Source organism: Narcine bancroftii, unplaced genomic scaffold, assembly GCF_036971445.1.
Source record: "Narcine bancroftii isolate sNarBan1 unplaced genomic scaffold, sNarBan1.hap1 Scaffold_287, whole genome shotgun sequence".
NCBI classification, from domain to species: domain Eukaryota; kingdom Metazoa; phylum Chordata; class Chondrichthyes; order Torpediniformes; family Narcinidae; genus Narcine; species Narcine bancroftii.
This window is the reverse complement of record NW_027212022.1, coordinates 137,239-209,327: the sequence shown is the minus strand read 5'-3', so window position 1 is coordinate 209,327 and position 72,089 is coordinate 137,239. Positions and strand designations below refer to the sequence as shown.

At 45.8% G+C, this 72,089-nt stretch overlaps 1 protein-coding gene across 4 annotated transcripts; it reads left to right on the top strand.

The window, feature by feature from the left end:
* Positions 1–17,498: 17,498 nt before the first annotated feature.
* Positions 17,499–47,404, top strand: LOC138750872 (serine/arginine-rich splicing factor 2-like). Of its 4 annotated transcripts, none has more exons than XM_069912983.1 (6): positions 17,499–17,602; positions 19,314–19,454; positions 29,561–29,677; positions 40,819–41,054; positions 42,860–43,410; positions 47,225–47,404. In XM_069912983.1, the coding sequence occupies exons 2-5, from the start codon at positions 19,335–19,337 to the stop codon at positions 43,383–43,385; spliced, it is 999 nt and encodes a 332-aa protein (XP_069769084.1). In that variant the 5' UTR covers positions 17,499–17,602; positions 19,314–19,334; the 3' UTR covers positions 43,386–43,410; positions 47,225–47,404. The 4 variants fall into 4 exon arrangements, with proteins under 4 accessions (XP_069769084.1, XP_069769083.1, XP_069769085.1 ...); XM_069912982.1 differs by having other exon boundaries at positions 47,222–47,404; XM_069912984.1 differs by lacking the exon at positions 29,561–29,677 and having other exon boundaries at positions 17,500–17,602; positions 47,222–47,404.
* Positions 47,405–72,089: the final 24,685 nt, after the last annotated feature.

Genomic DNA, 72,089 nt, shown 5'->3' with positions numbered 1-72,089 from the left:
GACAAGTGTGTTTTCCGGACCACACGACTCGCTATTCTAGGTTGTGTGGTGGAAAACGGGATAGTCATGCCAGATCCTGACCGCATGCGTCCCTTAATGGACACCCCCCCCACATACCCAGAAAGCTCTCAAACGCTGCCTGGGCCTTTTCTCGTATTACGCCCAATGGGTTCCAAACTACGCCGACAAGGCACGTCCTCTTATCAAGACCACCTCTTTTCCCCTCTCGACCGAAGCCACAGCGGCTTTCGATCGAATCAAATCTGACATCGCTGCTGCGACGCTGCACGCGATCGATGAGTCTGTCCCGTTTCAAGTCGAGAGCGATGCATCCGACTTCGCCCTGGCAGCCACCTTGAACCAGGCCGGTCGGCCTGTAGCCTTCTTCTCCAGAACCCTCCAGGGTCCGGAGAGTAGACACTCCTCGATCGAGAAGGAGGCCCAGGCCATAGTTGAAGCGGTACGTCGTTGGAGACATTACCTCGCTGGGAGGCGCTTTACACTGTTGACTGATCAACGCGCGGTCTCCTTCATGTTCAGCAACACCCAGCGTGGTAAGATAAAAAACGACAAAATCGCCAGATGGAGAATCGAACTCTCCACCTTTAACTATGACATCCTGTACCGGCCTGGTAAGCTCAACGACCCGCCTGACGCGCTCTCCAGGGGTCGTGCGCCAGCATACAGATGGACAGACTACGGAAACTCCATGAGGCGCTCTGTCATCCAGGGGTCACTAGGTTTGCTCACTTTGTCAAGGCGCGCAACTTACCCTACACAGTTGAGGAGATCCGCTCCATGACCCGAGCCTGTTCGGTGTGCGCCGAATGCAAGCCCCACTTCTTCCATCCGGATAACTCCCACGTCATCAAAGCCACCCGCCCCTTCGAGCGTCTTAGCGTAGACTTTAAGGGACCCCTACCGTCGACCAACCGTAATACCTACATCCTTACGGCCATCGACGAATACTCCCGCTTCCCATTCGCTGTGGCCTGCCCAGACACCACTGCCACCTCAGTGATACAGGCCCTTCACAGTATTTTCACCATCTTCGGGTACCCCAATTCCATCCACAGTGATAGGGGGTCCTCATTCATGAGTGCAGAGCTGCAACAGTACCTTCTGGAGTGTGGTATTGCTTCAAGCAGGACCACGAGCTATAACCCACGCGGTAATGGCCAGGTCGAGAGGGAGAATGCCACCATATGGAGAGCGGTTACACTGGCTCTCCGGTCTAAAGGTCTCCCCACCTCTCACTGGCAGGAGGTTCTCACTAGTGCCTTACACTCCATCCGCTCCCTCCTATGTACTGCAACAAATGCCACCCCCCACGAAAGGATGTTCCTTTTCCCGAGGAAATCCGAATCGGGAACCACTGTACCGGCATGGCTCACCGTCCCTGGCCCCGTCCTTTTGCGACGCCACGTCCGGCACTCAAAGAACGACCCCTTGGTCGACCGAGTGACTCTACTCCACGCGAACCCACATTACGCATACGTGGAGTTCCCAGACGGGCGGGAGGACACTGTTTCGGTGCGGGACCTAGCTCAGGACGCGGTAGACCCAGCAAACCCCCCAACTCCTTATGCTCCAGGCCCCGTGCCGCAACAGAAGGACCAACAGCACCCCAATGACTCGGGCCACCCTGCCGACAAAACGACTGGGGAATTGAGCGACGGAGCAGTCGCACCCGATGAGCCCGCTGGCGACACCACTCCAGCGACCCCAATCCCGGCACCACGGCGGTCACGCCGGATGGTCAGACCCCCTGACCGCTACAGTCCTTGACCTACCCCTTCCTTTTCATTCTCTCCCTCGTTTTTGTTTTTTTTTTTCCCAGGGTCAATTCTCCAAGAAGGGGTGAATGTGATAGTACAGATCTATCACCAATGTACATAGTGTATATAGTTACTGTATCTAGACTGTGCTTACAGCGATTGGCTGAGAGCTAAGCCACACCTATTGTTTGGGCCTTAAAGGGTTGTGTCCCTAGCCAGGTCGGATCATTCCGGACTGGTCGGCCACCTGTGAAGAGCTCCGGTCTTTTGCTAATAAAAGCCTTGGTTTGGATCAACAAGTCTTTGGTTCTTTCGACGAGCTCTACAATACCATTGTTGTATTCTCAAATTATCTTCTAATTTCCAGGTTGACATAATACATTTTGTTGCTACAGCTAGGGCTATCATAACAAATCTTTTTTGTGCTCCATCCAAATCAATTCCAAATTCTTTGTTTTTTATGTTACTTAGGAGGAAGATCTCTGGCTTTTTGGTATATTGCTTTTTGTGATTTTATTTAGTATCTGGTTTAGATCTTCCCAAAATTTTTTCACTTTCTCACATGTCCATATTGCATGAATTGTTCCCGTTTCCTTTTTACAGCGAAAGCATCTGTCTGATACTGTTGGGTCCCATTTATTTAACTTTTGAGGTGTAATGTATAGCCTGTGTATCCAGTTATATTGTATCATACGTAACCTTGTGTTTATTGTATTTCTCATGGTTCCGGAGCATAGTTTCTCCCATATTTCATTCTTTATCTTTATGCTTAGATCTTGTTCCCATTTTTGTTTGGTTTTACCATTTGTTTCCTCATTCTCCTTTTCTTGCAGTTTAATATACATGTTTGTTATAAATTTTTTGATTATCATTGTATCTGTAATCACATATTCAAAATTACTTCCTTCTGGTAACCTCAGACTGTTTCCTAATTTGTCCTTTTTTTTTCTTGTAGTGGTTTAAAACATTTTAATAAATATATTGACAATAAATATGAATGACTCCGCATGCTTCCTCTCGACATCCAGTATTTGAAGCCTTTAAAAATATGCTTCATAAGACTACAAGACATAGGAGCAGAAATAGGCTATTCAGCCCATTGAGTTTGCCCTACCATTCAATCATGAGCTGATCCATTTTCTCACTACCCAGCCTTCTCCCCATAACCTTAGTAGTTAAACAAGAATCCATCAATTTCTACCTTAAATATACCCAATGACCTAGCCTCCACAACTGCCTGTGGCAACAAATTCCACAAATCTGGTTAATGTGGGATTACTTTTAAAAAAATTTTTATTTTTTATTTTTCACACCATAAATCGCATTAACCATGATACACACTTTTTCCTTTTCACACATATACAGTGCCATTTTCTCCCCCCCCCTCCCTCCTCCCATCCCACCCTCCCTACTTCCCCCCTCCCATCCATTTAAGGTATAAAATCGAGGATACATTAAACCAGTCAGACAATGTTGTCATTCAATAAAAATACACCAGAAAATTCCACTGAGTCCATTCTTTTCATTTCCTTTTCCTTCCGTTAACTTAGGTAGTGATTGTCCCCGGTAGGTTTTCGCTATTGTGTTTAATGTAAGGCTCCCATATTTGTTCGAATATTTCAATATTATTTCTTAAACTATATGTTTTTTTTTCTAATGGAATACATTTATTCATTTCTATATACCATTGTTGAATTTTCAAATTATCTTCCAATTTCCAGGTTGACATAATACATTTTTTTGCTACGGCTAGAGCTATCTTAACAAATCTTTTTTGTGCATCCTTCAAATCAATTCCAAATTCTTTGTTTTTTATGTTACTTAGGAGGAAGATCTCTGGATTCTTTGGTATATTGTTTTCTGTTATTTTATTTAATATCTGATTTAGATCTTCCCAAAATTTTTCTACTTTCTCACATGTCCAGATTGCATGAATTGTTGTTCCCATTTCTTTTTTACATCGAAAACATCTATCAGATACTGTTGGGTCCCATTTATTTAACTTTTGAGGTGTAATGTATAGCCTGTGTATGCAGTTATATTGTATCATACGTAACCTCGTATTTATTGTATTTCTCATTGTTCCAGAGCATAACTTCTCCCATGTTTCCTTTTTTATCTTTATATTTAAATCTTGTTCCCATTTTTGTTCAGTTTTACCATTTATTTCCTCATTCTCCTTTTCTTGAAGTTTAATATACATATTTGTTATAAATCTTTTGATTATCATTGTATCTGTAATCACATATTCAAAGTTACTTCCCTCTGGCAAACTCAAACTGCTTCCTAATTTATCCTTCAAGTAGGATCTCAACTGGTAATATGCCAGCGCTGTATCTTGAGTTATATTGTATTTATCTTTCATTTATTCAAAGGATAAGAATCTATTTCCTGAAAAACAATTTTCTATTCTTTTAATCCCTTTTTTCTCCCATTCTCTAAAGGAAAGGTTATCTATTGTAAAAGGGAGTAACTTGTTTTGCGTCAATATTAGTTTTGGCAATTGATAATTTGTTTTATTTCTTTCTACATGAATCTTCTTCCAAATATTGAGTAGATGATGTAATACTGGAGAACTTCTATGTTGTACCAATTTTTCATCCCATTTATATAATATGTGTTCAGGTATCTTTAACCCCTATTTTATCTAATTCTAACCTAGTCCAATCTGGCTTTTCCCTTGTTTGATAAAAATCTGATAGGTATCTTAATTGTGCGGCTCTGTAATAATTTTTAAAGTTTGGCAGTTGTAAGCCTCCTTGTTTATACCATTCTGTTAATTTATCTAGTGCTATCCTCGGTTTCCCCCCTTTCCATAAAAATTTCCTTATTATTTTCTTTAACTCCTTGAAGAATTTCTCTGTCAGTTGTATTGGCAATGCCTGAAATAGGTATAATATCCTTGGAAAAATGTTCATTTTAATACAGTTTATCCTTCCTATTAGTGTTAGTGGTAAATCTTTCCAATGCTCTAAAACGTCCTGTAATTTTTTCATTAGTGGATAATAATTGAGTTTATATAGTTGGTCGAGATTTTTGTTTATTTGTACACCTAGGTATCTTATTGCTTGCATTTGCCATCTAAATGGTGATTCCTTCTTAAATTTTGAGAAATCCGCATTATTCATAGGCATTGCTTCACTTTTATTTACGTTGATCTTGTAACCCGACACTTCTCCATATTCCTTCAATTTCTTATATAATTCTCTTATTGATAGTTCTGGTTCTGTTAAGTATACTATAACATCATCCGCAAATAAACTGATTTTATATTCCTTGTCTTTTATTTTTATTCCTTTTATATTATTTTCTGTCCTTATCAATTCTGCTAGTGGTTCTATAGCTAACACAAACAATAAAGGTGATAGTGGGCATCCCTGCCGTGTTGACCTGCTTAAGTTAAATTGCTTTGATACATGTCCATTTACTGTCACTTTCGCTAACGGTCCCTTATATAATGCTTTAATCCAATTAATATACTTCTCCGGTAAACTGAATTTTTGCAATACTTTGAACAAATAATTCCATTCTACTCTGTCAAAGGCCTTCTCTGCGTCTAAAGCAACTGCTACTGTTGGTGCTTTATTCCCTTCTACTGCATGAATTAAGTTAATACATTTACAAATATTGTCTGTTGTGCGTCTTTTTTTGATAAATCCAGTTTGGTCTAGATTTACCATTTTCGGTACATACTCTGCTAATCTATTTGCTAATAGTTTAGCTATTATCTTATAATCTGTGTTAAGTAAAGATATTGGTCTATATGACGCTGGTATGAGTGGATCTTTCCCTTGTTTTAGTATTACTGTAATTATTGCTGTTTTACATGAATCTGGTAAGCTTTGTGTTTTATCAATCTGGTTGATTACTTCCAGGAGGGGCGGAATTAATTAGTCTTTAAATGTTTTATAAAATTCTATTGGGAATCCATCCTCTCCTGGTGTCTTATTATTTGGTAATTTTTTTATTATCTCTTGTATTTCTACTATTTCAAATGGCTCTGTTAATTTATTTTGTTTCTCTATTTGTAGTTTTGGTAGTTCAATTTTAGTTAGAAATTCATCTATTTTCCCTTCTTTCCCTTCGTTTTCAGTTCGGTATAATTGTTCATAGAATTCTCTAAAGTTTTCCTTAATTTCTTTTGGATTATATGTAATTTGTTTGTCTTTTTTCCTTGATGCCAATACCATTTTCTTAGCTTGTTCTGTCTTAAGCTGCCATGCTAGGATTTTGTGCGTTTTTTCACCTAGTTCATAATATTTCTGTTTTGTCTTCATTATATTCTTCTCCACCTTATATGTTTGTAGTGTTTCATATTTTATTTTTTTATCTGCCAATTCTCTTCTTTTAGTTGTATCTTCCTTCATTGCTAATTCTTTTTCTATATTTACTATTTCCCTTTCCAACTGCTGTGTTTCCTGATTATAGTCCTTCTTCATCTTGGTTACATAACTTATTATTTGCCCTCTAATGAATTTGTTTTTCAATAAATTCTCTAAAATCCTGCCTTTTAAGTAACATGGGGTTTAATCTCCATCCATACATTCTTGGAGGGATGTCCTCTAACTTTACTGTCAATATTAAGGGTGAATGGTCCGATAGTATTCTAGCTTTATATTCTGTTTTTTTTTACTCTATCTTGCATATGAGCTGATAACAAAAATAGGTCTATTCTTGAGTATGTTTTATGTCTAGCCGAGTAATATGAATACTCCTTTTCCTTTGGATGTTGTTTCCTCCATATATCCAAAAGTTGCATTTCTTCCATCGATTTAATTATAAATTTGGTTACTTTGTTCTTTCTGTTAATTTTTTTCCCAGTTTTGTCCATATTTGAATCCAAATTCAGGTTGAAATCCCCTCCTATTAATATGTTCCCTTGCGTATCTGCTATCTTCAAAAAGATATCTTGCATAAACTTTTGATCTTCTTCGTTAGGTGAATATATATTGAGTAGATTCCAAAACTCCGAATATATCTGACATTTTATCATTACATATCTCCCTGCTGGATCTATTATTTCCTCTTCTATTTTAAATGGCACATTTTTACTAATTAATATAGCTACTCCTCTTGCTTTTCAATTATACAATGCTGCTGTTACGTGTCCTACCCAATCTCTCTTTAATTTCTTGTGCTCCAATTCAGTTAAATGTGTTTCTTGCACAAATGTTATATCAATTTTTTTCTTTTTTCAGTAAATTTAGCAGTTTCTTCCTTTTAATTTGGTTATGTATTCCATTAATATTTAAAGTCATATAGTTCAACATAGCCATTTTATACTTTGTTTATCTTCCCTTTCCGTTTCTCGATCATTACCTTTCCTTCTTATCCATTTCTGTTTTCTTGTTTTGAACCCTTTATAAGACAACATTCCTAAAACATCAAACATTTTCCTTATTCTCCTATTTAAAACTTCTTTAGCCCCAATCCCCCCTTCCCCTCCTGAGTTGTCCTTTATCCCTTGTCGGACAACCACATCTCCCCTCTCCTTTGGATTTGCGAATTCACTCGCAAGCGTCAGCTGATTTTGCAGTGACTGTAACTCTTCCCCACCCAGCCACCCCAGAAAAGATTTCACTTTTCATATGTAACAAAGGTCACTCTTTTAATTCCCTCCTTATTCCCTCTATTCCATTTCCTTCCCTTATTAATTCTTGTCTATACTATCTATATTTTCCTCTAAATATGGATACATTCATGTATGCACATTATACATATACACACATATACCTCTTTACCCACATACATATAAATCGTGGTCATTTTTACTCTTATTACATGTCTTCATCTCTCTGTTTGTTTTGTAGTTGTTCTGCAAATTTCCTTGCTTCCTCTGGATCCGAGAATAGTTTTTTTCCATAAGATCGTTTTCGATGTATTGAACTCCTTCCTCTTCTTCAGGAGTTCAAAACTTATGTGTCTTTTTAGTTCGCAGTCTTTTGTACTCTCGTTACACGTCTTCATCTCTCAGTCTATTTTGTAATTGTTCTGCAAATTTTTGTGCTTCCTCTGGATCCGAGAATAGTCTGTTTTGTTTTCCTGGAATAAATATTTTCAATACCGCTGGATGCTTTAGTATAAATTTATACCCTTTCTTCCATAAAATCGCCTTTGCTGTATTGAACTCCTTTCTCTTCTTCAGGAGTTCAAAACTTATATCTGGATAAATGAAGATTTTTTGCCCTTTGTACTCCAGTGGCTTGTTGCCCTCTCTTACTTTTTCCATTGTTTTCTCCAGTACCTTTTCTCTTGTAGTATATCTTAGGAATTTTACTAAAATAGATCTTGGCTTTTGTTGTGGTTGTGGTTTAAAGGCCAATGCTCTATGTGCCCTTTCTGTTTCCATTTCTTGCTGTAGTTCTGGACATCCTCGGATCCTAGGGATCCAATCTTTTATAAACTCTCTCATATTCTTGCCTTCTTCATCTTCATTAAGGCCCACTATCTTTATGTTATTTCTTCTGTTATAATTTTCCATTATATCTATTTTCTGAGCTAACAGTTCTTGTGTCTCTTTAACTTTTTTATTAGATTCCTCTAATTTCTTTTTTAAGTCCTCTACCTCCATTTCTACTGCTGCTTCTCGTTCTTCCACCTTGTCCATTTTTTTTCCCATTTCTGATAAGGTCATATCTATTTTATTCATTTTCTCTTCTGTATTGTTTATTCTTCTTCTTAAATCATTAAATTCTTGCGCTTGCCATTCTTTAAATGACTCCATGTATTCTTTAATAAGAGAAAGTATATCCTTTGTCTTGCCTTTCCCTTCTTCTTCTATTTCAATGTACTCTTCCTCTTCTTCTTCCTCTGGGTTGGCCATCTGTTGTTTCTTTGTTGTCCTTTTCTTCTCTTCTTTCTTGTTTTCGTTGTCTTCTATATTCTCCTCTTGCTGCAGCTGTTCTGCAGCTGTCATTGCCGGCTGTGGAAATCGACTCCCCAGCTGGTCACCCCTCCCGTCGTTGTGTTTTTTTGCATGCGCGGTTGCGCACTTTTACTCGGCTCAGCGAGCCATTTTTGTAGTCCACTTTCTACCGACCTGAGGGAGCGGGTTTCTCTCTCCACCGCGGGCCTCTTCGAACAGGTAAGGCCTTCTCCTTCTTCTTCCGTTGTCTTCTCTTCCTCTCTTCTTACCGTTGGTTTTGATTTTTCTTTTTTCGTCGCCATCTTCTTTCCACCTTTATACTCACTTTACTTTAATTTTTATTTTTGTGCCTTTGTGTTTTCCTTTGTTTTTTCCGACTTTTCTGGAGAGGGCTGGAGTTCACCGTCCGGCCACTACTCCATCACGTGACTCCTCTCCCAATTTGTCCTTCAAGTAGGATTTCAGTTGGTAGTATGCCAACACTGTATTGTCAGTTATATTATATTTATCCTTCAATTGTTCAAAGGATAATAGTTTATTTCCCGAAAATCAATTCTCTATTCTTTTGATCCCTTTTTTCTCCCATTCTCTAAAGGAAAGGTTATCTATTGTAAAAGGGATAAGCTGATTTTGCGTCAGTATTAGTTTTGGTAGTTGGTAATTTGTTTTATTCCTTTCTACATGAATCTTCTTCCAAATGTTGAGCAGATGATGCAATACCGGAGAATTTCTACGTAGTACCAATTTTTCATCCCATTTATATAATATATGTTCGGGTATCTTCTCCCCTATTTTATCTAGTTCTAATCTAGTCCAATCTGGCTTTTCCCTTGTTTGATAAAAATCTGATAGGTATCTTAATTGTGTGGCTCTATAATAATTTTTAAAGTTTGGTAGTTGTAAGCCTCCTTGTTTATACCATTCTGTTAATTTATCTAGTGCTATCCTCGGTTTCCCCCCTTTCCATAAAAATTTCCTGATTATTTTCTTTAAATCCTTGAAAAATTTCTCTGTTAATCGTATTGGTAATGTCTGAAATAAATATTGTATCCTTGGGAAAATGTTCATTTTAATACAGTTTATCCTTCCTATCAGTGTTAGTGGTAAATCTTTCCAATGCTCTAAGTCGTCTTGTATTTTTTTATTAGTGGATAATAATTGAGATGGCTGAGGTTTTCATTTATTTGTATACCTAGATATCGCATTGCTTGCGTTTGCCATCTGAATGGTGATTCTTTCTCAAATTTTGAGAAATCTGCATTATTCATTGGTATTGCTTCGCTTTTATTTGCGTTAATCTTGTACCCCGACCCAATAGAATTCTACAAAACATTTAAAGACTTATTAATACCGCCCCTCCTGGATGTAATCAACCAGATTGATGAGACACAAAACTTACCAGATTCATGTAAAACAGCAATAATTACAGTAATACTAAAACAAGGGAAAGATCCACTCTCACCAGCGTCATATAGACCAATATCTTTGCTAAACACAGATTATAAGATAATAGCTAAACTATTAGCAAACAGATTAGCAGAACAGGTACCGAAAATGGTAAATTTAGATCAAACTGGATTTATCAAAAAAAGACGCACAACAGACAATATTTGTAAATTTATTAACTTAATTCATGCAGTAGAAGGAAATAAAGCACCTACAGTAGCAGTTGCTTTAGACGCAGAGAAGGCCTTCGACAGAGTAGAATGGAATTATTTGTTCAAAGTATTGCAAAAATTCAGTTTACCGGAGAAGTATATTAATTGGATTAAAGCGTTATTTAAGGGACCGTTAGCGAAAGTGACAGTAAATGGACATATATCAAAGCAATTTAACTTAAGCAGGTCAACGCAGCAGGGATGCCCACTATCACCTTTATTGTTTGCGCTAGCTATAGAACCACTAGCAGAATTGATAAGAATAGATAATAATATAAAAGGAATAAAAATAAAAGACAGGGAATATAAAATCAGTCTATTTGCGGATGATGTTATAGTGTACTTAACAGAACCAGAACTATCAATAAAAGAATTATATAAGAAATTGAAGGAATATGGAGAAGTGTCGGGTTACAAGATAAACGTAAATAAAAGTGAAGCAATGCCTATGAATAATGCGGATTTCTCAACATTTAAGAAGGAATCTCCATTCAGATGGCAAATGCAGGCAATAAGATACCTAGGTATACAAATAAACAAAAATCTCGACCAACTATATAAACTCAATTATTATCCACTAATGAAAAAATTACAGGACGATTTAGAGCATTGGAAAGATCTACCACTAACACTGATAGGAAGGATAAACTATTAAAATGAACATTTTTCCAAGGATACTATACTTATTTCCGGCATTGCCAATACAACTGACAGAAAAATTCTTCAAAGAGTTAAAGAAAATAATAAGGAAATTTTTATGGAGAGGGGGGAAACCGAGGATAGCACTAGATAAATTAACAGAATGGCCTTTGGAAGACTACACAAAAGAGTCTGGAAAAACAACCAACTGAAAAACCTCACAAAGATAAGCGTATACAGAGCCGTTGTCATACCCACACTCCTGTTCGGCTCCGAATCATGGGTTCTCTACCGGCACCACCTACGGCTCCTAGAACGCTTCCACCAGCGTTGTCTCCACTCCATCCTCAACATCCATTGGAGCGCTCACACCCCTAACGTCGAGGTACTCGAGATGGCAGAGGTCGACAGCATCGAGTCCACGCTGCTGAAGATCCAGCTGCGCTGGATGGGTCACGTCTCCAGAATGGAGGACCATCGCCTTCCCAAGATCGTATTATATGGCGAGCTCTCCACTGGCCACCGTGACAGAGGTGCACCAAAGAAAAGGTACAAGGACTGCCTAAAGAAATCTCTTGGTGCCTGCCACATTGACCACCGCCAGTGGGCTGATAACGCCTCAAACCGTGCATCTTGGCGCCTCACAGTTTGGCGGGCAGCAGCCTCCTTTGAAGAAGACCGCAGAGCCCACCTCACTGACAAAAGGCAAAGGAGGAAAAACCCAACACCCAACCCCAACCAACCAATTTTCCCTTGCAACCGCTGCAATCGTGTCTGCCTGTCCCGCATCGGACTGGTCAGCCACAAACGAGCCTGCAGCTGACGTGGACTTTTTACCCCCTCCATAAATCTTCGTCCGCGAAGCCAAGCCAAAGAAAGAAAGAAAAGAAGAATAAACAAGGAGGCTTACAATTGCCAAACTTCAAAAATTATTATAGAGCCGCACAATTAAGATACCTATCAGATTTTTATCAAACAAGGGAAAAACCAGACTGGACGAGATTAGAATTAGATAAAATAGGGGAAAAGACACCTGAACACATATTATATAAATGGGACGAAAAATTGGTACAACATAGAACTTCTCCAGTATTACATCATCTCCTCAATATTTGGAAGAAGATTCATGTAGAAAGAAATAAAACAAATTATCAATTACCAAAACTAATATTGACGCAAAATAAGCTACTCCCTTTTACAATAGACAACCTTGCCTTTAGAAAATGGGAAAAAAAAGGGATTAAAAGAATAGAAAATTGTTTTTCAGGAAGTAGATTCTTATCCTTTGAACAAATGAGAGATAAGTACAATATAACTGGAGATACAGCGCTGGCATATTACCAACTGAGATCCTACTTGAAAGATAAATTAGGAAGCAATTTGAGTTTACTAGAGGGAAGTAACCTTGAATATGTGATTACAGATACAATGTTAATCAAAAGATTTATAACAAATATGTATATTAAACTGCAAGAAAAGGAGAATGAGGAAACAAATGGTAAAACTAAACAAAAATGGGAACAAGATTTAAATATAAAGATAAAAAAGGAAACATGGGAAAAATTATGTTCTGGAACGATGAGAAATACAATAAATACGAGGCTACGTATGATACAATATAATTGGTTACACAGACTATACATTACACCTCAAAAGTTAAATAAATGGGACCCAACAGTATCTGATAGGTGTTTTCGATGTAAAAAAGAAATGGGAACAACAATTCATGCAATCTGGACATGTGAGAGAGTACAAAAATTTTGGGATGATCTCAATCAGATATTAAATAAAATAACAGAAAACAATATACCAAAGAATCCAGAGATCTTTCTCCTAAGCAACATAAAAAACAAAGAATTTGGAATTGATTTGGAGGATGCACAAAAAAGATTTGTTAAGATAGCCCTAGCCGTAGCAAAAAAATGTATTATGTCAACCTGGAAATTGGAAGATAATTTGAAAATACAACAATGGTATATAGAAATGAATAAATGTATTCCATTAGAAAAAATAACATATAGTTTAAGAAATAATATTGAAATATTCGAACAAGTATGGGAGCCTTACATTAAATACAATAGCGAAAACCTACCGGGGACAAACATTACCTAAGTTGATGGAAGGAGAAGGAAAGAAAAGAATGGACTCAGTAGAATTTCTGGTGTATTTTTGTTGAATGACAACATTGTCTGACTGGCTTAATGCAACCTAGATTGTATACCTAAAATGGATGAGAGGGGGGGGGGGGGGGAGAAAAAGTCACTGTATATGTGTGAAAAAGAAAAAGTGTATATCATGGCTAATGTGATTTATGGTGTGAAAAATCTTGTACCCCGACACTTCTCCATATTCCTTCAATTCCCTATGTAATTCTTTTGTTGATATTTCTGGTTCTACTAAGTATATTATAACGTCATCTGCAAATAGACTGATTTTATATTCCTTGTCTTTTATTTTTATCCCTTTTATTTTATTTTCTGTTCTTATCAGTTCTGCCAGTGGTTCTATGGCTAATGCGAACAATAAAGGAGATAGTGGGCATCCCTGCCTTATTGATCTGCTTAAGTTAAATTGTTTTGATATATATCCGTTTACTGTCACTTTCGCCAATGGCCCCTTATATAATGCTTTAATCCAATTAATATATTTCTCTGGTAAGCTGAATTTTTGTAGTACTTTGAATAAATAATTCCATTCTACTCTGTCAAAGGCCTTCTCTGCGTCTAAAGCAACCGCAACTGTTGGAGTTTTATTTCCTTCTACTGCATGAATTAAGTTAATAAATTTACAGATATTGTCTGTTGTTCGTCTTTTTTTAATAAATCCAGTTTGGTCTAGATTTACTATTTTTGGTACATCGTCGGCTAATCTGTTTGCTAATAGTTTAGCTATTATCTTATAATCTGTGTTAAGTAAAGATATTGGTCTATATGACGCTGGTAGAAGTGTATCTTTCCCTGTCTTTGGTATTACTGTAATTATTGCTGTTTTACATGACTCTGGTAAGCTTTGTGTTTTAACAATATTGTTGATTACTTCCAGAAGGGGAGGAATTAATAAATCTTTAAATGTTTTATAGAATTCTATTGGGAATCCATCCTCTCCTAGTGTTTTATTGTTCGGTAGTTTTTTTATTATCTCCTGTATTTCTTCTATTTCAAATAGTTTTGTTAATTTATTTTGTTCCTCTGTTTGTAATTTCGGTAGTTCAATTTTAGTTAAAAATTCATCTATTTTATCTTCTTTCCCTTCATTTTCAGTTTGATATAGTTGTTCGTAGAATTCTCTAAAGTTTTCATTAATCTCCGTTGGATTATATGTGATTTGCTTGTCTTTTTTCCTTAATGCCAATACCATTCTCTTAGTTTGTTCTGTCTTAAGCTGCCACGCTAGAATTTTGTGCGTTTTTTCTCCTAGTTCATAATATTTCTGTTTTGTCTTCATTATGTTCTTTTCCACCTTATATGTTTGTAGTGTTTCATATTTTATTTTTTTATCTGCCAATTCTCTTCTTTTAGTTGTGTCATCCTTCATTGCTAATTCTTTTTCTATATTTGCTATTTCCCTTTCCAACTGTTCTGTTTCCTGGTTGTAATCCTTCTTCATCTCGGTTACATAACTTATTATTTGCCCTCTGATTAACGCTTTCATTGCGTCCCATAGTATAAACTTATCTTTCACTGATTCCGTATTTATTTCAAAGTACATTTTAATTTGTCCCGTTCAATGAATTCTCTAAAATCCTGCCTTTTAAGTAGCATGGAGTTTAATCTCCATCTATACATTCTTGGTGGGATGTCCTCTAACTCTATTATCAATAATAGGGGTGAGTGGTCTGATAATAGTCTAGCTTTATATTGTGTTTTCTTAACTCTCTCTTGCATGTGAGCTGATAACAGGAATAGGTCTATTCTTGAGTATGTTTTATGTTTGCCCGAATAATATGAATATTCCTTTTCCTTTGGGTGTTGTTTCCTCCATATATCCAAAGTTGCATTTCTTGCATCGATTTAATTATAAATTTGGTTACTTTGTTCTTTCTATTAATTTTTTTTCCAGTTTTATCCATGTTTGAATCCAAATTAAGATTGAAATCCCCTCCTATTAGTATGTTCCCTTGCGTATCTGCTATCTTCAAAAAGATATCTTGCATAAATTTTTGATCTTCTTCATTAGGTGAATATACATTAAGTAAATTCCAAAACTCCGAATATTTACCCCAGGAATTTGACGTTTGTGACCCTCTCCATTACTGAGCCCTCACTGAGGACTGGGTCATGTTCCCCGACTCCCTCCTGACGTCCACCATCATTTCCTTGGTTTTGCTGATGTGTGGGAAGGTTGTTGTTGTGATCCCATTCAACGAGCTGATCCACCTCCCTCCTGTACCCTTTCTCGTTGTCGTCTGTGATTCTGCCGACAACCATGGTGTCATCGGCAAACTTGTAGTGCAGTGGGTAAGCACAGAGCCTTGGTGGGGGGGGGGGGGGAGCGGAGCCTGTGTTGATCGTCAGTAAGGAGGAGACGTTGTTTCCAATTCATACTGACTGTGGTCTCCGATGAGGAAGTCAAGGATCCAGTTGCAGAGGTAGGTACAGAGGCCCAGGGTTTGGAGCTTGTTGACCAGCACTGAGGGAATAATGTTGAAGGCCGAGCTGTAGTTGATGAAGAGCAGCCGTGTGTATGAGTTGCTGTTTTTGAGGTGATCCAGAGCTGAGTGGAGAGCCAGCGATACTGCGTCTGCCGTGGAGTGATTGTGTCGATAGGCGAATTGCAGCGGGTCCAGACCTTGGCTCAGGAATGTGTTCATTCTAGCCTCGACCAGCCTCTCGAAGTATTTAATCATGGTAGAAGTTAGTGTTGCTGGGTGGTCAATGTTGAGACAGCTCACGCTGCTCTTCTCAGGCACCGGGATGACTGATGCCCTTTTGAAGCAGGTGGGAACCTTTGACTGCAGCAGTGAGTGGTTGGGTATTTTTCTGATGAAAGTAAAACTGTTATGCAGCTGGCAAAAAAAATTGTGCAAAATGAATAGGTAAAAAATACAGGTTTAAAATTGCTGCACCTCACTGTTAGTTTGCCAATCACACCACACACAATCACCATCAATGAGAAAGTTCACATATCCGGCATCTACGAATCTGCAGAGATGCTGGATACTTGGGATTTTACTGTATTTATTGATTTTTAATTGTCTGATTTCTCATGATTGATTATAGGCCATTTTTTCTGTTTGCCAATTATGAGCAACTTATTTGCTGATTACTGTTTTATTTATGATCACTAATTATTGATCATTCGGCATTTCTCTGATTTTTTTTGTCAATTATTGATAATTTCTGACTGTTAATCTCCAATTATTTCTTGGATTATTGATGATTTCTGAACGATAATCATCATTTATTGGGTATTTCCCATATTATTGATGATTTCTGACCATTAATCACCGATTGTTGGGTATTTCCCCGATTATTGATGATTTGTGACTGTTAATCACCAATTATTCCCAGACAAAAGGCAAAGGAGGAAAAACCCAACACCCAACCCCAACCAACCAATTTTCCCCTGCAGCCGCCGCAACCGTGTCTGCCTGTCCCGCATCGGACTTGTCAGCCACAAATGAGCCTGCAGCTGACGTAGACTTTTACCCCCCCCCCATAAATCTTCGTCCGCGAAGCCAAGCCAAAGAAGATTGGGTATTTCCCAGATTATTGATGATTTCTGACCATTAATCTCCGATTATTGGGTATTTCCCGGATTATTGACGATCTCTGACCATTAATCATGATTATTGGATATTTCCTCAATTGTTGATGATTTCTAACTGTTAATCACCAATTATTTCCTGGATTAAAAATGATTTCTGAGTTAACCATCATTTATTGGGTATTTCCCAGATTATTGATGATTTGTGACTGATAATCACTGATTATTTCCCGGATTATAGATGATTTCTGACTGTTAATCACTGATTATTGGGTATATCCCAGATTATTGATGATTTCTGACCATTAATCATGATTATTGGGTATTTCCCAGATTATTGATGATTTCTGAGTTAACCATTTATTGGGTATTTCCAAGATTATTGATGATTTCTGACCATTAATCACCAATTATTGGGTATATCCCAGATTATTGATGATTTCTGACCATTAATCACCAATTATTGGGAATATCCCAGGTAATTGATGATTTCTAACAGTTAATCACCAATTATTTCCCGATTGTAGATGATTTCTGAGTTAACCATCATTTATTGGGTATTTCCCGGATTATTGATGATTTCTACCCTTTATCAACACTGCTCACTTTCCCAATTTAATCCAGCCAAAGCCCCTTATGGCGATGAAACCGGAAACTGAAGAGGTGGGCACAGGAGAAACTGACGTAACATCCGCCATTGAGTGAGTGCGGCCAGCCTGCCCCTGATAGGGACGTCATAGCTCCTATCCCCACACCTCCGTACGTCGTTCCCGCCGCCGGACTGCAGCCGGACGACGCGTTTCCGCCCCGTAGCCGGCCGCCTCATCGCGCAGCGAGCTGGAGGGCACTTCCACACAGCCGTGCCCCGCTTCCGGCGGCCGGCTGCGGCGTCACGTCCGGGCGCCATTTTCGCTTCCTTCTGCAGGTCTTGGTCGACGGAGTGAGGGGAAGCGAGGGTGAGGATGAGGGAGGGAAGTAGGGGATGGAAGGTGGGGAGGGGAGGAGAAGATGGTGGGGAAGGGGGGATGGTGGGGCAGGGGGGAAGATGGTGGGGCAGGGGGGATGGTGGTCAGGGGGGAGATAGTGGGGGAAATAGGAGGGGTTGGTGTGGAGGGGAGATGTGGGCAGAGGAGGGGGTAGGGAGCATGGTTGGGAGGTGGTGCTGGAAGAGAGGATGGTTGGGGTGGGGAGGAGGCGGAGGAAGAGGGGATGAGACAGGAGGGGGATGGTGGGGAGGGGGTAGGGGGCATGGTGGGGAGGGGGTAGGGGGGATGGTGGGGAGGGGGTAGGGGGCATGGTGGGGAGGGGGTAGGGGGGATGGTGGGGAGGGGATAGGGGGATGGTGGGGAGGGGGTAGGGGGATGGTGGGGAGCGGGTAGGGGGTGGTGGGGAGGGTAGGGGGATGGTGGGGAGGGGGTAGGGGGGATGGTGGGGAGGGGGTAGGGGGGATGGTGGGGAGGGGGTAGGGGGGATGGTGGGGAGGGGTAGGGGGGTGGTGGGGAGGGGGTAGTGGGGTGGTGGTGGAGGAGGGTAATGCTGGAGGAGGGGTGATAGGAGGGGATGGTGGGTAGGAAGGGATGGTCGGTAGGAAGGGGTGGTGGAGGAGGTGGGGAGGGGGGGTGATGGGCAGGGTGAAGAGGTAGGGATGGTGGGCATTGTGGGGGAGAGGCAGGGTGGGGAGGGGGAAAGTGGACAGGGAAGGGATGGAGGGCAGGGAGGGGGGGAAGGAAGTAATGGTGGGCTGGGAGGGGTGTGGAAATTAGGGAGAGGGGATGAGAGGAGAGAAGAGGCAGAGTGTGGGTGAGGATGGAGGAAATGGAGATAGGTTGAGGGGGTAGGAAGAAATGGGTGGGGGAAGGGAGGGATGGGGATGAGGGGAGGAATGGGGATGAGGGAGAGGGGATATGAGGTAGGGAATGAGAAGGAAAGTAGAGAATGGAGGGAAGGGGTGATGGAGAGGTGACGGAGGGGTAAGAGAGGAAGAATTGGAGGCATGAGGGAAAGGTGGAGGCATGAGGGAAAGGTGGAGGCATGAGGGAAAGGTGGAGGCATGAGGGAAAGGTGGAGGCATGAGGGAAAGGTGGAGGCATGAGGGAAAGGTGGAGGCATGAGGGAAAGGTGGAGGCATGAGGGAAAGGTGGAGGCATGAGGGAAAGGTGGAGGCATGAGGGAAAGGTGGAGGCATGAGGGAAAGGTGGAGGCATGAGGGAAAGGTGGAGGCATGAGGGAAAGGTGGAGGCATGAGGGAAAGGTGGAGGCATGAGGGAAAGGTGGAGGCATGAGGGAAAGGTGGAGGCATGAGGGAAAGGTGGAGGCATGAGGGAAAGGTGGAGGCATGAGGGAAAGGTGGAGGCATGAGGGAAAGGTGGAGGCATGAGGGAAAGGTGGAGGCATGAGGGAAAGGTGGAGGCATGAGGGAAAGGTGGAGGCATGAGGGAAAGGTGGAGGAAGTGTTGGAGGGGACGAGTATGAGGGATTGGGCTGGAGGAAGTGTTGGAGGGGACGAGTATGAGGGATTGGGCTGGAGGATGAGGGGTAGGAGGTAAAGGGGAGGGGGAGGAAGTGAGGGGTGCCGGACGGAGGGGCGGCGGGAAGGATGAGGAGGTTGGGAGCCATGGCACAGCAAGAATTCGTGCACCCACTCTCACCTTGCCCTATCCTCGGCAGGTTGGAGACTGGGACATCACCATGAGTTACGACCGGAGTGGACCTCCTGATATCGAGGGCATGACCAGTCTGAAGGTGGACAACCTCACTTACCGCACGTCTCCCGAGACACTCAAACGGGTGTTTGAGAAGTACGGGGAGGTGAGTCCATTAACCAAGCCCGCAGGCACCTTCACCCCCTTCCCTACCTTCTCCCCAGGCATCACCTCCCCTCTGCCATGCAGGAGGGTGAGGGGTGATCTCACTGAGATTGATCTTGAGGGTGCAGAGAGTCTTTTGCTTAGAGTTGGGCAATTGGTAACCAGAGGAGGTCTGTTGTGGGAAGGACCTACATGTTGAATTTTTGATCTGTGAGGGAATATAGTGGGGCAGAGTGATCTGGGAGAGTGCAGTGGGGCAGAGGGACCTGGGGGAGTGCGGTGGGGCAGAGGGACCTGGGGGAGTGCGGTGGGGCGGAGGGACCTGGGGGAGTGCGGTGGGGCGGAGGGACCTGGGGGAGTGCGGTGGGGCGGAGGGACCTGGGGGAGTGCGGTGGGGCGGAGGGACCTGGGGGAGTGCGGTGGGGCGGAGGGACCTGGGGGAGTGCGGTGGGGCGGAGGGACCTGGGGGAGTGCGGTGGGGCGGAGGGACCTGGGGGAGTGCGGTGGGGCGGAGGGACCTGGGGGAGTGCGGTGGGGCGGAGGGACCTGGGGGAGTGCGGTGGGGCGGAGGGACCTGGGGGAGTGCGGTGGGGCGGAGGGACCTGGGGGAGTGAGGTGGGGCGGAGGGACCTGGGGGAGTGCGGTGGGGCGGAGGGACCTAGGGGAGTGCGGTGGGGCGGAGGGACCTGGGGGAGTGCGGTGGGGCGGAGGGACCTGGGGGAGTGTGGAGGGGCCTGGAGGAGTGCGGTGGGGCGGAGGGGCCTGGGGGAGTGCGGTGGGGCGGAGGGACCTAGGGGAGTGCGGTGGGGCAGAGGGACCTGGGGGAGTGCGGTGGGGCGGAGGGACCTGGGGGGAGTGCGGTGGGGCGGAGGGACCTGGGGGAGTGCGGTGGGGCGGATGGACCTGGGGGGGAGTGCGGTGGGGCGGAGGGACCTGGGGGAGTGTGGAGGGGCCTGGAGGAGTGCGGTGGGGCAGAGGGGCCTGGGGGAGTGCGGTGGGGCGGAGGGACCTGGGGGAGTGCGGTGGAGCGGAGGGACCTGGGGGGAGTGCGGTGGGGCGGAGGGACCTGGGGGAGTGCGGAGGGGCGGAGGGACCTTGGGGGAGTGCGGTGGGGCGGAGGGACCTGGGGGGGAGTGCGGTGGGGCGGAGGGACCTGGGGGAGTGCGGAGGGTGCTGGGGGAGTGCGGTGGGGCGGAGGGACCTGGGGGAGTGCGGTGGAGCAGAGGGACCTGGGGGAGTGTGGAGGGATCTGGGGGAGTGTGGAGGGATCTGGGGGAGTGTGGAGGGATCTGGGGGAGTGTGGAGGGATCTGGGGGAGTGTGGAGGGATCTGGGGGAGTGTGGTGGGGCAGAGGGGCCTGGGGGACTGCGGTGGAGCAGAGGGACCTGGGGGAGTGCGGTGGGGCAGAGGGACCTGGGGGAGTGCGGTGGGGCGGAGGGACCTGGGGGAGTGCTGTGGGGCGGAGGGATCGGGGGAGTGCGGTGGGGCGGAGGGACCTGGGGGAGTGCGGTGGGGCGGAGGGACCTGGGGGAGTGCGGTGGGGCGGAGGGACCTGGGGGAGTGCGGTGGGGCGGAGGGTCCTGGGGGAGTGCGGTGGGGCGGAGGGACCTGGGGGAGTGCGGTGGGGCGGAGGGACCTGGGGGAGTGCGGTGGGGCGGAGGGACCTGGGGGAGTGCGGTGGGGCGGAGGGACCTGGGGGAGTGCGGTGGGGCGGAGGGACCTGGGGGGAGTGCGGTGGGGCGGAGGGACCTGGGGGAGTGCGGAGGGGCCTGGAGGAGTGCGGTGGGGCAGAGGGGCCTGGGGGAGTGCGGTGGGGCGGAGGGGCCTGGGGGAGTGCGGTGGGGCGGAGGGACCTGGGGGAGTGCGGTGGGGCGGAGGGACCTGGGGGAGTGCGGTGGGGCGGAGGGACCTGGGGGAGTGCAGTGGGGCGGAGGGACCTGGGGGAGTGCGGTGGGGCGGAGAGACCTGGGGGGAGTGCGGTGGGGCGGAGAGACCTGGGGGAGTGCGGTGGGACGGAGGGACCTGGGGGAGTGCGGTGGGGCGGAGGGAACTGGGGGAGTGCGGTGGGGCGGAGAGACCTGGGGGGAGTGCGGTGGGGCGGAGGGACCTGGGGGAGTGCGGTGGGGCGGAGGGGCCTGGGGGAGTGCGGTGGGGCGGAGGGACCTGGGGGAGTGCGGTGGGGCGGAGGGACCTGGGGGAGTGCGGTGGGGCGGAGGGACCTGGGGGAGTGCGGGGGGGCGGAGAGACCTGGGGGTAGTGCGGTGGGGCGTAGGGACCTGGGGGTGTGCGGTGGGGCGGAGGGACCTGGGGGAGTGCGGTGGGGCGGAGGGACCTGGGGGGAGTGCGGTGGGGCGGAGGGACCTGGGGGGAGTGCGGTGGGGCGGAGGGACCTGTGGGGGAGTGCGGTGGGGCGGAGGGACCTGGGGGAGTGCGGAGGGTGCTGGGGGAGTGCGGAAGGTGCTGGGGGAGTGCGGTGGGGCGGAGGGACCTGGGGGAGTGCGGTGGGGCAGAGGGACCTGGGGGAGTGTGGAGGGACCTGGGGGAGTGTGGAGGGATCTGGGGGAGTGTGGAGGGATCTGGGGGAGTGTGGAGGGATCTGGGGGAGTGTGGAGGGATCTGGGGGAGTGGGGAGGGATCTGGGGGAGTGTGGAGGGATCTGGGGGAGTGTGGAGGGTCCTGGGGGAGTGCGGTGGGGCAGAGGGGCCTGGGGGAGTGCGGTGGGGCAGAGGGACATGGGGGAGTGCGGTGGGGCGGAGGGACCTGGGGGAGTGCTGTGGGGCGGAGGGATCGGGGGAGTGCGGTGGGGCGGAGGGACCTGGGGGAGTGCGGTGGGGCGGAGGGACCTGGGGGAGTGCGGTGGGGCGGAGGGACCTGGGGGAGTGCGGTGGGGCGGAGGGTGCTGGGGGAGTGCGGTGGGGCGGAGGGACCTGGGGGGGGACGGAGGGACCTGGGGGAGTGCGGTGTGGCGGAGGGACCTGCGGGAGTGTGGGGTGGCCTGGGGGAGTGCGGTGGGGCAGAGGGGCCTGGGGGAGTGCGGTGGGGCAGAGGGATCTGGGGGAGTGCGGTGGGGCAGAGGGATCTGGGGGAGTGCGGTGGGGCAGAGGGACCTGGGGGAGTGCGGTGGGGCAGAGGGACCTGGGGGAGTGCGGTGGGGCAGAGGGACCTGGGGGAGTGCGGTGGGGCAGCGGGACCTGTGGGAGTGCGGTGGGGCGGAGGGACCTGGGGGAGTGCTGCGGGGCGGAGGGATCGGGGGAGCGCGGCGGAGCGGAGGGATCGGGTGAGCGCGGCGGAGCGGAGGGATCGGGGGAGCGCGGCGGGGCGGATGGATCGGGGGAGCGCGGCGGGGCGGAGGGATCGGGGGAGTCCGGCGGGGCGGAGGGATCGGGGGAGTCCGGCGGGGCGGAGGGATCGGGGGAGTCCGGCGGGGCGGAGGGATCGGGGGAGTGCGGCGGGGCGGAGGGATCGGGGGAGTGCGGCGGGGCGGAGGGATCGGGGGAGTGCGGCGGGGCGGAGGGATCGGGGGAGTGCGGCGGGGCGGAGGGATCGGGGGAGTGCGGCGGGGCGGAGGGATCGGGGGAGTGCGGCGGGGCGGAGGGATCGGGGGAGTGCGGCGGGGCGGAGGGATCGGGGGAGTGCGGCGGGGCGGAGGGATCAGGGGAGTGCGGCGGGGCGGAGGGATCGGGGGAGTGCGGCGGGGCGGAGGGATCGGGGGAGTGCGGCGGGGCGGAGGGATCTGGTGGAGTGCGGCGGGGCGGAGGGTTCTGACGGGGTGCGGCGGGGCGGAGGGATCTGACGGGGTGCGGCGGGGCAGAGGGATCTGGGGGTGTGGGGGAGCAAACGGATACCCATACATTGTAACTTGATAATGGGGTCACTGGTAGAATGGGTGGTCAAATAGGCCTTCATCAGTCAGCAGTGAGTCGTGAAGTTGAGAGTTCCTGTTGTTCTTGTGAGGCCCCGTTTGGAGAATTGGATTCCGTTCTGGTCACCCGGCCGTGGGACTGATGTACATTGAGCTGGAGAGGTTCTGAGGGGATCGGCGAGGACGTTGCCAGGACTCGGGGAGAGGCCTGAGCTGTAGGGAGAGGTGGAGCCGGCTGGGGCTTTGTCCCGCTGAGCGCAGGAGGTTGAGGGGCGATCTCATGGAGGTGTACAGAACCTAGAAAGGGACAGGTTGGTGCGGGGGGTGGGGTTGGCGCTGGGAAGGTTTTACCCAGAGTTGGGAAAACAGTGGTCAGAAGGTCATAAGTTTTCCCCCTCTCTTTCCCTCCGTCACTCTCTGTTCCCACTTAACCCTCTCATGCAGGTGTACAGAACCTGGAGAGGGACGGGTCAGAGCGGCGGGTCGGTGTGGTGCCGAGAAGGTTTTACCCAGAGTTGGGGAATCAGAGACCAGGTTTAAGATGGGGGAAGAGATTTATCAGGAACCTGAGGGGAAGTTTTTTTTAGCAAAACAGGAAAGTCTGTCGTGCCTGAAACATTCAGCATGTCACGTAGCATCTGTCGGAATTGAAGGGTCATCCACATTGAGGGCCTGTCCTCTTTGTCAAGGCATGAGTAAAAATGGGCTGGCGCCCTAATAAAAAGATGGAGGAGGTTAGTGGCATTCATGCTGGCAACTCACTAAATGGACAAGTGGATGACCCGTGTGGCAGCTCCAGGTGAGCCGTTCACCCTGGACCCTGAATTCCCTAGCTCATGTGGACATTGCGGATCTAAGGGGGGGGACAACCTCCAGCGGTGAAGTCCTGAGTGACATGTTACATATTTGCAGAGCAGTGGAATCGTAGCAGGAATAAAGCACGTATGTGCGCAATGTATAAAAGACCGTGGAAAATCTCTCACAGTGGGCTTAAGACCATTCAAATTTGGGACAAACTCGCAGACCAGCTTGTCCTTACTCCTTAAACAATAGAGTATAACAAGTATTGACATAGCATTACGTGGGCTTAGGTATAAGTAATCTTGTGATGATCTAAAGCACAGGTACACGCTGATGGCCCCGCTGCCCTCCCTGTGAAATCTAACTGCACGGATATTAAAGCCACCAGGCTGACGCACGCATGCAGGCCCTTGTGTCCACCCGGTTGAGCAGGTTGGCCGTTCCCGCTGCAGCCGAGTCAACTTGGCTGGGCCCTTTCAGAGCCTGGTTGATTTTTTCACCCCACCGCCCAGTTATTTGGCAGTGTGAAAGGGACACTAACCAGTATGAGGATCGGTGGGAAGGTAGAAGTGATGGGGGAAGGGGGTCGCTCTCTGAATGGAGCAGGAAGGGGTGGGTAGCTGAAGGAAAGGAGATGGGGGTGGGGTAGGGAAAGAAAGAGGTGGGGAGGTGTTATCGGAAACTGGCGACGTTGATGTCGAAGCCATCCAGTGGGAGAGTGTCCAGACAGAAAATAAGGTGCAGTTCCTCTGATTTGCGGGTGGCCACAGTTTGGCGGTGCATGAGGCCATGGACTGACGTGGCAGAGTGGGGATGATGGGTAGAATTGAAAGCGTTGGCCAGTGGGAGATCCCTGCTATTGTGACGGGCTGAGCTGCTGAACAAAGCAAACTCCCAGACAACATCTTCTATCAAATCTCCCCTCATTCTTCCACACTCCAGGGAATAAAGTCGCAACCTGTGTAACCTTTCCCCGTAACACAGTTCCTGAAGTCTGGGCAACATCCCAGATGCAGTAAACGTCCCCTGCAGATTTACAAACGAAGTGTGGCATCATTTGGGAGGGTTGTTTGGGGCCCCGAATGGTGGTGAAGGAGGAGGTGTGGGTGCTTCCTGCGGCCTCAGGGGGTAGGCACCAAGGGGGGGCAATGGGTGGGAAGGGAGGAGTGGACAAGGGAGTTACGGAGGGAGTGGTCCCTGTGGAAGACGGAGAAGGGAAGATGTGTCTAGTGGTGGGATCACATAGTAGGTGGTGGAAATGCGTCGGCTGGTGGGGTGGAAGGTGAGAACGGGGAATCCTGTCCTTGCTGTGTGTGGGGGTGGAGGAGACCAGGGCAGATGTGAGGGTGATGGAGGATGTGCGGGTGAGCGCTGAGTTGGTGGTGGGAGAGGGGAAGCCACATTTTCTGAAGGACATCCCTGATTTGGCATGGAAGGCAGAGAAATGGAGAGAACAGAATGGAATCTTTAAAGGGGACAGGATGGGAAGAGGTGCAGTCGGAATAGCTGTGGATTTGTGGAAAATGTCCACAGGGTTTGTCTCCTAGGATGGAGACAGGACAAGAAAGGGGGAGAGTGCTGCTGGAGAGGTCGGGGTGGAAGTTGGCAGAAAAGTGGGTGAAGTCAGCGAGCTCATTGTGGGTAGTGAGGCAGCAGCAAAGTAGTCGCCATTGTAGCGAAGGAAGAGTTGAGGCCTTGCCTGTGAAGGCTTGAAGCATGCGAAGCCAACATAAGGGCAGAAATAGCTGGGACCCATGCCTTGTCCTGGAGAAAGTGGGATGAGGCGAAGGAGAAATGTCTGAGGGTGAGGATAAGTTCTGCCAGCCAGAGGAGGGGGTGGTGGAGGGGACTGGTTGGGTCTATTGTCCAGAAAGAAACAAAGGATGGGGGATGGGGATTGGATATCCATGAGGCGATCGAGTTCAGGGAACTGGAAGTTGTTGAAGTGATGGAGTGTGTGCGAAGTGTTCTGGATGTAGGTGGGGAGGGGGAACAAAATGGAGTCGAGGTAAACAGAGACCATTTTGGAGGGGCAGGAGCATGTGGACACGATGGGTCTGCTGGGTTTGTGGATCTTGGGGTACAAATCAGTAGAAAGGGGTATTAATTTAGTGGCCATTACAGAATCGTGGTTGCAGGGTGGAGAGGACTGGGAATTAAATATCCAAGGATATCAGGTCATAAGAGAGGTGGGGGAAGTTGAGATATGATTATTGTCATCTCATTGTGCAAGTGCAACCTGATGAAACAGTGTTCTCCAGTCCTCAGTGCAAATCACACAACCAGATCTAACACACATACACACAAATACATACAGGAGAAATCTATCTGTACAAATGAATATTGTTTTGTGAATATGAGAGTCTTGGAGGGTCAGTGTGGACAGCTCCTTTGGTCGTTCAGCATCCTCACTGTCTGTGGGAAGAAGCTGTTCCTCAGCCTGGTGGTGCTGGCTCTGATCCTCCCCTATCTTTTCCCCGACGGGAGCAGCTGAAAGATGAGGGGTGCGGAAGGGGGCCTCAATGATTTTGTGCGCCCTCTTGAGACAATGATCCTGGTAGATCATGTCGATTGTGGGGGGGGTGTGGGGAAGAGACTCCCTGCTGCTCCTGTGGATTGATGTCCGATCCATATCTCTGCAGGAACCGTACCCACACTGTTATGCAGCCAACCAGGCCGCTCTCGACAGAGCTCCTGTAGATGGTTGATGTGATGATGCCCGCTTCCGTCTTCTCAGGAAGTGCCGTCGCTGTGGCGCCTTCCTGATAAGTGAAGGGATAGTGAGTGTCACTGAATTAGAGAAATTCAATGAATTTCAAGCTCTTAGTTAAGGATGAGTTCAGGGCAATAATGAGAGATGGTGTAAGATCTAAGGAGCAAAATGTTGAATCCATTTAGGTCGAGATTAGGAATAGTGAAGGGCAAAAATCACTGGTGGGAGTTGTGTATAGGCCACCCCAATAATAACATTACAGTGGCTCATGCAATAAACGAAGAAATATCGAAGGCACATAAAGATGGAACAGCTGTTATTGTGGGGGACTTTAACATTTAAAGAGAGGGAATAGGTTTGTCAACAAACCTTGAGGAAGACTGCATAGAATGCATACGTGATGGCTTTCTTAAACAGCACATTACTGAACCTACAAGGGAATGTGCTTTAGAACTAGAGACAGAATCAGGCCACCTCGACTCCTCTAGTCTGTGCTGAACCATTTCTTTTCCTAGTCCCACTGACCTGCACCCAGCTCATAGCCCTCCATATCCCTCGCATCCATGTACCTGTCCAAATTCTTTTTAAATGTTCAAATTGAGCCCACGTTTACCATTTCAGCTGGAAGCTCGTTCCACACTCCCACCCCTCTCTGTGTGGTTTCCTCTAAACTTTTCCCCTTTTACCCTTAACCCATGTCCTCTAGTTAGTATCTCACCTGCCCTCAGTGGAAAAAGCTTATCTACATTTACTCTGTCTGTTGCCCTCATAATTTTAAGTACCTCGATCAAATCTCCCCTCATTCTTCCACACTCCAGAATAAAGTCCCAACCTATTTAACCTTTCCCTGAAACTCAGTTCCTGAAGTATGGGCAACATCCTAGTAAATCTTTTCTGCACTCTTTCTATCTTATTGATATCTTTCCTATAGTTAAGTGACCAGAACTGCAGACAATACTCCAAATTTGGCCTCACCAATGTCTACACAACTTTACCCTAACATCCCAACTCCTGTACTTATGAAGGCCACTATGTCAAAAGCTCTCTTTACAACCCTATCCACCTGTGGTGCCACTTTCAGGGAATTATCTATCTGTATTCCCAGATCCCTCGGTTCTACCACACTCCTCAGTGCCCGACCATTTACCGGGTACGTCCTTTCTTGATTTATCCTTCCAAAATGCAACACCACACTTGTTTGCATTAAACTCCATCTGCCATTTTTCAGACCATCTTACCAGCTGGTCCAGAATCCTCCAAGTTTTGAAAATCTTCTTTGCTGCCTACAATGCCTTCAGTCTTAGTGTCACTTGCAAACTTGGTGATCCAATTTACCACATTATCATCCAGATCATTGGTTCCAGCACTAATCCCTGAGGCACACCACTAGTCATGGGCATCCAGTCTGAGAAGCAACCATCCACTGCTACTCTCTGGCTTCTCCCATCCAGCTATTGTGAATCCAGTTCACTGCCTCACTGTGACTATCAAGCATCCGAAACTTCCTGACTAACCTCCCATATGGGACCTCTTCAAAGGCCTTATTAAAGTCCACGTAGACAATATCCACAGTCATTTCTTCATCAACTTCCCTGGTAACCTCTTTGGAAAAACTCTAAGATTGGTTAAACATGACCTACCACGCACAAAACCATGTTGATTATCCCCGATTATCTAAATAATTGTATATCTGATCTCTTTGAACACCTTCCAACAATTTACTTAGGTCGGGCTCACCAGCCAATAATTTCCAGGGTTATTTGTGGAGCCTTTGTTAAACAATGGAACAACATGAGCTACCCTCTAATCCTCTGGCACCTCACCTGTGGCTAAGGACATTTTAAATATTTCTGCCAGAGCCCCTGCAATTTCTACACTAATTTCCTTCAACGTCTGAGAGAAAATCTTGTCAGGCCCTGGGGATTTATCCACCCTTATTTGCTTTACAACAGCAATGTTAGCTCTGGTGCTATACAATGAGGCAGGTGAAGTTAGCAATCTTGTAGTTAGGGATCCTCTTGGATGACAGTAATGAGTGTGTTTCTCATCCACATGGAGAGTACAGTGTGTTAAACCAAAATAAGGGACACTACAATGGGTTGAGGAAGGAGTTGGCGATGTTAAACTGGGAACACAGACTACATGGAGGGACAGTTGAGGAACACAGTGAGAACTTTCAAAGATATCTTTCACAGTGCTCAACAAAAGTAAATTCCATTTAAAAGCAAGGACAGTCAGGGTGGGTCAGCCAGCCTTGGATAACTAAGGAAATAAAGGAAGGGATCAAACTAAAAGCTTGTGCGTACAAAGTTGCCAAGAGCAGCAGGAAAGAAGATTGGGAAGTTTCTTATTCTGTTGGACTTCGTAAACATACTAAAAGTGAACTGACAGTTCTCACTAACAGAATTAAAGAGATCAACAAATTATATTCTATGACATCTAGTGTGGACCTTTATAAGGAAAGAGTAGAACTTCAAACTCAGCATGTTATTATTAATTTACCCTTTCGAGAATCAACTACTTAAACTTAAATCTCAATTTTATGTACATGGAGAGAATTCAGGTAAGCTGTTTGCTAGTCAACTGAAGGCAGTGGGATCTGAAAGACAAATTACAAAGATATGCAAGAAGGATGGAAACTTTACTTTTGATCGTGCTGAAATTAATGGTGTTTCAGGAATTCTATTTTGATCTATACAAATCTGAATTTCTTTTCTATTTCAATGGATAGATTCTTGGAACAATTGAATGTCCCCAAAATATCGCCAGAAGATCAAAACTTGTTGGAAGCTCCAATTTCAGAGTTGGAAGTTTCCCAAGCTGTTTCTTCAATCTGGCAAGGCCCCAGGTCTGGTTGGTTTTATGGTGGAATTAAAAAAAAATCATTTACTAATTTATTTACCCTTCAACTATGTAAAACATTTGAAAATTCTGTTTTCTCTGGGACCTTCAGGGCAGCTTTTTATGAAGCGTCAATTTCATTGATTCCTAAAAACAGCTAAAGATCTGACTGACTGTACTTCCTATCGGGCAATTTCTTTGCTGAATGTAGATTTTAAGATTATTCCTAAGGTTTTGGCTGGTAGATTGGAAAATATCCTTCCCTCTGTTATATTTAAAGATCAGACTGGATTTATTGAAGGTCGCTATTCACATTTTAACATCTGTCGATTATTGAACCTTATTTATTCCCCTTCAGATATAATTCCAGAATGTGCAGTTTCTCTAGATGCTGAAAAGGCTTTTGACAGAGTGGAGTGGAACTATTTATTTGAAACATTAAGGAGATTTAATTTTGGTATGGGCTTTATATCACAGATTAAATTGATTTATAATACCCCCTTAGCTATTGTGGTTACTAATAATAACAAATCCTCTTTATTTATACTGTTTAGAGAACTAGGCAGGTTTGTCCCCTTAGCCCCCTTGCTAGTTGGTGTAGCTTTAGGACCTCTGACAATACCCTGAGAGGTTCAAGGGATTGTCAGAAACGGAATAACTCACAAGGTTTCTTTGTATACAGATGACCTATGAGTTTATATTTCAGATGCTGAAAGGTCTATCCTAGTGATGTTATTTGTGTTTTCTCAGTTCAACTCTTTCCCTGGATGTAAATTAAACCTTCATAAAAGTGAACCTTTTCCGATTAATATGCAGGTGTAGCGACTGCTGTGGCCATGCTATGAAATGAAGAAACGTCCACACAGTATGTGGATGAACCAGAAACTGGCTTTATTATTTGAATTCATTGCGTTGCCCCGTGGGGAACGCCCACTTCCGGAAGTGACGTCAATGTGGCGTAAAGTGCAGGCTTCTTTTCGGTAGTGGAGGGCCCGCGCCATCTTGGGATGGCTGACTGTTGCACCGATTCGGCCCTTCCACCTGTGTGGTCGCTCAGCCTGCTACACCCCTCCCCCCCAGAAGTGCCACCGACCCCTGAGTGGTTTAATTTACAGTCTCTGGGTGGTCAGCTGGGGGTCTGACAGGTCGGAGTCCAGGTATGTGGCTTTGAGGCAGTCGACTGAATCTGTCCTGTCGGCCGCCAGTGTCCAGTGTAAACACGACACCGTCTCTCTGTAGTACCTTGAACAGGCCTTCGTATGGGCACTATAGGGTGTTCTTTACTGACTGCTCCTTATGAAAATGTAGTGGGTGGACTGCAGGTCTGTGAGGATATGGCTGGGTGGCGAGTTGTGTCGAGACAGTGGCGGGGGGGAGCGTTCACCCGCTTGCACCCTCAACCTCAGGAGGACATCGAAGGCAGTGGGCTGTGGGCCAGGAGGGTTGAAATGGATGTCCCCAGGAATGGTGAGTTCCTGCGGAACGAGGCTGCCAGGTCCTCCGGTGACATGCGAATGCCTAGGAGTACCCATGGGTGTTCATCCACCCAGTTCGGGCCATGCAGTCAGGCTTTCAAGATGGCCTTCAGGTGGTGGTGGAAACGCTCGACCAGGCCATTTGCTTGGGAGTGGTAGGCCATGGCATGGTGTACTTGACTGCTGCAGAATTTAGTCAGGTTGGACCAGAGCGAGGAGGTGAACTGTGCCCTTTGGTCTGAGATATATGGGTCGGGACTCCGAAGCGCGCAACCCATGTGGATAGGAAAGCCCTGGCACACGTCTCCATGTCACGTGCAGGCATAGGTATTGCCTCCGAGCAGCAGGTAAATAGGTCATTTGTCGTGAACAGGTACCGCATTCCCTGGCTCACGGGGAGTGGGCCGACGATGTCTACCTGGACATGCTCGAACTGGAATTGCACCGGCTCGAAAGTCTGGAGTGGGGCTTTAGTGTGCCAGTATAACTTGACGTGCTGGCACTAAACAGGTTCGGACCCACAGGGTCACATCTCAGTGGAGACCATGCCACACGAACTTGTCGGACATCAGGCAGACTGTGGGCCTTATGGAGGGGTGGAACAGGCTGTGGATCTGGTTGAAAACCCACCATCGCCAGGTCGCGGGTAGGATGGATCTAGGAAACCCTATGGAGACATCGCACAGCAGGGTTGGGCCTCCTGGTGAGGGGCAGAAATCGCTGACCTTCAGGCTGGTAATGGCCCTCCAGTAGGCCTGCATGTCTGCGCCCTCCGTATGGTCCTTGGCCAGCTGGGTGGCATCAAGCCCCCTGAAGTTGTGGCGATCGTGGATAGCGTTGGACTTGCCTGCGATGTGGCGAATCTCCATGGTATACTCTGAGATGTAGGAGAGATGCCGCTGTTGTCTCGCCAACCATGGGTCAGGGATCTTGTAGGTTAGCAGTTTGTGGTCCGTGTAGACTCGCAAAGGCAAATAGCGCCTTTGGAAGACTACACAAAGAGTCTGGAAAAACAACCAACTGAAAAACCTCACAAAGATAAGCGTACACAGAGCCGTTGTCATACCCACACTCCTGTTCGGCTCCGAATCATGGGTCCTCTACCGGCATCACCTACAGCTCCTAGAACGCTTCCACCAGCGTTGTCTGCGCTCCATCCTGAACATTCATTGGAGCAACTTCATCCCTAACATCGAAGTACTCGAGATGGCAGAGGCCGACAGCATCGAATCCACGCTGTTGAAGATCAAACTGCGCTGGTAGGTCGCGTCTTCAGAATGGAGGACCATTGCCTTCCCAAGATCGTGTTATATGGCGAGCTCTCCACTGGCCATCGTGTCAGAGGTGCACCAAAGAAGAGGTACAAGGACTGCCTAAAGAAATCTCTTGGTGCCTGCCACATTGACCACCGCCAGTGGGCTGATATCGGCTCAAACCGTGCATCTTTGCACCTCACAGTTCGGCGGGCAGCAACCTCCTTTGAAGAAGACCGCAGAGCCCACCTCACTGACAAAAGACAAAGGAGGAAAAACCCAACACCCAACCCCAACCAACCAATTTTCCCCTGCAACCGTGTCTGCCTGTCCCACATCGGACTTGTCAGCCACAAACGAGCCTGCAGCTCATGTGGACTTTTACCCCTCCATAAATCTTCATCCGCGAAGCCAAGCCAAAGAGAAAGAGGTGGTGAAAACACTTCCCTCTAACATGTATCGGAAGTGCCATATCACCAGGTACCGGGCTAACAGTTCACGGTCGAACGCGCTGTATTTTATCTCTAGCGTTCGGAGGTGTTTACTGAAGAAAGCCAGGGGGGCGCCAGTGCTCGTCGACCCATTATGCATCTGTTGTAAGGGCCAGGGGGTAGGTCAAGTCTGGGTGCATCAGCACCGTGGCACTTGCCAGTGCCATTTTTGTGGAGTGGAAGGCTTCTGTGGTGTAGGGTGTCCACTGGAGTGTCTTGTCGCTGTGCTTGACGGGGTTGAAAAGGGGCTGCATGAAGGGGGCCACTCCCGATAGGAAGGGATGGTAGAAGTTAACCATCCCCAGGAACTCCTGCAGGCCTTTGGTCGTACTCGGCTTGCGGAAATTTTGAATGGCCTCTACCTTGTTGGGCAGTGGCGTGGCTCTCTCTGGGGAGATGCGGTGTCCCAAGAAATCTATTGTCTCTAAGCCGAACTGGCCCTTGGCCGGGTTCACTTTGAGCCCGAACTACTGCAGTCTGTCGAAAAGGAGGGTCAGATACGTCCTGTGAGTGTTGGCATCGGGGCTGGCCATGGGCATGTCGTCTGAGTAGAGGATGATGAAATCGAGGTCCCTGCCAACCACATCCATTAGTCGCTGGAAAGTTTGGACCACGTTTTGTAGTCCAAAGGGCATCCGCAGGAACTCGAAGAGGCCGAAAGGTGTGATGATTGCCATTTTTTTGGAACGTCGCTGTGGTGTACTGGGATCTGATGCTATCCTTTGACGAGGTCCACCTTGAGAAAAATCAGTAACCTTGTAACCTCATGTGGGATAGGATACCTGTCTGGGACTGTCGCCTCGTTCAGCCATCTAGTCGATGCACGGGGACCAATTGACGGAGTCTTCTGCACTACATGGAGTGGGGAGGCCCACAGGCTGTTGGAATGGCGGGCGATCCCCAGCTCCTCAGCCAGCCTTGGCTTGCTGGAGCTTGTCTTGCGGGCGGTGCCGGGCCTCGATGTGGCCCGATGTGGGGGTTCTCGATGTGGGTGGGCCACGCCATGTGGCAGGTTAGAGTCATGGAAGTTGGGGCCAGTAAGGCTGGGTTCCTGGCCAGTAGGTGAGTGTACACATCTCGGTCCAGGGTGTGGATCCCTAAAGGCAAGAAGGAATGTTGCCGCAGGGTGAGGGGGACAGACTGGAACGTTGTGGTGTTTACTAACCGCATATTGTCATCTTGTAGTTTATGAGCCTGGTGGAAATCCACTTCGAGTAGTGCCTGTCCGCGGCCACGATGGTGCACTCCCACTGGAAGACCGTGTCTGCGAAGTGGATGGTGACCAGGCAGGTCCCATAGCTCAAAGGTTGTGTCTGCCCTCGAAATACGTCGGCGGGACGAGGCTGATTTCTATGCCCGTGTCGACTAGGAAATCCTTCTTCGTCCATTGGTCTCTGAGTTAGAATAGGCCTTTCAGAGCACCAACTGCTGAGGTCACTATTGGCAGCCGGCTTGCCCATTTCCTGTCACAGTGTTGGGTTTGGTAGTGGGGAATGAGCATGGAGGATGCACCTCTGGGTGTTCCAGCCCCATCGGCGGCAGTGGTAGATACAGTATCCACTGTGCTTCTTTGTACCTGTCACATTGTGGTTGTGCCGCAGCCACTGATGGGGTTTCCGATGGGCTGGTCGCGATGGTGGGACTGACGGTGTAGTCGGGCTGCACATGGAGAGAGCTCTGCTGTGGGGTGTGGAACAGCCTGTCTGCCTCCTTGGCTACCAGGTGCGGGGCACTGAAATCCATGTCCGAAAGCGCCGAGGAAATATGTACCGGAAGCTTGGAGAGGAACAGGGCCTCGAAGGGGAAACAGTCTGTCTGTCCATCCGCTAGGGCCACTATCTCGTGCATGAGCTTGGAGGGATTCCTGTCACCCAGGCCCTGCATGTTTAAGATCCAAACGGCGCACACATGCCGGCTGATTTCTAGGGAGTTGAGGTGGAACTGCTCATACTTACCCTCCATGGGTGGGTTCTCCATGAAGGAGCTTACTTTGGCAGCGGTGGCGGCAGTGTCCAGGGCGCTGACAACGTGCCCAAACTTGGTGTCCTCTGAGACAATTCCCCTGATGTGGAACAGGGACTCAACCAGCTGCAGCCAGTTCCTGGGCTGGTTTGCCCAGAAGGGCGGGAGATGCACATCCACCGCGTTGGTCGCAACCATCATGACTGTAGTAGCAGCGGATTCTTGCCTTCTGGTGCGTTCGACATTGGAACTGTCGGCGTCACCGGAAGTGATGTCAGCGTGTTGCTGTGTCGCTCCTCAGCTGGCAGTGCGCCACATGAATGTAACGTTATCCACAGGCTTCTTCTCGGTAGTGAACGAGGACCCGCGCCATCTTGAGATGGCTGACTGTTGTGGCGATTTAGCCCGTCCACCTGCGCGGTCACTTGGTCTGCTACACAGGTCCCTATTTTCATCCAAGTCCCATTAAAGATTGTCAGAGATAATTTCACACACTTGGGGGTTGAAATTACTAAATGATTTCAAGATTTCTATGAACTCAATTTTTCTTCTCTATTACACCAGATTGTCTTTTTCTAGACCAGTGGTTCTCAACCTTTTTCTTTCCACTCACATCCCACTTTTAAGTAATCCCAATGCCATCAGTGCTCTGTGATCAGTAAAGGATCGCTTCAGATGGCCTGTGGGTGGGAAGGGAAGGTTGAGAATCACTGCTCTAGACCCAAATGTGACTGAAATATTTGGCTGGAGAAAAATTGTCATTGGCCCATTTCCTTTGGAGTTCTAAAACCAGGGACATCACGGGTCAATGATAGATGATTAAAACAGTGGTTTTCAAGCTTTTCCTTCCCAGCCACACACCACCTGAAGCAATCCTTTACTGATCACAGAGCACCGATGGCATAGGGAATACTTAAATTGGTTTGTGAGTGGAAAGAGAAAGATTGAGACCCATTGCTCTCGGCCTCCAACAGTGATTCACTGGTTTTCTCATATTATGTCCTGTTTAAGTTTAGAAAAAAAATTGGATTAATTGGTGAAATTTGAAGATACACGGCGACCTCTTATGTCTTATTTTAATTTGATGTTTTTAATGTGATTCGATGTTCTCAGTCTTCCGGGTGAGATCTAGTCTGATCTGGGTTTTGTGGATTCAAGGTATGAATCAAAAGCTACAAAATGTATGGAACCCTCAGGATAAGCTACTCAGATGGTTTTTTTAAATTAGCATTTTTTAAAAAATAGAGTAGGTTAGGTGGGATTTTTAAAAATATATGTAATATTTTTGATGTCTTTTCTGTTTTCACCCAGTGCAGTGGAGGTGGAACAGACTTTATACAATTGGAAGTTTTATCTTGATATACATACAAATGTGATACTGTATTTTCAGTTTAATTCCCTTTTCTTCAGCATAAAAACCAGTAAAAAAAATTAAAAACATGAAACTTTTAAAAGCAAGAATGAAGCAGGAAGCAAGCAACAAAGAGAGGGAATGTTGGCTGCGAGTATAGATTATAACCGTAATTAGATTATAACCATAATTAGTACAAGATAGAACGGGTCGGTAATAGAAGGGGCAATGACAGATGTTATGGATGCGGTGGAAAGTGAGGAACTGTACATAACAGTTAAAGAGGTCGGACACGAGGATCTAAAGATAGAGAAATCCCCTGGTCCCAATGGAATGCATCCCAGGGAACTGAGAGAAATGGCAGGTTAGCGTTGAGGCTTTGGTGGTAATGTACCAAAATTCTCCGGGCGGGCCCTGAGGGATTGGAAGACGACATATGCCATGCCAATGCTCACAAGAGGATGCAGGCAGCAGGCCAGTTAGTTGAATGTCTGTAGTTGGGAAAATAACGAAGAATCTGGAGTGAAATTGATCTATCTGGCAGGCACAGCATGGATTCAGCAAAGGTGGGTCCTGCTCTATAAACTTACTGGAGTTCCCTGAGGATATAATGAGCATGGTAGATAGAGGGGAGCAGGCGGATGTGGTTTAACTGAATTTCTAGAAAGTGTTCAAGAAGGTGTCGCGTAAGGATGTAGTGTTGTTGGTGATGCATTAGCATGGATAGAGGGTTGGTTAACCAATAGAAAGCAGAGAGTTGGGGTGCAGGGGTGATTTACTGGTTGGCAATTGGTGGTGAACGGGATGCCGCAGGGGTCAGTGCTGGGCCTGTAACAGATCATGATGTACACTAACGATCAGGAAGGGGGGACAGAGAGTCGTTTATCTAAGCTTGCTGATGACACTAAATTGAGAGGAAAAGCACATTGTGGAGAGGATTCGGAGAGTGTGCAGGGAGATAGAGATAGGTTAAGTGAGTGGGAAAGGGCCCGGCAGATGGAGTATAACGTTGACAAATGTGAAAAAAACAGAATTTCAGATGATTATCTAAATGGAAAGTGATTGCGGCACGCTGCCGTGCAGAGAGACCTGGGAGGGCTGGTGCATGAATCGCAAAAGGTTGGTTGGCAGGTGTGGCGGCTAACAAGAAGGCAGATGGGACACTGGCTTTCATTGCCGGAGGGATGGAATTTAGGAGCAGGGTCCTGCTGCAACTGTACCAGGTACTGGTGAGGCCACATCTGGAGAACTGGGTGCAGTTCTGGTCTCCTTACTTGAGGAAGGATGCACTGGCTCTGGAGGTGGTGCAGAGGGGGTTCACCAGGTTGATTCCAGGAATGAGGGGGTTGGCCTTGGAGGAGAGATTGAGTCGTCTGGGACTGGACTCACTGGAATTTAGAAGAATGAGAGAAACATAAAATTATGAAATTATATAGATAAGATGGTGGTAGGTATGTTGCCATTGGTGGGGGAAGACTAGAACTAGAAGACGTAGCCTCAAGATTTAGGATGGAGATGAGGAGAAGGTGTATTTAAGACCAGGTTGGATGTATTTTTACAAAGTAGGGGAATGAAGGGTTATGGGGAAAAGGCAGGTAGGTGGAGATGAGGCCATCAGCAGTGATTTTAAGTGGAGGAGCAGGCTCGACGGGCCGGATGGCTGATTCCTGCTCCTATTTCTGATGTTTTTATGTCCCACTAACCATGGCCCTCCATACCTCTCCCATCCACGTACTGGTTCATATTTTTCTTTAATGTTAAAATTGAGCCACTTCAGCTCATTCCACCCTCCCACCCCTCTCTGTATGAAGAAGTTCCCCTAAACTTCTCCCCTTTCACCCTTAACCCATGACCTCTGGTTTGAGGTGAAAAACACAATGCTGGAGAAACTCAGCAGGTTAAACCGAGTACTTTGCATAGCAAAGATAAAGATACATAAGCAACAGTTTGGGGTTGAGCCCTTCATCAAGGTGAAGGCTGAGTTTCTCCTGCATTGTGTAATTACTTCAACCATGGTATCTGCAGATTTTTGCGTTTTGCTCCCCTGATTTGGATCTCACCCAACCTCAGTGGAAAAAAGAAAAAGCCTGCTTACATTTACTCTGTCTATACCTCTCATAATTTTGTACACCTCTTTCAAATCTCCCCTCATTCTTCTACACTCTAGGGAATAAAGTCCCCACCTGTTTAACCTTTCCCTGTAACTCAGTTCCTGAAGTCCAGGCAACATCCTAGTAAATTTCTGCACTCTTTCCATCTTATTGATATCCTTCCTGTAGTTTGGTGATGAGGACTGCACACAATACTTCAAATTTGGCCTCATCAATGTCTTCTGAAACTTCACCATAATATCCCACTTCTGTACTGAATACTTTGATTTATGAAGGTCAATGTGCCAAAAGCTCTCTATACAACCTGATCCACCCGTGACGCCACTTTCAGGGAATTATGTCAGAATTTATTGCCATGAAATTAGGTGTTTTGCGGCAGCATCTTAAAATATCGAAGTAAAATATTACAACCATCTTACAGCATTACTATAAAAAACCCAAGATGCACGAAAAGTCAGGCAGTGTCTTTGGTTCATTGATCACTCAGGAATCTGATGGCAGCGGGGAAGAAGCTGTCCCCTTTCCCTGATGGTAGCAGAGTGAAGAGGGCATGGCCTGGGTGGTGGGGCTCCTTGAGGATAGAAGCTACTTTTTGAAGACCCCGCCTCGTGGATGTCCTCGATGGAGTGAAGTCTGGTGACTGTGATGTCGCAGGCCGAGTGAAAAACCCTCTGGAGTTTATTCTTGTCCTGAGAGTTGGTGCCTCCGTACCAGGCAGAGATACAACCGGCCAGAATGCTCTCTACGGTCCACCTGTAGAGGTTTACGCGAGTCTTTGGTGACAGACTGAATCTGTATTCCCAGGTCCCTCTGTTCTACTGCACTCCTCAGTGCCCTACCATTTACCGTGTACATCCTACCTTGGTTTGCCCTTCCAAAATGCAACACCTCACACTTGTCTTCTTTAAATTCCATCTGCCATTTTTCCCAACTGGTCCAGATCCCTCTGCAAGCTTCGAAAGCCTTTCTCGTTGTGCACAACACCTCCACTTCTCCCCCAACTCCCATCTTGTCTGTATCCTGTTGCAACCTGCTACAATCTCCCCTCTCCCTTTCACCTCCTCTTTCCCTCCCTTTCCTGTTCCGTGTTCCTGATGCCCTTGAAACAAGGTCAGTGTTGTCATTTTGACCCCTTCCCTGGCAGCCTGTCCCACAGACCTATATGTGGAGTGGGGGGTGTCGCTTCTGTAAGTATCTCCCCTTCAATCCATGACCCTCTGAGGGGGTGGGGGAGATAGATGGTGACCATCCATTTTATCCATGCCCCCTCGAGGGATTTTATAAACCTCTAGAAGTCTCCCCCCCGCCCACCCCCCCCCATAACCTCAGGCGTTCCAGGGAAAAATGTCCCAGCCTATCCTGGAACCCTCTCCTTATTGCTCGAACCGCTTCCCCTCCCATCCAAAGAACATTCCGAGGAATGTTTTCCTCAGAAAGTTTGAAGTTTCTATTTGCCTCAGAAGGTATCCATTTCCCTTGACTTCCACAGCACTCCTGCCTCGTAGGTTTGGAGAAGCGCGATGTAGAGTGTGCAGTGGATGTAGTGTAGATGGACTAACTCACCCCAGGTGCATGGTGGATGTCATTTACATGGACTATCTCACCCCTGGCAAGCTGAAGGTGTGTTACTTCACACTCCTTGTTGATAAAGGAGGGTTGAAATGGGGGTGTGCTGCGGATGTTATGTGCACAGATTAATTCTAGGTATGGGGTGGATGTTGCGTGCACAGACTGAATCTCCCAGGTGTGCGGTGGATGTTGTATACATGGACTAATTCACCCCAGATGTGGGGTGGATTTTGTGTACACAGACTAACTCACCCAAGGTATGGGGCAGATGTGTATATAGACTAATATACCCCAGGTGTGTGGCGGATGTTGTGTACACAGACTAATCCACCCAGCTGTGGGTTGGATGTGTACATGGACTAACTTCCTCCTGATGTGTGTTGGATCTTATGTGCATGGACTAACTCACCCCACCCCCAAGGCGTGCAGTGTATCTTGTGTACATGGGCTAACTACCTCCAGGTGCGCAGTGGATGTTGTGTATATGGAACAACTCATCCAACCCCACCCCCAGGTGTGCAGTGGATGTTGTGTATATGGAATAACTCCCTCTAGGTGTGCAGTGGATGTTATGTATGTGGAATAACTCCCTCCAGGTATGCAGTGGATGCTGTGTATATGGAATAACTCGGCCCACTCCCCCCCCAGATGTGCGGCGGATATCATGAACATGGACTAACTCCCTCCAGTTGTGCAGCGGATGTTGTGTACGTGGACTAACTCCTACCAGGCGAGGAGTGGGGGGGGCGGGGGTTGTGTTCTCTCAGACTCTGTGGTGAAGGAGCTGATTACTGACCATTTTTCCTTTCCCTCCCACCCACCCTCCTTATCCCTGCTCCTTCCTTCCCGTCCTGCCAAAATCCATTCCTCCACTTCTCTCGCCTTGCAACCCACCAACTCCCACACCCGCCTCCATTCCCTGTTCCAACCCCCCAGGTGGGAGATGTCTACATCCCCCGGGACCGCTTCACCCGGGAGAGCCGGGGCTTTGCCTTTGTGCGTTTCTACGACAAGCGAGATGCTGAGGACGCCATTGACGCCATGGATGGGGCAATCCTCGACGGCCGGGAGCTCAGGGTGCAGATGGCCCGCTATTCCCGGCCCCCGGACTCGTATCGGAGAGGAGGGGGCTCGGGCAACCGGCGGGCCAGTCGGTACCGGCGCAGCAGGAGGTGGGTCTTGGGGTTGGGAAATATGGCACTGCAGTGTTGGATCCGAGGTGGGGGGGTGGGTGGGGAAGGTGGGACAGATGGGACGTGTCCTGGACACCAGCATCAGGTCTTCATTCCCGCCTCACCACCCCATCCCCCTCCCCCACCCTTCCCCCCCCCCCCCCCTTGTCCTGGAGGGGAGGTCTGAGGGGGAAGGGTGGATGAAGTGAATCCAGGGTGGAAGGAGTGGTGAGGGGAGGTTGGGCTGGTGTCCAGGAGGAGGGTGGGGGAGGAGGGCCTGGTGGGGGTTAAAGGGATGCTGTTGGGGGAGAGGGGAGGTGGGACTTGTATAAGGAGGAGGGAGTGTGGGGATAGTCCAAGGGGGAGGGGGTTGCTGGATCTCGCAGGCAATTGGGTGCTGAGAGGGGAAGTGTGGCTAATGATCGGGAGGAAGGTTGGGGGTAAGCTTGGGAGGGAGGGATGGGGTAGAATGTGCTGGGGATACAGGGGTGGGGAGAAGTTCCATGGGAGAGGAATGAGGGAAGAGTGGGGGATAGGGTAGGTCAAGGAGGGACAGGGAGGATGGGAAGGTCTGGGAGGGGTGGGGGAGAGTGTCATGGGGAAAGAGGAGGAATAGGGGAGGTTCCAGAGGGAGGTTGGGGAGAGCGCCATGGGGATAGTGGGGCTCTCATGGGGATGAGGGGAGGGGAGGGGAGGGGAGTGGGTCAAGGGGGTAGAGGAGAAGAAGAAGTGATAGGCAAGATGAATCTGGGGAGCCATTTGACGGTGTGACTGGGGTCCGCGGGGTGCGAAGGAGGGAGAGAGTTGGGAATCCAGGTATGAGGGGAGTAGATGGGGAAGTGGATTGAGAGGGGAGGGGGAAGAGCATAATGGGGGTACCGGGACCCTCGATCCAATCTGCTGAGCCTCACTGCTGCTGGGTTCCCTAAATCGGATGTGCCAGCACTGATCCGGCCATCATCATTTCACTTCTAACCTGGAGTAGAACAGGCAGAACTCGGAGAAGGGGATGTCACACAAAGCCAGGAATAGTGGAGAGAACTGTGTTTTGGGGGGGGTTATTCACGGGAGTCCCTGGGAGTGAGGGGGGGATATTCACGGAGAGACCCCTGGGAGTGAAGGGGGGGGATATTCACGGGGAGACCCCGGGAGCGGGGGAGATGATATTCACAGAGAGACACCCTGGGTGTGGGGGAGGTAACATTCATGGACAGATCCCTGGGAGTGGGGGAGATAATATTCACGGAGAGACCCCTGGGATTAAGGGGGGGATATTCATGGGGAGACTCCTGGGAGTGGGGGAGATAACATTCACGGACAGATCCCTGGGAGTGAGGGAGGGATATTCACGGGGTGACTCGGGAGTTGGGGGGGGCGGATAATATTCATGGGGAGACCCCGGGAATGGAGGGAATATTTATGGGGAGACCCCAGGAGTACGGGTGGGGGGTGGTGGAATATTCACCGAGAGACTGAATTATTTGCTGTCTTGTTGCTTTGGTTTGATTTTAACTTTAATTTTTTTCCTCCATCTCCCTTCTCTCTGCTTCTCCCTCCCCTAATCCACCCTCTTTTTCCTATTCCTACTCCTTCTCCCCATTTCCCACCTTCTGTATATACCCCCTCCCTCCTCCAATGCCCCTCTCTCTCCCCAATCCCCCTCCCTTCACCCCAATCCCCCAATCTTTCCCCTCCTTCCCTTCCCACCGTTTCCCCCCTCCCCCTCCCCACCTTTCCCCTCTGACCCCTCCTCCCTCTCCCTGCTCACTCCGCCTGTACCACTCCCCTTCTCCCTGCACCCACAGTCCCAGACGGAGACGACGTTCCCGTTCCCGCTCCCGTTCCCGGTCGCGTTCCAGCCGCTCCCACTCCCGTTCCCGTTCCCGCTCCAAGCCGGGGGCCCGGGGAAAGGGCCAGTCACGGGGCAGGGTGTCCCGTTCTCGTTCCCGCTCTCTCTCCCCCTCCCGTTCCCGCTCCCGTTCCCGTTCCCGCTCTAAGTCACCCTCTCCGCTACCGGCCAGGCCTGCGGGGGCCTCTCGTTCCCGTTCCCGTTCCCGCTCTCCTCCCAAGTCCGCCTCAGGCTCCCGCTCTCGCTCTCCATCCCCAGCCCCCCAGGAGCCCACCCCGGCTGAGCACGGGTCCCCCGAGAAGCCGGCCAGCAAGGACCCTTCCCCGGCAGCGCAGGAGCACTCACCCTCCCCTGTCCCCACCCCTTCCCCCACCCCTGTCCCAGCTCCGTCCCGATCCCCGTCGGCAACACCGGAGAGGAACAATGACTCGGGGCAAGGGGACCCATCACCTGAACCCGACGAGACCCCCCAGGCCGAGTGATGGATGTGGCGGACCGGGGCTGTGGGTGAGTGCCATGGACGGGGAGCAGCTGTGGCTGTGTTGGGTGAGGGGAGGGCAGCAGATGAGTGGAGGGGGGCAGGGCACCAGGTGAGTGTTGGGGAAGGGGCAAAATTCGCATATATATCTAAAACCATATAAACACAGCAAAGAAAGAGGCCAACTTGGTCCTTCTAGTCCATGCTGAACACCCCCTCCCACCTGACCCCACTGATCATATAACCATCTCACAGTTAAGCACAAAAACAGGCCAACTTGGCCCTTCTAGTCCATGCCGAACACCCGCTCCCACCTAACCCCATTAACCATAAAACCATCTAACAATTACAGCACAAAAACAGGCCAACTTGGCCCTTCTAGTCTATGCCGAACATCCCTCCCACCTAATTCCACTGACCATATAACCATCTAACAATTACAGCACAGAAACAGGCCAACTTGGCCCTTCTAGTCCACGCCAAACATTCCCTCCCACTTAATCCCACTGACCTTCACTCAACCTGTAACCCTCCATTCCTTTCCCGTCCATGTACAAATCCAACTTCTCCAGTAATGCTAATATCGAGCCTGCCTCCGCCCTTTCGTCTGGAAGCTCATTCTACACCCCCACCGCTCTCTGAGTAAAGAAGTCCCCCCTCCCCCATGTTTCCTCTAAACATTTGCCCCAACTCTCAGCTCATGTCTTCTCGTTTGTATCTATTTTATTCCATAATTAAATTTTCAAAATAGGTGGATCTTTAGTACATATTAACAATTTTGAATTCCATTTATAAACAAATTCCTGCATATAATTTTTATCTATTTTACTTAATTCTATTTTTTCCCAAGTTAAAGATTTCTCTTAAATCAAACATTCCATTAATAAACTTCAATTGAGCAGCTTTATAATAGTTGTCAAAATGTGGAAGTTGTAAACCTCCTAATTCAAATTTCCAAGTTAATTTTTCTAAACAAATTTTAGCCATCTTTCCTTTCCATAAAAACTTCCTAATAATTGAGTACAAATCTTTAAAAAATTTCCTAGGTATACTGCAAGGGATGTATTGAAAAAGGTATTGAATCCTTGGAAAAATATTCATTTAATACAATTTTTGCTAGTAATTAAGAGTTGGAGGTAAATCATCCCATCTATTTAAATCATCCTTGATTTTATTAAATAATGGTAAATCATTCAATTTATCCAAATTTTTGTCAATTTTAATCCCTGGATATTTAATTCCATTATCTGACCATCTAAATTGAACAAGTTGTGCACATTGATTATAATCTCAACCAAAGGCATAATTTCACTTTTATTCCAATTAATTTTATTACCTGATGTTTTGCCATGTTTTCAGCCTCATACATAAAAAAGAGTTCATAGGATCTGTTATATAAATCAAAACATAATCAGCAAACAAATTAATCTACTATTCCTCACTAGAAACTTTAATATTAATATCTTGACTTATTAATTCTGCTAAAGGTTCAATTGCTAAAACAAATAAAGCTGGAGATAATGGACATTCTCGTCTAGAGAAAGCTGAAGAAATTTGTCCATTAGTCACAACTTTAGCAGAAGAGTTTTTATGTAAAATTTAACCTAATTAACAAATATTGGTCAAACCCCAAATTTTTCTAACACCTTAAAGAAATAATTCCATTTTAATCTATCAAAAGTCTTTTTAGCATCTAAAGCTAGAACCAATGCCAAATCTGACTTCTTTTGAAACATATATTAAACTAATTAATTTAGCAATATTATCTGCAGATTGTCGCTTTTTAACAAAACCTGATTGATCCATATGAATTAAATCCAGTAAATTTTTAGTCAATCTATTTGCTAAAATTTTGGCTATAATTTTATAATCAACATTTAATAATGATATTGGCCTATAAGATTCATTTTTTGATAAATTATCTTCCTTGGGTATAACAGTTATAATTGAATTTGAAAAAGATTCCAGTAAAGAATGGGTTTCCATTGCTTGTTTCAACCATAAAAGGAGGTAGTAACAAATTTTTAAATATCTTATAAAATTTCGGCGGAAAACCATCCATTCCTGGGGACTTACTACTTTGTAAAGAATTAAGAGCATTAATAATTTCTTTAACTGTAAATGGGGCATCTAAATCTTTCCGATCTTGGCAATTTAAAGAAGAAAGATGAATTTCAGATAAAAAATTATTAACCTTAATTTCATCATTATCAGATTGAGATATATATAAATTAAAATAAAAATCTTGAAAGAATCATTTATTTCTTGTGGTTTATGTAATTTTTGAATTCCTTTTAATAGCATTGATACTCTTTGAAATTTGTTCCGTCTTCAATTGCCAAGCCAAAACTTTATGTGCTCTTTCCCCCAATTCATAATGCTTCCGACTAGTTTTCTCAATTAATTTCTTTGTTCTATAAGTTTGTATTTGAATTATAATATAATTTCTTATTTATTCAATCTGTTTTTTATTCAGATATATTCTGCAAATAATTTTTTAGGTTCTCTATTTTATCAATTTGTCTACTTTTTTAAAATTAAACTTTATTTATTTGAAGAATCATTAGAATATATTCCATAAAGAAAGTTTTATATGAATATATATAAAAAAAATCAAAAAAACAAAGAAAGAAAAAAAACCCCAAAAAGTTAAATCAAATCCTCACTGCCCCCCACCCCGTCAGTCAGCTCTCTTAAGGAGAGCCAAAAATATATAAACAGAAACTAAGAATATATAATAAATCAAAATATATCTAAATGCATATACTCCAAATATGGTAACCACTTATTAACAAAAAAAGAATAATTATGCAGATTATGTAATTTTTTTCCATAACCATACAAGCTTTCAATTCATTCTGCCATCGCATTATATTAATCACTATGATATCTTTCCATGTACTTGCTAAACATTTTAAAGCTACAGACAATGTTAAATATATAAATGCAATTTGAAATTTATCTAACCCTAATCCCTTTAAAGGAATCGTATAACCCATTAAAAAAATAGATGGATCTAATGGTAACAAAATTATATAGTTTTTCCAAAATTAACTTAATTTCATCCCAGAATGGTTGTATATGCACACAAGACCAAACAGCATGTAAAAAAGTTCCAGTACATACACCACATCTAAAACAAGAATCCAAATTAATAAAACCATATTTTTTCAATTTCTCTGGGGTTAAATACGACTGATGTAGAAAATTATAATTAACCATTCCATACCACACATTCGTCAATTTAGTCACACTGTCATGACACGTATCTGCCCAATAATCTTCAGGAAAAACAAAACCTAAATCATTTTCCCATTTAGGCTTCAACTTCTCCCATTCTGACTTATTCATATTCTTTTGTAATACTTGGTACGTAACACCACAGAAACAGGCCATCTTGGCCCTTCTGATCCATGCTGAACACCCCCTCCCACCTAACCCCACTGACCATATAACCATCTAACAATTACACTACAGAAGTAGCCAAACTTGGCCCTTCTGCTCCACGCCAAACATCCCTTCCCACCTACACCATTGACCATATAATTATCTACCAAATACACCACAGATACAGGCCAACTTGGCTCTTCTCGTCCACATCGAACACCCCCTCCCACCAAACCCTACTGACCATATAACCATTTAACAAACACATCACAGAAACAAGCCATCTTGGCCCTTCTAGTCCACGCCAAACACCCCCCCCCCCCCCCCGCCATTTCCATGACGGGACAGGGGCTGTCTCTGCGGAGGAACCTTGGATGGGTTCCACCTCTCTCTTCCTGTCAAAGTGGTGATATTGTCCTTGCTTCTCTCTCTCCCCCACCCATCTCTCCTCAGCAGGCTGCTTCGTGGCTAGGCTGGAGTTCCATGGAGGAATCGTGAGACAGAGGACCGATCCCGACATCCGGGTGTTTTGGGAAGTGTCGGGCAGTGGGGATGGTGTGGGCACAACACACCAACAGGCCTGGCCAATTCCAATATTCTGCTTTAATTTTGTTTATATAAAATTTCATAAAACTACTACTGACTGTAAGCTCGACTTATTTCCACAGATGCCTTTGGGGGGGAGCAGAGAACAGAGATCGGGGGGGGGGGTTACAGAGACAGGGAAGGGGGTTTGAACAGGGGACGGGGAGCGGAGGGGTTTATAGAGACGAAGTGGGGTTTGAACGGGGACAGGGACTGGAGGGGGTTACAGAGTGGGAGGATGTTTGAACAGGGGGACAGGGAGCAGAGGGGGTTACAGAGACAGGGAGGAGGGTTGAACAGGGTGACGGGGAGCGGAGGGGGTTACAGAGATGGAGGGGGGTTTGAACAGGACAAGGAGCGGAGCAGGTGACACGTCCATACCTGCGGTTCATCTGATTGTGGCCCCCACTGGTGTCTCCACATTCACTGGCTGGGATCTCGAAAGGATCTGGCTTTGGCTGGGATGTTTATCCCTGAAACATAGAAAGTTGGGTGGGGTGGTGGAGGGGATAAACATCCCACAAGTTGGGGGGGCATGGAGATGTTAGATGGCCACCTTCTCCCCATTCGGGAGTCTAATACTGGAGGGTCATGGGTTTAAAGGGGAGACATCCACCTCACACAGAGTGGGGTGGGTCTTTGATGAGCTGCCCGGGTGGGTGGGGAGGGCTTGAGGTGGGAGCAATGACCTTGTTGAAGGGGTGGGTGCTGGTGAAAGGGAGGTTGGAGATTGATTTGTCTGGGACTGTGTTTGCAGTTTGGAAGAACACGGAGGAAGGTTAGGATAGGATGGGAAGTTTGGGGAGGGTCATTGAGGTGACAGGAAAGTTGAAGACAGTGTTGGAGGTTACAACAGGGTATAGACAGGCTACAGAGTTGCCGGACCGGAGGCAGGTGGAGTTCAATCCAGGTAAGTGTGAAGTGTTGCACTTTACAAGGTGGAACTGAAGGTTCATGGCAGGAGCGTGAAGGAACTGGGATCTTGGGGTCCAAATCCACAGACCTCAAGGTGGATGGAGAGGTTGAGAAGGGCTACAATGTGTTCATTCACCGGGGGATTGAGTTCAAGAGCCGACAGATGATGTTGCAGCTCTGTAAAACCCTGGTGAGACCACACTGGGAATATTGTGTTCAGTTCTGGTCACCTCATGACAGGAAGGACGTGGTAGCTATGGAGAAGGGGCAGAGGAGATTCAGCAGGACGTTGCCTGGATTGCGGAATGTAATGTAACAGAGCTGAGGGGCTTTTCTCTTTGGAGCGAAGAAGGATGAGGAGACTTGATTGAGGTCGACAGATTCTGACGGGTGTGGACAGCCAGCGCCCTTTTTCCTAGGCGACAGTCACAGACACAAGAGATCATCTGCAAATGGTGAGGGGAAGGAACGTTTAGGAGAGGCATCAGGGGTAAGTTTTTGTACCCAGAATCATGGGTACCTGGAATCGTCAGCAGGGGTGGTGGAGACTGGTAGACAAGGCACGTTTAATAGACTCATTGGCACATGGATGGAAGAAGGTTGTGGGTGAGAAAGAGAGGAAAGGGTTAGTTCGGCCATTCTCAACAGGGGCCACAGACTGAAATACTAAAGGTTTTATGTAGAGAGAAGGACGCAAGAAGCCATGATCTTCACAAGGAAGGGGGTCCCGTGGTCTTTCAGCAATTGCAAGGAGGCCTGAACCAAACCAAAATAAAGGTCGCAAGGGCTGGTTGAGATTGTGGAGGTTTATATGGGCCAGTAGAGCATTGAGGGCTGAAAGGCCTGGACCACGCTGGCCAGCCCTAAACTGCGGAGGGCATTGAGCGTCGCCCTCATCTCGCCACTTTATTGTGCAGGAGGGAAAAATGTTTGGTGGGTTCATGGAGCGATGGATCTGGACACAGGATGAACATGGGAAATCACGGAAGGGGATCGCAGCAAATGAACATTGGAGATTCCCCCTTCCCACTATCCACAGGGTTTATGTTCCAAGACCCCCAGAGAGCCAGAAACTACAGATAGTTTTGAACCCTGTACAGGGTACGTACACTTCACGTTGATGCGTTCCGTGGAATGGGAGTGATGCGATGTGGACATCGTGCAAACACGATATATATTTAGCAAAGCCATATGGGAAACTCGTGTATCTGTAAACCTTTTAGTAGGGATGTGGGGGCCGACGTAGGGTAAAGGGATCAGTGTGCTGACAGACACAGGGCTGTGGGGAGAGAGTGCGATCAGTGTGGGGAGAGTGGGGTCAGCGTGGGAACAGACACTGGGCTGTGGGAAGAGTGGGATCACGGGACAGACAGGGCTGAGGGAAGAGGGATCACGGGACAGACAGGGCTGTGGGGAGAGGGGTCAGTGTGGGGACAGACATGGGGCTGTGGGGACTGACACGGGGTGGGGAGAGAAGGGTCAGTGGGGACAGGGTTGTGGGGAGAGGGTTCAGTGTGGGGACGGGACTGGGGAGAGAGTGGGGTCCGTGTAGGGTCGGGGCAATGGGGACAGACACGGGGCTGTGGGGTTAGTGTGGGGACAAACAGGGCTGTGGGGAGAGAGAGTGGGGTCAGTGTGGGGACAGACACGAGGCTGTGGGGAGAGAGTGGATCAGTTTCGGACCACAGTTGACCACTGGTTACTGAAACCGCAGGTGGGGGTGGAACCATTTTACTCAGATTTACACACACACAGAGTACAATCCAGTCACACTGGTCTTACACGACCGATATCAGTAACTGGACAGACATATAGCCAGCGAGGATTGCAACGTGCTCCTCCATTCCTTGTCTAGTCTGGGCAACACATCCCTGTGTCACGCCCAATGTACCAACGACTCCACCAGTGTTGTCCACAGTTTGCATCCTGCAGTAGAGCTGGGACCATCCCAGGACTGAAGACTAAAAGCGAACGAGCTACTCCTCGTGGTGGGCTTTATTGTGCAGGAAGCCGGAGGATCTGGCTCAGCTAATCGCTAGGTGATTAAGGGGGCCAGTGGTCAGGTGGGCGATCGTCAACCTTCTGACTCGCTCCAGGCCAGTGGTCTTCAACCTTGTTCTTCCCACTCACGTACCTCATGAACTAACCCTTTCTTGATCACGGAGCTTTGTGCGTGGAAGGAGAAAGATTGAGAACCACTGTTCCAGAGGGAGTGGTTTACATGACCCTCCAGACACCATTTATCCTGAGAGACGGAGCGACCTCACCCTGGCCTGCTCCCTGAAACGGCCCCATGGTCACTGTCCCTCCCAAACCCAAATGCAAGGGCAGCTGAGTAAACCTCCACGTTTACTTGTGATGAGCCCAGAGGGGAGGTTCTTAAAGCAGGCGCGAGAACAGCAACGTGTCTCAATGCGGACAAGACCGAGGGGATGTTGGTGGACTTCAGGACAATGAGGATTGGCCGCTTTCCATTGCTCTCCATCGGGGAGAGAGTACACAGTTTGGTGAGTGTGTAATGGGCGACCTATCCTGCACCCAAAACATCTTATGAGCCAGGAAGGTGCAGAAAATTCTATTTCTGGCAAGACTGCAGTGTCTCACCCGTTACAGATTGTAACTCAGAAGGCTGACGAGCCTCTATCCTCAAAAACCCCACCCCCCAGGCCAGGCCCCCTTCACTCTGCTACCATCGGGGAAAAGATCCAGGACCCTGAAGACAAGCACAGCTTCTTCCCCACTGCCACCAGATTCTGGATTGATCCATGAACCACAGACACTGCCTGACTTTTTGAGCACTTATTTTTTACAGTGATGTTGTAAAATGGTTATAATATCAATGTTTTCATAATGATGTTGCTGCAAAACAGCGAATTTCAGGACTTGTTCACGACTTAAAATTCTGTTTTAATTCCGAAAATGGAAGATCAGATGATTATCTAAATGGAAAATGATTGCAGCACGCTGCTGTGCAGAAGGACCTGGGAGGGCTGGTGCATGAATCGCAAAAGGTTGGTTTGCAGGTGTGGCGGCTAACGAAGGCAGATGGGACACTGGCCTTCATTGCCGGAGGGATGGAATTTAGGAGCAGGGAGGTCCTGCTGCAACTGTACCAGGTACCAGTGAGGCTGCATCTGGAGACCTGGGTGCAGGTCTCCAGAGTGGAGATGAGGAGGAACTGCTTTTCCCAGAGGGTGGAATTCGCTGCCCATGGAAGCAGTGGAGGCCACCTCGGTAAATAGGTTTAAGATGTTTGGAAAGATTTGTACATAGTAGGGAAATGAAGGGATATGGGGAAAAGGCAGTTGAGTGGAGATGAACCCATCTTTGGATCTCGAGACATCCCTGAGCTTCACTCCAGGTTGGAGGCCATGGGAGACTGACTGTGAGGGGCCTGATCCAGGCTGTGAGCAGTGGGCGATGCTGTGGCTGATCAGGGTGGGGGCTATTTCTGGCAAGACTGCAGTGTCTCACCCGTTACAGATTGTAACCAGATTTGTGCCATTGAGTTACTTGGTGTGTCGTGCCTGTGTGTTGGGTACTGTTTGTTTAACCCTCATTTCACAATCAGGTCTGGAGACACGGTTGATGTAAAAAACACAATACTGGAGAAACTCAGCAGGTCAAACAGTGTCTTTTATAGACCAACAGTAAAGATACATAATCGACATTTCGGGCTTGAGTCCTTCATCAAGGTGTGGAAAAATGTTGGCAGGTACCTGAACAAAATGGTAAAGGGGGAGGGGCACGGACCCAAAGTTAGACAGGGCACAGACTGTGAGGTCGCTTTTCTGAGCACCTTCACTCTGTCCACATTAGTGATGGGGATCTCCCTGTGGCCGACCACTTCAATTCTGACCCACCAACTACCACGCTCACATGTCTGTCCACAGCCCTGTGAACTATTCCACCAAGACCACCTGTAAATTGGAGGGAACAACGCTTGATTTCCTCTCCAGCCAGATGGTGTTAACATTGACCTCCAGTTTCTGCTGACCTGCTCTCTGTTCTCCCTCCCTTCCTTTCACTCATCTTCCCGGCAGCTCTCCACCCACTTCCCTCTCCATTCACAGAGCCATCCCCCCTCCCCCTGCCTTCTGCTGTGCCCTCCCTCCCTCATCCACCTCTTACCTCCTGCCTTTGGGACCATGCACCTCCCCCGACCTCACCCTCCCCCACCGTTTTCACCTAATGTCATTTTGTTATCTGGAGAATACACAGGACTATTTAAAAATTCTCCATCTAATTATTAGCATTTTGAAATTCAGAGGAGTAAAATTGGGAGTAAAAATTCCTGAGCGTGTCAGGAGTGATCCGAAATAGCGTTATGATCCTCTATTTCGTTGTTTGTAATTTGCTGTCTTGCTTCATATATTCTCAACTGATTAGCTGACAACAGACTAAATTTATCACCATGGATATAGAACAGACTCTTATTCTCCAAAAGTTGGAGTTGGCATTCAATTGTACGTGTTAAAAGATCAAATTTAGAACCATTGAACACTCCAACCCAGAAAACAGGCCATTCTGCCCTTCTAGTCTGTACTGGCCATCATCTTGCCAGTCCCACTGACCAGCTCCCATTCCATAGCCCTTCAGGCCTCTCCCATCCATGTTTCTATCCAATTTAAAACACACACTTGAGCCCACATTCACCACATCAGATGGCAGCTCGTCCCACACACCCATCACTCTCTGAATGAACTTTCCCCCTAAACATTTCACCCTTCAGCTTAAAACTATGGCCTCTCATATTGATCTCCCCAATCTAAGTGGAAAAAGCCCTACTCGATCCACTCTGTCTGTACCTCTCATAATCTTGAAAACCTGATCAAATCTCACCTCATTCTTGGCTCCAAGGAATAGTCATAAACTGTTTAATCTTTCCTGGTAACTCGGTTCCTGAAGTCCAGGCAACATCCTAGTAAATCTTTCAATCTTACTGACAGTTAGGTGACCAGAACTGGACAAAATATTCCAAATTTGGCCTCACAAATTAATGTCTTAAACAACTTCAACATAAAATGCCAACTCCTATACCCAATACTTTGATTTATAAAAGCCAAGATATCAAAAGCTCTCTTCACAACTCTGAACACATGTGATGCCACTTTCAGGGAATAATGTCTCTGTAGTCCGAGATCCCTCTGACCCTCCACACTCCTCAGGCCCAACCATTCACTGTGTATGTCCTACCTTGGTTTGCCCTTCCAAACTGCAGCACCTGACACTTCTCTGCATTAAACTCCATTTCCCATTTTTTATTGCCCATTCTCCAAGTTGGTCCAGACCCTCCGCTAACTTCGAAAATCTTCCTTGCTCCACAACGCCTCCAAATTTTGTACCGTCAGCAAACGTGCTGAACCCATTTACCACATTATTATCCAGATAACTGAAATAGACGACAAACAACAATGATCGGAGCACCGATCCCTGAGGCCCCCAACTCGTCACAGATCTCCAGTCCACTACCACCCTCTGTTTTCTCCCACACAGCCAATTTCGAATCCAGTTTACAAACTCTCCATGCATCGAACGCCTGTGTGTCCAATCAAACAAACCCCTGTGTGTTTCATCCATCTAATGCATGTGTTTCACATCCAACTCATGCCTGTGTGTCTCATCCAACTTACCCCAATGTGTCTAATCCATCTAAGCCCTGTGTCTCCATTCCACCTAACCTCTGTGTGTATCATCCACCCAACGCCTGTGTGTCTCATCCATCTAAGCCCAGTGGGTCTCATCCATCTAACCCGGTGTGTCTCATCCATGGAACCCCTGTGTGTCTCATCCATTTAAGGCCTCTGTGTCTCATCCAACTAACCCATCTGTGTCTCATACATCTAAGGCCTCTGTGTCTCATCCATTTAACGCCTATGTGTCTCATCCATCTAACGCCTCTGTGTCTCAACCATCAAATGCCTGTATGTCACATCCAACTATTGCCTGTGTGTCTCATCCTTCTAACACCTATGTGTCTCATCCATTTAAACCCTGTGTGTCTCATTCACCTAACACGTGTGTCTCATCCAACTAACGCATGTGTGTATCATCCAACTAACGCCTGCATGTATCATCCATCTAATTTCTGTATGTCTCATCCACCTAACGCCTGTGTATCACATCCACCTAACGCATGTGTGTCTCGTACATCTAACGCTTGTGTGTTCGATCCAACTAATGTCTGTGTGTCTCTTCCAACTAACAGCTGCATGTATCATCCACCTTATGCCGGTGTGGATCATCCATCTAGCCCCTGTGTGTATCATCCAACTAACCCCTGTGTGACTCATTCAACTAATGCCTGTGTGTCTCTTCCATCTAACCCCTTTGTGTCACATCCATCTAACGCCTGAGTCTCTCATCCATCTCAACCTTGTGTCTCTTACTTCTAACCCTCGTGTGTCTCATCCACCTAACGCCTGTGTGTCTCATCCATCTAACGCCTGGTGTCTCATCCATCTAAGGCCTCTGGTCTCGTCCACCTAACGCCTGTGTGTCTCTCCCATCAAATGCCTGTGGGTCTCATCCATCTAATGCCTGTGTATCACATCCAACTAAACCCTGTGTGTCTCATAAATCTAAACCCTGTGTGTCTCATCCATCAAACCACTGTGTTTCTCATCCAGCTAATAACACCTCTGTGTCTCATCCAACTAAACCCTGTGCGTGTCATCCACCTAAACCTTGTGAGTCTCATCCAACTAACCTCTGTATGTCTCTTCCATCTAATGACTGTGTGTCTCATCCACCTAACGCCTGTGTGTCTCATCTACCTAAACCCTGTAAGTCTTATTCAAATAAACCCTGTGTCTCTTCCATCTAATGCTTGTGTGTCTCACCCAACTAACACCTGTGCGCCAAATCCAAATTACGCTGGAGAGTCTCATCCATCTAACGCCGATGTGACTCATCCATCTAACCCCTGCGTGACTCATCTATCTAACGACTTTGCGTCTCATCCATCTAAACCCTGTGTGTGACATCTATCTAATGCCTGTGTGTCTCATCCATCTAAACAATGTGGGTCTCATCCAACTAATGCCAGAGTCTCTGATCCATCTCAAACCTGTGTCTCTTCCATCTAACCCATGTGTGTCTATTCCATCACCCCTGTGTGTCACATACATCTAACACCTGAGTCTCTTATCCATCTCAACCCTGTGTCTCTGCCATCTAACCCATGTGTGTCTATTCCATCTTACCCCTGTGTGTCTCATCCATCTAATGCCTGTGTGTCTCATCCACCTAACACCTGTGTGTCTCATCCACCTAACCCCTGTGTGTCTCATCCATTTAAGGCCTTTGTGTATCAAGCAACTAACCCCTGTGTGTAACATCCATCTCATCAAACTTACGCCTGTGTGTCTCATCCATCTAATGCCTGTGTGTCTCATACATCTAACACCTTTGAATCACATTCTCATAACACCTGTTTGTCATATCCATCTGTGTGTATTATCCATCTAACGTCTGTGTGTCTCATCCAACTAAATCCTGTGGGTATCATACATTTAACCCCTGTGTGTCACTTCCAACTAACGCCTGTGTGTATAATTCATCTAATGCCTGTGTGTATAATCCAACTCACCCCTTTGTGTCTCATTCAACTAACCCCTGTGTGTCACATATATCAAACGCCTGTGTGACTCATCCAACTAATGCCTGTGTGTCTCATACATCTAATGCCTGTGTGTCTCATCCAACTAATACCTGTGTGTATCCTCCACTAACCCCTGTGTGGGTCTTCCAACTAATGCCTGCATGTATCATTCATCTAACGCCGGTGTGGATTATCCATCTAATGCCTGAATGTCTCATCCATCTAATGTCTGTGTATTACATCCATCTAACCACCATGTGTCTCATCCAACAAACCCTTGTGTTTATCATCCGACTAACCACTGTGTGTCTCATCCACCTAATGCCTTTTTGTCTCAAACTCCTAACGCCTGTGTGTCTTATCCAATTAACGCCCGTGTAACACATCCATCTAAAGCATGTGTGTCACATCCATGTAACGCCTGTGTGTTTCATCCATTTAAACCCTGTGTGTCTCATCCACCAAAATTATGTGAGTCTCATCCAACTAACCCTTGTGTGTCACATCCACCTAACCCCTGTGAGTCTCAACCTTCTAACGCCTGTGTGTCTCTTCCAACTAATGCCTGTGTGTATAATCTATCTAACACCTGTGTCTAACAACCAAATTACGCTTGTATTTCTCATCCATGAGGTGCATCGCCTTCCTAAGATCATGTTACATGGCGAGCTCTCCACTGGCCACCGAGACAGAGGTGCACCAAAGAATAGGTACAAGGACTGCCTAAAGAAATCTCTTGGTGCCTGCCACATTGACCACCGCCAGTGGGCTGGTATTGCCTCAAACCGTGCATCTTGGCGCCTCACAGTTCAGCGGGCAGCAACCTCTTTTGAAGAAGACCGCAGAGCCCACCACACTGACAAAAGACAAAGGAGGAAAAACCCAACACCCAACCCCAACCAACCAATTTTCCCTTGCAACCGCTGCAACCATGTCTGCCTGTTCCGCATCGGACTTGTCAGCCACAAACGAGACTGCAGCTGACGTGGACATTGCCCCCCCATAAAACTTCGTCCACGAATCCAAGCCAAAGGAAAGGAAAGGACACATCCATCTAACCACTGTATATTTCATCCATATGTTTGTGTGTCTCATCCATCTAACACCTGCCTGCCTCATACATCTAATGCCTGTGTGTCTCATCCATCTAATACCTGTGTGACTCATCCAACTAATCCCTGTGTGACTCATCCATCTAACCCCTGTATATTTCACGCATAAACGCTTGTGTGTCTCATCTAACACCTGTGTGCCTCATACATCTAATGCCTGTGCATCACGTCGAACTAACGCCTGTATGCCTCATCCATCTAAGGCATTTGTGTCTCATCCACCTAATATCTGTGTGTCTCAATCTCCTAACGCCTGTGTGTTACATCCAACAAATGCCTGTGTGTCTCATCCATCTAAGGCATTTGTGTCTCATACATCTAATGCCTGTGTGTCTCAATCTCCGAATGCCTGTGTGTCTTATCCATCTAATATATGTGTGTTTCATCTACCAATCCCCTGTGTGTCTCACCCTCCCAAAGCCTGTCTGTCACTTCCAACTCATGCCTGTGTGTCAAATCTAACTTATGTCTTTTTGTCTCATCCAACTAACCCTTGTGTGTCTCATCCAATTAACCCCTGTGTGTCTCATCCATCTAACATTTGTGTGTCTCATCCATCGAAGGCAGCTATGTCTCATCCATCTTATGCCTGTGCGTCTCATCCACTGAACGCCTGTGTTTCTCATCCAACTAACCCCTGTGTGTCTCATCCTCCCGAAGCCTGTCTGTCACTTCCAACTCATGCATGTGTGTCAAATCTAACTTATGCCTTTGTGTCTCATCCAACTAACCCCTGTGGGTATCATTCAATTAACCCCTGTGCGTCTCATCCACCGAACGCCTGTGTGTCTCATCCAACTAACCCCTGTGTGTATCATCTAAACCCTGTGTGTCGCATCAACTAATGCCTGTGTGTGTCTTCCATCCAAAACCTTTGTGCTCATCCTTCTTACACCTGAGTGTCACTTCTATCTAATGCCTGTGTGTTCAATCAAACTAACGCCAATGTGTCTCATCCATCTAATGCCAGTGTGTTTCATCCATCTAACGCCTTTGTGTCTCATCCATCTAACGGCTGGGTGTCTCATCCAACTAACCTCTGTGTGTTTCTTCCATCTAACACTTGTGTGTCTCATCCATCTAAGGCAGCTAAGTCTCATCCATCTTATGCCTGTGCGTCTCATCCACCGAACGCCTATGTGTCTCATCCAACTAACCCTTGTGTGTAACATCTAAATAAACCCTGTGTATCGCATCAATTAACGCCTGTGTGTGTCTTCCATATAAAACCTGTGTGCTCATCCTTCTTACGCCTGAGTGACACTTCTATCTAACGCTTGTGTGTCGCATCAACTAACACCTGTGTGTGTCTTCCATATAAAACCTGTGTGCTCATCCTTCTTACACCTGAGTGTCACTTCCATCTAACGCTTGTGTGTCCAATCAAACTAACGCCTGTGTGTCTCATCCATCTAACCCCTGTGTGACTAATCCAACTAACGTCTGTGTGTCTCATCCATCTAACACCTGTGTGTCTCATCCAACTAACGCCTGTGTGTCTCATCAAACTAAGGCCTGTGTGTCTCATACACCAAATGCCTGTGTGACTCATCCATCTAATGCCTGTGTGTCTTATCCATCAAACCCCTGTGTGACTCATCCATTAAAGACCTCAGTGTCTCATCCATCTAACTTGTGTGTCTCCTCGATCTAAATACTGTGTGTCACATCCACTTAACACCTGAATGTCTAATCCACTTAATGCCTGTGTCCCTCTTCCATTTAACACCTGTGTATCTCATTCACCTAATCTCTGCATGTCTCATCCATCTAAACATTGTATGTCTCATCAATCTATACCCTGTGTGTCACATCCACCTAACCCCTGTGACTCTCAATCTTCTAACGCCTGTGTGTCTCTTCCAACTAACGCCTGTGTGTCACATCCACCTAACCCCTGTGACTCTCAACCTTCTAACGCCTGTGTGTCTCTTCCAACTAACGCCTGTGTGTCACATCCAAATTACGCTTGTGTTTCTCAACCATTTAACACCTGTGTGATTCATCCATCTAACCCCTGTATATTTCATCCATCTAACACATGTGTGTCTCATCGATCTAACGGCTGTGTGTATCATTCATCTAACACCTGTTTGCCTCATACATCTAATGCCTGTGTGTTTCATCCATCTAATGCCTGTATGACTCATCCATCTAACCCCTGTATATTTCACCTGTGTGTCTCATCCACCCATCCCCTGTGTGTCTCATCCTCCCGAAGCCTGTCTGTCACTTCCAACTCATGCATGTGTGTCAAATCTAACTTATGCCTTTGTGTCTCATCCAACTAACCCCTGTGGGTATCATTCAATTAACCCCTGTGTGTCTCATCCATCTAACGCCTGGTGTGTCATCCAACTAATGGCAGTTTGTCTCTTCAATCTAACACCTTTGTGTCTCATCCAGCTAACGACTGGGTGTCTCATCCAACTAACCTCTGTGTGTTTCTTCCATCTAACACTTGTGTGTCTCATCCATCTAAGGCAGCTATGTCTCATCCATCTTATGCCTGTTTGTCTCATCCACCCAACGCCTGTGTGTCTTGTCCAACTAACCCCAGTGTGTATCATCTAAGTAAATCCTGTGTGTCACATCAACTAACGCCTGTGTGTGTCTTCCATATAGAACCTGTGTGCTCATCCTTCTTACACATGAGTGTCTCTTCCATCTAACGCTTGTGTGTCGCATCAACTAATGCCTGTGTGTGTCTTCCATCCAAAACCTGTGTGCTCATCCTTCTTACGCCTGAGTGTCACTTCTATCTAACACTTGTGTGTCCAATCAAATTAACGCCTGTGTGTCTCATCCATCTAACACCTGTGTGTCTCATCCAACTAACGCCCGTGTGTCTCATCAAACTAAGGCCTGTGTGTCTCATCAAACTAAGGCCTGTGTGTCTCATCCATCTAACCCCTGTGTGACTCATCCAAATAACGCCTGTGTGTTTCATCCATCTAACACCTGTGTGTCTCATCCAACTAATGCCATTGTGTCTCATCAAACTAATGCCTGTGTGTCTCATCCAATTAACGCCTGTGTGTGTCATCCAAATAACGCCTGTATGTCTCATCCAACTAACTCTTGTGTGTCTCATCCAACTAACGCCTGTGTGTCTCATCCATCTAATGCCAGTTTGTCTCTTCAATCTAACACCTTTGTGTCTCATCCATCTAACGGCTGGGTGTCTCATCGAACTAACCTCTGTGTGTTTCTTCCTCTAACACTTGTGTGTTTCATCCATCTAAGGCAGCCATGTCTCATCCATCTTATGCCTGTTTGTCTCATCCACCGAACGCCTGTGTGTCTCGTCCAACTAACCCCTGTGTGTATCATCTAACTAAACCCTGTGTGTCACATCAACTAATGCCTGTGTGTGTCTTCCATCCCAAACCTGTGTGCTCATCCTTCTTATGCCTGAGAGTCATTTCTATCTAACGCCTGTGTGTTCAATCAAACTAACGCCTGTATGTCTCATCCATCTAATGCCAGTTTGTCTCTTCAATCTAACACCTTTGTGTCTCAACCAGCTAATGGCTGGTTGCTCATCCAACTAACCTCTGTGTGTTTCTTCCATCTAACACTTGTGTGTCTCATCCATCTAAGGCAGCTATGTCTCATCCATCTTATGCCTGTTTGTCTCATCCACCGAACACCTGTGTGTCTCGTCCAACTAACCCCTGTGTGTATCATCTAAGTAAACCCTGTGTGTCGCATCAACTAACGCCTGTGTGTGTCTTCCATATAAAACCTGTGTGCTCATCCTTCTTGCGCCTGAGTATCACTTCTATCTAATGCTTGTGTGTCGCATCAACTAACGCCTGTGTGTGTCTTCCATATAAAACCTGTGTGCTCATCCTTCCTACGCCTGAGTGTTACATCTATCTAACGCTTGTGTGTCCAATCAAACTAACGCCTGTGTTTCTCATCCATCTAACCCCTGTGTGACTCATCCAACTAACGCCTGTGTGTCTCATCCATCTAACACCTGTGTGTCTCATCCAATGAATGCCTGTGTGTCTCATCCAACTAACGCCTGTGTGTCTCATCCATCTAACCCCTGTGTGTCTCATCCAACTAACGCCTGTGTGTCTCAATCAACTAACGCCTGTGTGTCTCATCCATCTTATGCCTGTGCGTCTCATCCACCGAATGCCTGTGTTTCTCGTCCAACTAACCCCGGTGTGTATCATCGAAGTAAACCCTGTGTGTCACATCAACTAACGCCTGTGTGTGTCTTCCATCCAAAACCTGAGTGCTCATCCTTCTTACGCCTGAATGTCACTTCTATCTAACGCCTGTGTGTTCAATGAAACCAATGCCTGTGTGTCTCATCCATCTAATGCCAGTGTGTTTCATCCATCTAATGCCTGTGTGTCACATCCATCTATCCCGTTTGTCTCATCTACCTAAACCCTGTCTCTCATCCACCCAATGCCTGTGTGTCTCATACACCAAATGCCAGTGTGACTCATCCATCTAATGTCTGTGTGTCTAATCCATCTAACCCCTGTGTGACTCATCCATTTAACACCTCAGTGTCTCATCCATCTAACCCTTGTGTGTCTCCTCAATCTAAATCCTGTGTGTCACATCCACTTAATACCTGTATGTCTCATCCACTTAACGCCCGTGTCCCTCTTCCATCTAACACCTGTGTGTCTCATTCACCTAAACTCTGCATGTCTCATCCATCTAAACCCTGTATGTCTCATCAATCTGTACACTGTGTGTCACATCCACCAAACACCTGTGAGTCTCCATCTCCTAACGCCTATGTTTCACTTCCAACTAACGCCTATGTGTCACATCCAAATTACGCTTGTGTTTCTCATCCATTTAATGCCCGTGTGACTCATCCATCTAACCCCTGTATATTTCATCCATATAACGCTTGTGTATCTCATCCATATCTCACACATGTGTTCCTCATACATGTAATGCCTGTGCGTCACATCCAAGTAATGCCTGTGTGTTTCATCCACCAAATGCCTGTGTGTCTCATCCATCTCATGCCGGTGAATCTATCCTAATAACTACTATCTGTCATATCCATCTGTGTGTCTTATCCAGGTAATGCCTGTGTGTCACATCCAACTAACACCTGTGTGTCTCATCCATCTAACACCTGTGTGTCTCATCCATCTAACGTATGTGTGTGTCTTCAATCTATTGCCTTTGTGTCTCATCCAACTAACCTCTGTGTTTTTCTTCCATCTAACACTTGTGTCTCATCCATCTAAGGCAGCTATGTCTCATCCATCTTATGCCTGTGTGTCTCATCGACCGAACGCCTGTGTGACACATCCAACTTTCCCCTGTGTGCATTATCTAACTAAACCCTGTGTGTCGCATCAACTAATGCCTGTATGTCTCTTCCATCTAAAACCTGTGTTTCACATCCTCTTTATGCCTGAATGTCACTTCTATCTAATGTCTATGTGTCCAATCAAACTAATGCGTGTGTGTCTCATCCATCTAACCCCTGTGTGACTCGTTAATCTAAATCCTGTGTGTTACATCCACTTAACACATGTATGTCTCATCCACTTAACGCCCGTGTGTCTCTTCCATCTAACGCCTGTGTGTTTCATTCACCTAACCTCTGCATGTCTCATCCAACTAAACCCTGTATATCTCATCAATCTATACCCTGTGTGTCACATCAACCTCACCCTTGTGAGTGTCAACCTTCTAACGCCTGTGTGTCTCTTCCAACAAACGCCTGTATCTATAATCTATTTAACGCCTGTGGGTATCATTCAATTAACCCCTGTGTGTCTCATCCATCTAACGCCTGGTGTGTCATCCATCTAATGGCAGTTTGTCTCTTCAATCTAACGCCTTTGTGTCTCATCCAGCTAACGGCTGGGTGTCTCATCCAACTAACCTCTGTGTGTTTCTTCCATCTAACACTTGTGTGTCTCATCCATCTAAGGCAGCTATGTCTCATCCATCTTATGCCTGTTTGTCTCATCCACCGAAGGCCTGTGTGTCTCGTCCAACTAACCCCTGTGAGTATCATCTAAGTAAACCCTGTGTGTCGCATCAACTAATGCCTGTGTGTGTCTTCCATATAAAACCTGTGTGCTCATCCTTCTTACACCTGAGTGTCACTTCTATCTAATGCTTGTGTGTCCAATCAATCACCTGTATGTCTCATCCATTTAACGCCTGTGTCCCTCTTCCATCTAACACCTGTGTGTCTCATTCACTTAATCTTTGCATGTCTCATCCATCTAAACCTTGAATGTCTCATCAATCTATACCCTGTGTGTCACATCCACCTAACCCCTGTGACTCTCAACCTTCTAACGCCTGTGTGTCACATCCAAATTACGCTTGTGTTTCTCATCCATTTAACGCCTGTGTGACTCTTCCATCTAAACCCTGTATATTTCATCCATATTACACTTGTGGGTCTCATCCATCTAACACCTGTTTGTCTCATCCAACAAACCCTTGTGTGTATATCATCCAACTAACCCCTGTGTGTCTCATCCATCTAATGCCTGTGTGTCTCATCCATTTAACGCCTGTGTCCCTCTTCCACCTAACACCTGTGTGTCTCATTCACTTAATCTTTGCATGTGTCATCCATCTAAACCTTGAATGTCTCATCAATCTATACCCTGTGTGTCACATCCACCTAACCCCTGTGACTCTCAACCTTCTAACGCCTATGTGTCTCTTCCAACTAACGCCTGTGTGTCACATCCAAATTACGCTTGTGTTTCTCATCCATTTAATGCCTGTGTGACTCTTCCATCTAAACCCTGTATATTTCATCCATATAACACTTGTGGGTCTCGTTCATCTAACACCTATTTGTCTCATCCAACTAACCCCTGTGTGTCTCATCCATCTAATGCCTGGGTGTCTCATCCATCTAACCCCTGTGTGACTCATTAATCTAAATCCTGTGTGTTACATCCACTTAACACCTGTATGTCTCATCCATTTAATGCCTGTGTCCCTCTTCCATCTAACACCTGTGTCTCATTCACTTAATCTCTGCATGTCTCATCCATCTAAACCTTGAATGTCTCATCAATCTATACCCTTTGTGTCACATCCACCTAACCCCTGTGACTCTCAACCTTCTAACGCCTGTGTGTCTCTTCCAACTAACGCCTGTGTGTCACATCCAAATTACGCTTGTGTTTCTCATCCATTTAACGCCTGTGTGCATCTTCCATCTAACCCCTGTATATTTCATCCATATAACACTTGTGGGTCTCATCCATCTAACACCTGTTTGTCTCATCCAACAAACTCCTGTGGGTATCATCCAACTAACCCCTGTGTGTCTCATCCATCTAAGGCTTGTGTGTCTCATCCATCTAACCCCTGTGTGACTCATCCATCTAACCCCTGTGTGACTCGTTAATATAAATCCTGTATGTCATATCCACTTAACACCTGTATGTCTCATCCACTTAACGCCCGTGTGTCTCTTCCCTCTAATGCCTGTGTGTCTCATTCACCTAACCTCTGCATGTCTCATCCAACTAAACCCTGTATATCTCATCAATCTATACCCTGTGTGTCACATCAACCTCACCCTTGTGAGTGTCAACCTTCTAACGCTAACGCCTGTGTGTCTCTTCCAACAAACGCCCGTATCTATAATCTATTTAACGCCTGTGGTCACATCCATCTAACCCCTGTATATTTCATCCATATAATGCTTGTGTGTCTCATCCACCTAACACCTGTGTGCCTCATCCATTTAATGCCTCCGTGACTCATCCATCTAACCCCTGCATATCTCATCCACTTAACACCTGTGTGCCTCATACATCTAATGCCTGTGCGTCACATCGAACGAATGCCTGTGTGTCACATCCATCTAACCCCTGTATATTTCATCCATATAACGCTTGTGTGTCTCATCCACCTAACGCCTGTGTGTCTCATCCAACTTACGCCTGTGTGCCTCATCCATCTAAGGCATTTGTGTCTCATCCACCTAATGCCTGTGTGTATCAATCTCCTAATGCCTGTGTGCCTCATGCATCTAATGCCTGTGTGTTTCATCCATCTAATGCCTGTGTGACACATCCATCTAACTCCTGTATATTTCATCCAAATAAAGGGGTATATGTGTGTGTATATATATAGTGTGCATACATGAATGTTTCCGTATTTAGAGGAAAATATATAGAGTATAGACAAGAATTAATAAGGGAGAGAAATGGAATAGAGGGAATAAGGAGGGAATTAAAAGAGTGACCTTTGTTACATATGAAAATTGAAATCTTTTCTGGGGGGGGGGATGGGTGGGGAGGAGTTACGGTCACTGCAAAATCAGCTGACGTTTGCGAGTGAATTCGCAAATCCAAATGGAGAGGGGAGATGTGGTTGTCCGATAAGGGATAAAGGACAACTCAGGAGGGGGAGGGGAGAATGGGGTTAAAGAAGTTTTAAATAGGAGAATAAGGAAAATGTTTGATGTTTTAGAAATGTCTTATAAAGTGTTCAAAACAAGAAAGCAGAAATGGATAAGAAGGAAAGGTAATGATAGAGAAATGGAAAGGGAAGATAAACAAAGTATAAAATGGCTACGCTGAACTATATGACTTTAAATATTAACGGAATACATAACCAAATTAAAAGGAAGAAACTGCTAAATTTACTGAAAAAAGAAAAAATTGATATAGCATTTGTGCAAGAAACACATTTAACTGAATTGGAGCACAAGAAATTAAAGAGAGATTGGGTAGGACACGTAACAGCAGCGTCATATAATTCAAAAGCAAGAGGAGTAGCTATATTAATTAGTAAAAATGTGCCAATTAAAATAGAAGAGGAAATAATAGATCCAGCAGGGAGATATGTAATGATAAAATGTCAGATATATTCGGAGTTTTGGAATCTACTCAATGTATATTCACCTAACGAAGAAGATCAAAAGTTTATGCAAGATATTTTTTTGAAGATAGCAGATACGCAAGGGAACATATTAATAGGAGTGGATTTCAACCTGAATTTGGATTCAAATATGGACAAAACTGGGAAAAAAAATTAACAGAAAGAACAAAGTAACCAAATTTATAATTAAATTGATGGAAGAAATGCAACTTTTGGATATATGGAGGAAACAACACCCAAATGAAAAGGAATATTCATATTACTCGGCTAGACATAAAACATACTCAAGAATAGACTTATTTTTGTTATCAGCTCGTATGCAAGATAGAGTAAGAAAAACAGAATATAAAGCTAGAATATTATTGGACCATTCACCCTTAATATTGACAATAAAGTTAGAGGACATCCCTCCAAGAATGTATAGATGGAGATTAAACTCCATGTTACTCAAAAGGCAGGATTTTAGAGAATTCATTGAAAGACAAATTAAAATGTATTTTGAAATAAATACGGAATCAGTGAAAGATAAGTTTATACTATGGGATGCAATGAAAGCGTTCATTAGAGGGCAAATAATAAGTTATGTAACCAAGTTGAAGAAGGACTATAATCAGGAAACAGAGCAGTTGGAAAGGGAAATAGTAAATATAGAAAAAGAATTAGCAATGAAGGAAGATACAACTAAAAGAAGAGAATTGGCGGATAAAAAAATAAAATATGAAACACTACAAACATATAAGGTAGAGAAGAATATAATGAAGACAAAACAGAAATATTATGAACTAGGGGAAAAAACGCACAAAATTCTAGCATGGCAGCTTAAGACAGAACAAGCTAAGAAAATGGTATTGGCATCAAGGAAAAAAGACAAACAAATCACATATAATCCAAAGGAGATCAAGGAAAACTTTAGAGAATTCTATGAACAATTATACCAAACTGAAAACGAAGGGAAAGAAGGGAAAATAGATGAATTTCTAACTAAAATTGAACTACCAAAACTACAAATAGAGGAACAAAATAAATTAACAGAACCATTTGAAATAGTAGAAATACAAGAGATAATAAAAAAATTACCAAATAATAAAACACCAGGAGAGGATGGATTCCCAATAGAATTCTATAAAACATTTAAAGATTTATTAATTCCTCCCCTCCTGGAAGTAATCAACCAGATTGATAAAACACAAAGCTTACCAGATTCATGTAAAACAGCAATAATTACAGTAATACTAAAGCAAGGGAAAGATCCACTCGCACCAGCGTCATATAGACCAATATCTTTACTTAACACAGATTATAAGATAATAGCTAAACTATTAGCAAACCGATTAGCAGAGTATGTACCGAAAATGGTAAATCTAGACCAAACTGGATTTATTAAAAAAAGACACACAACAGATAATATCTGTAAATTTATTAACTTAATTCATGCAGTAGAAGGGAGTAAAGCGCCAACAGTAGTAGTTGCTTTAGACGCAGAGAAGGCCTTTGACAGAGTAGAATGGAATTATTTATTCAAAGTATTGCAAAAATTCAGTTTACCAGAGAAGTATATTAATTAGATTAAAGCATTATATAAGGGACCATTGGCAAAAGTGACAGTAAATGGATATATATCAAAGCAATTTAACTTAAGCAGGTCAACACGGCAGGGATGCCCACTATCACCCTTATTGTTTGCGTTAGCTATAGAACCACTAGCAGAATTGATAAGAACAGAAAATAGTATAAAAGGGATAAAAATAAAAGACAAGGAATATAAAATCAGTTTATTTGCGGATGATGTTATAGTATACTTAACAGAACCAGAACTATCAATAAAAGAATTATATAAGAAATTGAAGGAATATGGAGAAGTGTCGGGTTACAAGATTAATGTAAATAAAAGTGAAACAATGCCTATGAATAATGCGGATTTCTCAAAATTTAAGAAGGAATCACCATTCAGATGGCAAATGCAAGCAATAAGATACCTAGGTATACAAATAAATAAAAATCTCGGCCAACTATATGAACTCAATTATTATCCACTAATGAAAAAAATTACAGGACGATTTAGAGCATTGGAAAGATTTATCACTAACACTAATAGGAAGGATAAACTGTATTAAAATGAACATTTTCCCAAGGATATTATACCTATTTCAGGCATTGCCAATACATTTGACAGAGAAATTCTTCAAGGAATTAAAGAAAATAATAAGGAAATTTTTATGGAAAGGGGGGAAACCAAGGATAGCACTAGATAAATTAACAGAATGGTATAAACAAGGAGGCTTACAACTGCCAAACTTTAAAAATTATTATAGAGCCGCACAATTAAGATACCTATCAGATTTTTATCAAACAAGGGAAAAGCCAGATTGGACTAGATTAGAATTAGATAAAATAGGGGAAAAGATACCTGAACACATATTATATAAATGGGATGAAAAATTGGTACAACATAGAAGTTCTCCAGTATTACATCATCTACTCAATATTTGAAAAAAGATTCATGTAGAAAGGAATAAAACAAATTACCAATTACCAAAACTAATATTGATGCAAAGTAAGTTACTCCCTTTTACAATAGATAACCTTTCCTTTAGAGAATGGGAGAAAAAAGGGATCAAAAGAATAGAAAATTGTTTTTCAGGAAATAGATTATTATCCTTTGAACAAATGAATGATAAATACAATATAACTCAAGATACAGTGTTGGCATATTACCAATTGAGATCCTACTTGAAGGACAAATTAGGAAGCAGTCTGAGTTTACCAGAGGGAAGTAACTTTGAATATGTGATTACAGATACAATGATAATCAAAAGATTTATAACAAATATGTATATTAAACTGCAAGAAAAGGAGAATGAGGAAACAAATGGTAAAACTAAACAAAAATGGGAACAAGATTTAAATATAAATATAAAAAAGGAAACGGGAGAAGTTATGTTCTGGAACGATGAGAAATACAATAAATATGAGGTTACGTATGATACAATATAACTGGATACACAGGCTATACATTACACCTCAAAAGTTAAATAAATGGGACCCAACAGTATCTGATAGATGTTTTCGATGTAAAAAAGAAATGGGAACAACAATTCATGCAATCTGGACATGTGAGAAAGTAGAAAAAGTTTGGGAAGATCTAAACCAAATATTAAATAAAATTACAGAAAACAATATACCAAAGAATCCGGAGATCTTCCTCCTAAGTAACATAAAAAACAAAGATTTTGGAATTGATTTGGATGGTGCACAAAAAAATTTGTTAAGATAGCTCTAGCCGTAGCAAAAAAATGTATTATGTCAACCTGGAAATTGGAAGATAATTTGAAAATACAACAATGGTATATAGAAATAAATAAATGTATTCCATTAGAAAAAATAACATATAGTTTAAGAAATAATATTGAAATATTTGAACAAATATGGGAGCCTTACATGAAACACAACAGAGAAAACCTACCGGGGACATTCACTACCTAAATTAACGAAAGGAGAAGGAAATGAAAAGAATTGACTCAGTGGAATTTCTTGTTTATTTTTATTGAATGACAACATTGTTTGACTGTTTTAATGTATCCTAGATTTTGTACTTTAAATGGACGGGGGGGAGGGGGGAGGTAGGGAGGGTGGGATGGGAGGAGGGAGGTGGGGGGGAGAAAATGGCACTGTATATATTTGAAAAGGAAAAAGTATGTATCATGGTTAATGTGGTTTATGGTGTGAAAAAAAAATTTAAAAAAAAACACCTGTGAAGCTGAATGTCCCAAACATTATGGTGCCCTGAAATGAGGGGACTATGTGTAAAAAGTGCTGTAATTTCTACATGGTCAAGTCAAAATGTATACAAATAACCTTGAATAAAATCTGGAATGTGCACTTTAAAAAAAAAATCTATACCCTGTGTGTCACATCCACCTAACCCCTGTGACTCTCAACCTTCTAACGCCTGTGTGTCTCTTCCAACTAATGCCTGTGTGTCACATCCAAATTACCCTTGTGTTTCTCATCCATTTAACGCCTGTGTGACTCTTCCATCTAACCCCTGTATATTTCATCCATATAACACTTGTGGGTCTCATCCATCTAACACCTGTTTGTCTCATCCAACAAACCCTGGTGTGTATCATCCAACTAACCCCAGTGTGTCTCATCCAACTAACGCCTGTGTGTCTCATCCATCTAACTCCTCTGTGACTCATCCAACTAACGCCTGTGTGTCTCATCATTCTAACAACTGTGTGTCTCATCCAACTAATGCCATTGTGTCTCATCAAACTAATGCCTGTGTCTCTCATCCAATTAACGCCTCTGTGTCTCATCCAAATAACGCCTGTATGTCTCATCCAGCTAACTCCTGTGTGTCTCATCCAACTAACGCCTGTGTGTCTCATCCATCTAAGGCAGCTATGTCTCATCCATCTTATGCCTGTGTGTCTTATCCACCGAACGCCTGTGTGTCTCGTCCAGCTAACCCCTGTGTGTATCATCTAACTAAACCCTGTGTGTCACATCAACTAATGCCTGTGTGTGTCTTCCATCCAAAACCTGTGTGCTCATCCTTCTTACGCCTGTGTGTCATTTCTATCTAACGCCTGTGTGTTCAATCAAACTAACGCGAGTGCGTCTCATCCATCTCATGCCAGTTTGTCTCTTCAATCTAACACCTTTGGGTCTCATCCATCTAACGGCTGAGTGTCTCATCCAACTAACCTCTGTGTGTTTCTTCCATCTAACACTTGTGTGTATCAACCATCTAAGGCAGCTATGTCTCATCCATCATATGCCTGTTTGTCTCATCCACCGAATGCCTGTGTGTCTCGTCCAACTAACCCCTGTGTGTATCATCTAAGTAAACCCTGTGTGTCGCATCAACTAACGCCTGTGTGTGTCTTCCATATAAAACCTGTGTGCTCATCCTTCTTACGCCTGAGTATCACTTCTATCTAATGCTTGTGTGTCGCATCAACTAACGCCTGTGTGTGTCTTCCATATAAAACCTGTGTGCTCATCCTTCTTACGCCTGAATGTCACTTCTATCTTACGCTTGTGTGTCCAATCAAACTAACGCTTGTGTGTCTCATCCATCTAACCCCTGTGTGACTCATCCAACTAACGCCTGTGTGTCTCATCCATCTAACACCTGTGTGTCTCATCCAACTAATGCCTGTGTGTCTCATCAAACTAACACCTGTGTGTCTCATCCAACTAACGCCTGTGTGTCTCATCCAACTAACGCCTGTGTGTCTCATCCATCTAACCCCTGTGTTTTTTAAAGACTTTATTTAAAATTTTTATAATATGAATACAATAAAGAATTACATTTAAAATAAAATAGAATTTTTTTTTAAAAAAGGTATGATTACAATCTTCTTTCTTTCTCTTTCTCTTTGACTTGGCTTCGCGGACGAAGATTTATGGAGGGGGTAAAAGTCCACGTCAGCTGCAGGCTCGTTTGTGGCTGACAAGTCCGATGCGGGACAGGCAGACACGGTTGCAGCGGCTGCAGGGGAAAATTGGTTGGTTGGGGTTGGGTGTTGGGTTTTTCCTCCTTTGCCTTTTGTCAGTGAGGTGGGCTCTGCGGTCTTCTTCAAAGGAGGTTGCTGCCCGCCAAACTGTGAGGTGCCAAGATGCACGGTTTGAGGCGATATCAGCCCACTGGCGGTGGTCAATGTGGCAGGCACCAAGAGATTTCTTTAGGCAGTCCTTGTACCTTTTCTTTGCTGCACCTCTGTCACGGTGGCCAGTGGAGAGCTCGCCATATAACACGATCTTGGGAAGGCGATGGTCCTCCATTCTGGTGACGTGACCCACCCAGCGCAGCTGGATCTTCAGCAGCGTGGACTCGATGCTGTCGACCTCTGCCATCTCGAGTACTTTGACGTTAGGGATGAAAGCGCTCCAATGAATGTTGAGGATGGAGCGGAGGCAACGCTGGTGGAAGCATTCTAGGAGCCGTAGGTGATGCCGGTAGAGGACCCATATTACAATATTACATCAGAAAACTACACAAAATAACCCCCCCTGTTAATTGTAACACAATATTAATAGTCTAACTTAAAATTAGTCCAACCCTCCCCCCAAAATAAAGAGTGAAGATTTAATAAAATTGACAATATTATATATGAAAAAAAAATACCCACTTACCAAAAAAAGAGATAAAACTTAGCCTAAAAAAATTCTAACAACAACAACAAAAAAAATTGTGAATACTAAAATATCACACTTAAACATA

What these genes read in the sequence shown, in the direction of transcription:
- LOC138750872 (XM_069912983.1), top strand. Translation starts at nt 19,335, where the DNA reads ATGAGTTACGACCGGAGTGGACCTCCTGATATCGAGGGCATGACCAGT. An exon ending in TCAATCTGGCAAGGCCCCAG is followed by an intron (nt 29,678 to 40,818) that starts GTCTGGTTGGTT and finishes CCAACCCCCCAG; the next exon opens with GTGGGAGATGTCTACATCCC. An exon ending in CGGTACCGGCGCAGCAGGAG is followed by an intron (nt 41,055 to 42,859) that starts GTGGGTCTTGGG and finishes CTGCACCCACAG; the next exon opens with TCCCAGACGGAGACGACGTT.